The 72089-nt window shown below is 42.4% G+C and overlaps 1 protein-coding gene across 15 annotated transcripts; it reads right to left on the bottom strand.

The window, feature by feature from the left end:
* Positions 1-45860: 45860 nt before the first annotated feature.
* LOC125509622 (uncharacterized) lies at positions 45861-51803 on the bottom strand. 15 transcript variants are annotated; one of them, XM_087520178.1, is made up of 10 exons: positions 51148-51801; positions 50900-51046; positions 50108-50258; positions 49848-49910; positions 49662-49760; positions 49424-49516; positions 48762-48816; positions 48227-48319; positions 46703-46783; positions 45861-46248 (listed from the first exon to the last, which is right to left on the bottom strand). In XM_087520178.1, exons 2-6 carry the CDS (start codon positions 50977-50979, stop codon positions 49475-49477), a joined length of 435 nt encoding a protein of 144 aa, XP_087376304.1. In that variant the 5' UTR covers positions 50980-51046; positions 51148-51801; the 3' UTR covers positions 45861-46248; positions 46703-46783; positions 48227-48319; positions 48762-48816; positions 49424-49474. The 15 variants fall into 15 exon arrangements, with proteins under 15 accessions (XP_087376304.1, XP_087376270.1, XP_087376295.1 ...); XM_087520144.1 differs by having other exon boundaries at positions 49424-49760; positions 51148-51803; XM_087520169.1 differs by having other exon boundaries at positions 48227-48816.
* Positions 51804-72089: the final 20286 nt, after the last annotated feature.

Raw genomic sequence — 72089 nt, 5'->3', positions numbered from 1 at the left:
GGTACTAACTCGGATGACCCGGCAGTAACAATCGCAGAGGTGCTCCCTTTACTCCCTAGCCGAACAATCGGGAACATAGGGGTAAGCATAGGAGCCAGGCAACCCAGCTTGCGGAACACTTAAGTCAACATGGTGCATATTGTGGCGTAATACACGAACAAGGAACGAAGCCATACAAGTATAATCATATGCAATAGGAAAAGCTTCATAAAGGAAGCCCTCAAGTAAACTGGGTATTTGAATTTGCTTGCAACAAACAAGGTTTTGACAAAGAAAGTTTTTCGCAAATGACTTTTTGTCAAAAAAAAGCATAATGCTTGGTCGAACCGAACGAAATTTAAAACTGAAGGTTTTTAAGCATGGAAGCGACTTAGCTGGTTAATGTGCTCGATGTCGATGCACGGCCCGAGCTTACGGCGGGACAAGGTCCCAGCCCCCAAGCCGGTCCCGAGGTGGCAGAGCAAAGAGCTCAGCACTCCGAAGTGGCGACATAGCACGGCCAATGCAGGCCGGTAGTGTGACGTCGAAGTCCCCGGCGTGGCTTAATGAAGTAATGACGAAGCCCTCGGTCCAGCCGAGGTGACGTGATACATCGGTACGCCGAGGTGACAGTGCTGCCCGACCCAGATCCTTTACCTGTGCACAGAAAATAGTGCAAGCCGGAGATGATAGGAATAATTATAATAAAATGTTGCATAATTAATAATTTACGCAAAGTGAGTAATAAAAGAAATATGGCCCGTGTGCCGAACACTCGATGAGGTAGAGCTCTCTCAGCGATGTTGAAGTCCCCGAGGCAACTGAACATGTCGGTATGGCGATTCGACCAACAAGGTGATCACGCGAGCCGATTGGGACAAAGACATCGGCTTGCCAAAGTGACCGCGTGACGCAGTCGAAGTCGATCACCTACATAAAATAGTGTGGTCCAAAAAGGATAATTGCTTGTCACAAAAATAATTTATTGAAAGAGATGTGGCCTGGCGCCGAAGTCATGTCGATGCAGGGTGTCGGCGTGACGCGGTGAAGGCGTGGCCAAGCCTGAATTCGCAGGCCGGTCTGAGTTCCGGATGCGGCATTCGCCGAACTGTATACGAAAACAGGCCGAACCACCATGCGACCGTTGTTAATGCGGCCACCATTTGATAGACATGTGTACAGATGATAAAACAAACCAGAGTAATAATTCCTTGGGAAAAATAAACCCAAGCAAGAAAAAAATACTAGAATTAATAGCACCTGGTTTATCTGTTGTAGCAATCTGAAGAAAGGTTACTCCCAAAATTGGGACTCGATACGCACACCCATTGCCTGATGGGCGATAAAGCAACGGCATGGCGATACTAGCAAAGGTGGACTCGCCGAGACAAAGCCCCCCGGTCCAGCTAATGTGACGAAGCTAGTCGGTTGGTGACGCCGAAGTCACCGGAGTATGTTGATGAAGAAATAGCAAAGTCCCCGGTCTAGCCGAGATGACGGAGCCGGTCAGTAAGGAGACGTTGCAGCTGCCATGTCAGCCGAAGTGTTGAAGCAGTTCGGCGTGATGGACATCGGCTTGAAAAAGCAACAATGCGGCCATGCCGACGCTGGTCATAACTTGTGACGCGGTCAATGCCGGATTGATGAAGTGACCGAGTGGCGATGTCGGCGCGCCTGACCCATGCAATCCATGGGGCGATGGTGTTGGTGATGATTTATCCTTTGTGATGCCGAACTCTTGTTCGGCTTGCCGAGTTGATGATCTGATAAGGTTAGGCTTGGCTCGATGAAGCGACGATCTGTCTAGTGCAGGTTGGCAGACGTGGAGGAATGTTATCGGACTGGTGTGACACCAACGCGATGGTGAAGAGTGCCTCAAAGAAGGATTAAAATTTTATGGGCACGTGTTAAAAACAACGCACAATACCATAGAAGAAATTCCTTTTAAAAGGTTGTCCAATATCACGTTCATAAAGAAACATGAATTCTGGTCGAATCCGTATTCGTGCAGAAAACACATCCGAAAAGTGATGCACTAATTGGAAGGTTCCCGGAGTTTGGACGGTCGGATCGAGCTGAAATTTTGAGGGGTGGTAGATATAGGAATTCCGCAGCCGATCAACGGCTGGATCTTTCAAAGGACGTCTGAGCTAGGTGCTGGAGACCACGCCCTAAAATCGTCCAGATTCCCGTCCTGATTTGACAGGGCTCCGGTATATCATAGATGCCGGAGATTCCACCATCGGAACTCGACAAAATTTTGCATGGTTGTTGTAGACTTAATTCCGCACAATTCCACCAAAGAAATCGTCAAAGCGATGCTTGAGGAGATGGTGGCAGCGGATACAAGTTTGCTGTTCAGAAAAACAGCACGGTCGCCCGAGGGCAATGTTGACGTTGAGCCTCGAGCTCCATGGATGATTCCTCCATGATCTTGATAGAGATCGGAGTTCATGTTGATGAAGGCCCCCGTCCGAACATGACAATCGGAGATGGAGCGCGGTCCTCAATCGATCCAAGGTGACTAGTCAAGCCGGCGGCGAAGATGCCGACGTCACAGTTGATCTGCGGGCGAGCCATTGATCCTTTGTCGATCACACAGCGGAACTCTCAATGAAAGCACCATTGTCGGTGTCAAAACCGGCAGATCTCGGGTAGGGGGTTCCGAACTGTGCGTCGAAGGATCGATGGTAACAGGAGACAAGGGACACGATGTTTACCCAGGATTCGGGCCCTCTTGATGGAGGTAATACCCTACTTCCTGCTTGATTGACTTTGATGAGTATAAGGGTTACAAGAGTTGATCTACCTCGAGATCGTATGTTGTGGTCTAAACCCTACAGATATGATGAGTAATGTCATAATAATCTACTGACTAGTCTGGCCTCATCTTATATAATGTACCAGAGGCCTAGGATAACAAGAGTCCTAGTCGAATACGCCGGTGGAGAGGAGTCCTTGTCTTGATCACCAAGTTTTGTGGAATCTTCCTCGTGTATACATCGGCTGCCCGAACTGGCCCATGAGCATACGGCCATGGGGGTCCTCGGCCCAATCCAACTGATTGGGAGACGACGTGGTGAGTACCCTCTAGTTCAGGACACCGTCACCGACGGCTTGCTGGAGGAACCCTAGCGCTGCAAGTAGGGGATCGAGGTAGAGGGAAAGGGGAGAGGAGATGCAAGCGGGCAGGGCAATGAACTCTTGCGTGTTTGTTTTTACTTGAGGGTCAGGTGTGACGCGGGCGTGAGCAGTTGCATTTTGAGTGTAATATAGGCAGACAACAGAGTTATTTCACTATTCCCCTTTCTTTCAATTTTTAGTGAGCTTCTATCCGAAACACCCCCCTCCAAAGTGTTATAAGTTAAGCCCAAGCCCATAACTCAACAATGACTTCTTTACATCTTGTATGGCTTATTTTCACGATAAGCTTTGAAAAGGCAGAATAGAACTGGCCCTTAACCTGCAATTCAATTGTGCGTGCAATGATGAATCACTCATGCCTGCTATAGTGTACATTTAGGCATCATCATACATGGCATAACCTAATACATGTGCATTCCATTGTAGAATCTGGAATATGCAATGTTTATGTTAGTTCATACGTTGCACATGATTTTAAATGCCCCTTAAATCTGGCCAGTCAAGTGATGGTCTTTAAGCCTCCTTCTTTGCTTCTTTTCTTGATATGTAAGATTTGCTCACATATTTGTTCAATTGCTTGTTTGCATCAGCCAGCCATACTAGGAATGTTTGCTTTGATTACTTGCTGTCCTTGACCTAACACTCTAACAGAGCTTGACAACGATTTAAACACTAAGGGCTGTTGTAGTGGGGGCTTGTCTAACTCATAGGTGACATAAAGGTTTGGCTATACACTAAAGTAGGCTCTCCAAGAGAACCTGGAGATCCAGTTCGAAGGTATGCCTAGTTTTTACATAGTGCACACATAGTAAATGCTCATTTCATTGTGTGCAAGTGCAAGAGATGTGGCATTTTTCATTATGTGGTGTTGCTTTGTTATAATCTCATCCTTTTGTGTTGTTCGCAGACTGGAAAGTATGCATATTTATCTTCTGAGGAGACGAGTAACTAATTTGTGTCACCTTGCAGAGGGGGTGCAATGAAGATAAGATTGAGGACTTCCAAGTACAAGATATTAGGAATGAGCCTTCCAAGAGAAGTAGGAGCAGCGTTGAGCCTGTTCAACCAGTTAAGGTAAGTCACTGTATCCAACTCAACAGTTCAATTCCTTGTTTGTTTCATGCATAGTTAATTTGCTCTTTTCAATTGCTTTATTTGTCCTCAATTAATGAGATGCCCAAACAATGATGGCTGATGTTGGGTACTTGTATAACTATTAGTTGACATAATTAAAGGCCTTAGCATTTAATTACTCTGGCAAAGTGTGCCTGAAGCTTTGAAGTCTATTAACCAACTATTACTGCATGAGGCTCACAATCTAGTTTATACTAGGCTAATGATTGCATAGTTTTGCTTGTTGTAGTAGGTTTGTATGAATCCCTCTGTTGTTCATTATGCTCCCTAAGAATTTAATTGAGCTACAGAATGGCCAACTGCTTTCTTACTTATATGCAACGTGCTATCTAAATTTGTAATTTGTCTGTGTTTTGGATTTGGCCCCAACATCATGCTCCTCTGGTGAGCTAAGAAAGATTTCTGTATGCGAGCTGCACATACTACCATTTTTATAATTATTAAAATAACACCTGCTTATGCTTAATGACGTGTAACATTATTGTTAGTCCTATTTTGCCATGTACAAAATAGTCTGTCTTGCTCGCTTAACTGTTGTAACTATATTTTTGCCCTAGTCATGTGTATTTACAGAAACATTTCAGGATGAAGTGACATCAACACAAAGATCTGCGAGTAGTGCAGCATGGCCATTACCGAATGATTATGGATTGGAATTGGAATGTGCTGATGTTCTCAAGCATCAACTAGAGGTGGCAAGACAACGTGTACATGATTCTCAACGTACAATCAACAAGTTGAGACTGGACTTGCAGGTATTAGATGCAGGAGTCAAAAAATGAAACAAGACACTGAGGTAACTATGAAGGAATTGGAGATTTTGCATACTGAAATTTGTGCTATCTGAATCCGGCCAATCCTATTTTCTGAAGAGGTTATAGTTCAAATGGTAAGTTCTGTTGATGTGTGTCCGTGATGTATGAGCTTTATTTGTCTAGTGTATGTAATTTGTTGTTTGTGTATGCTTTATTATCACTAGTGCCGAACTATAATGCCCAGTGGGTATATTCGGTTGTAATTTCTTTATTGTATAGTGTAGGATTATTCTACGTTTCTATGCCTTAGTATTTTTATTGTATAGTGTATGTTTTTTAGAGGCGATAGTATAGAGTAGGATAATTCTTGAATGTGCTATATCGTTGAAATGGGGGCCAACACGCCCAAACATTTCCTGGAAGCCATACAAACGAACAAACATGTGTAGTCAAAGCGGGCCTTAATTGGGGTGGTCAAAATAATATTAAGTGGATCCCAAATGATGTGGCCCACCGTAACAACGGCTCGTAGCAGGCCGTTAACAGGGCAAAAGCTCGATAGGGCCGTATAAATGGAAATGGCCCGCGGGCCTCTAGCAGGCCGAAATACATGTCAATTTTGTCTCGGCCCTTTTACTTTACGGGCCAGTAAGAGGCCTAAAGTGTTATGGGCCAGAGGAGGCCCAATTTGCAAACTAGGCTTTTAACAGGCCGAAAGTCACGTTGGGCTGAAATGATGCCCTGCGGAACGTGGGCCCCTAATGGACGCAAAGTCAAAGGCCCAACTATTGTGCGGGCCATTAATAGGCCGAGAGACAAGATGGGCTAGGAGTTGGCCTATTTACCGAATGGGCCGAGGACAGGCCTAAAGTCACAGCGGGCTAGAATTGGCCCAACTACAGAATGGGCCGAGAAAAGGCCGAAAGATGTTCCGGGCCATTAACGGGCTGGAACTGACGATGGGCTGCTAATAGGCCGAAAGAAGCTTGGGCCATAATTGGGACCAAAGACGTAGTGGGCTGTTAACGGGCTTAAAATGACGATGCACTGGAAATTGTTAAATCTAGAATGGGCCTTTGATGGGCTGATTTTGTGTAACTTGTATGGGTTGTGCTTGTAAATGGGCTTGACTCAAGTAGCCTGCTAATGGGCCAACCCGCTTATTTTGACAGGCCCGGCCTTTTAACCTGAATGGGCCACTGTTGGGCCGAGACACGTGTTGACGTATCATAGGCGCGTTCCGTCCATTCGCTGGATGACAACTGTCCGAACACCGGGCCCACACATGGATCTGCCGCCAATGAGAATTTTACACGTGGAAAATCCCCATTGGTTCGCGCTGTTAACGGGTTATCGGATCCAAACCGGAACTCGATAGCTTAACGGCGACCCGTTATGGTGGATGCCATGTGTCGGTCACCCTAGACGAAAGCACTTCTATGACGCGTGATTTATCATCATGGAAGTGGACACTTCGGTGATGATAATTTTGGTAATGTCATGGAACACTTCTATGACAACATAGGTATGACTATCTTGATTCTGTCATAAAATCATCATGGATGTACATGCATGACAGAAAACGTGACCTACTGTGACAAACATGTATCATCACGGAAGTGTATTTTTTTGTAGTGATGTCTTCTTGAAGAACTTATGAAGATAAACTCTGTTGATCATGTGGCAATCAGTATCAATGGCTTCAGGCCAGAACTTTCTTGGAGTCTTGTACTCATCAAGCATCGTGAGTGCCATCTCGATGAGGGTTCAGTTCTTGTGCTCCACGATGCTGTTCTGTTGAAGTGTGTATGGAGCAGAGAACTCATGCGTGATGCCCAATGTATCAAGATAAGTGTCGAGGCCAGTGTTCTTGAATTCGGTGCCATTGTCACTACTAATGTGCTTCATCTTGATGAAATAATTGGTCATGGCGCGATTGGCAAATCATCTGAAGACATCCTGCACTTCAGTCTTATAGAGAATTATGTGCACCCATTTGTATCTTGAATAATCGTCAACAATAACGAAGCCATAGAGATGTGCAGTGGTAGTAAGGGTAGAGTAGCGAGTAGGGCCAAATAAGTCCATGTGTAGCAGCTCTAAGGGATGTGATGTAGTCATGATTGTCTTTGAGGGATGCTTGGCCCTAGTCATCTTCCCGGCTTCACAAGCACCACAAAGATGATCCTTCTTGAACTTGACGCCCTCGATGCTAATGATATGCTTCTTCTTCACGAGAGTGTGCAAGTTCCTCATGCCCACATGTCCTAGCCTCCGATGCCAAAGCCAACACTCTGAAGATTTTGCTAGAAGACATACGGCAAGCTGTGGTCCTGCGAAGAAATCGACCATATACAGATCACCTCTTCGATAACCTTCAAAGACTAAAGACTTGTAAGTTTCCATGAGCACAAGGCAACGATATTTTCCAAATATCAAAATGATGTTAAGATCGAAAAGCATTGAGACAGACATTAAGTTGTAACCAAGGGATTCAACAAGCATCACTTTATCCATGTGTGGATCCTATGAGATAGCAAATCTACCTAGGCCCAATACCTTGTTTTTACCAGTGTCGGCTGATGTCTACTACGCAACTTTATTCTTGTAGACTCGTGTTGGGCCTCCAAGCGCAGAGTTTTGTAGGACAGTAGAAATTTTCCCTCAAGTGGATGACCTAAGGTTTATCAATCTGTGGGAGGCGTAGGATGAAGATGGTCTGTCTCAAACAACCCTGCAACCAAATACAAGAAATCTCTTGTGTCCCCAACACACCTAATACAATGGCAAATTGTAAAGGTGCACTAGTTCGGCGAAGAGATGGTGATAAAAGTGTAATATGGATGGTAGAAATATTTTTTTATAATCTGAATAAATAAAAACAACAAGGTAGCAAATAGTAAATGGGCACAAAAATGGTATTGCAATGCTTGAAAATGAGGCCTAGGGTCCGTACTTTCGCTAGTGCAATCTCTTAACAGTGCTAATATAATTGGATCACATAACCACCCCTCAAAGTGCGATGAAGAATTACTCCAAAGTTCCTATCTAGCAGAGAACATACAAAGAAATCGTTTGTAGGGTACAAAACCACCTCAAAGCTATTCTTTCCGATCGATCTATCCAAGAGTTCGTACTAAAATAACACCAAATAATTTTAGATTCATAATACTCAATCCAACACAAAGAACTTCAAAGAGTGTCCCAAGATTTCTACCGAAGAAAAAAAGATGAGAACATGCATCAACCCCTATGCATAGATTACCCCAATGTTACCGCGGGAATCCGCAAGTTGAGTGCCAAAACACATATCAAGTGAATCAATATGATACCCCATTGTCACCATGAGTATTCATATGCAAGACATATTCAAGTGCTTTCAAATCCATAAAATTATTCAATCCGATAACAACGAAATCTCAAAGGGAAAAACTCAATTCATCACAACAAGATAGAGAGGGGGAAACACCATATGATCCGACTATATTAACAAAACCTGTGATACATCAAGATCATGACATCGCAAGAACACGAGAGAGAGAGCCAGAGAGAGAGGGAGAGAGAGAGATTAAACACATAGCTACTGGTACAAACCCTTAGCCCCAAGGGTGGACTACTCCCTCCTCATCGTGGTGGCCACCGGGATGGTGAAGATGGCCGCCGAAGATGATTCCCCCCTCTAGCAGGGTGCTGGAACGGGGTCTAGATTGGGCTTTGGTGGCTACAGAGGCCTACGGTGGCGGAACTTCTGATCTAGGTTAACCCCTGAGGGTTTTTGGAATATTTGGGATTTTATAGGCAAAGAGGGGGTGCGGGAGGCCACCGAGGTGGGCAAACCCCACCTGGGTGCGCCTGGGCCCCCAGGCGCGGCCTGGTGGGTTGTGCCACCCTCGGAGCACCCCCAGGTGCTGCTCTGGCCCATCGGGAGTCTTCTGGTCCATACAAAATCCACAAAAAGTTTCGCGGTGTTTGGACTCCGTTTGATATTGATTTCCTGTGATGTAAAAAAACAAGCAAAAACAGCAACTGGCACTGGGCACTGTGTCAATAGGTTAGTCCTAAAAAATGATATAAAGTTGCTATAAAATGATTAAAACATCCAAGAATGATAACATAACGACATGAATACTTCATAAATTATAGATACATTGGAGACGTATCAGCATCCCCAAGCTTAATTCCTACTTGTCCTCGAGTAGGTAAATGATAAAAGAAATAATTTATGAAGTGTGAATGCTAGCAAAGTGCACAAGTTTGATCAATGACAATTTCAATCACTTTTACTAGCATCATAACAACAATTATTTCTCATAAAATTTCTTATGTTAAAGTAGTAACCAATTCACATGTTAAGGTTCAAACAACGAATTATCTTGAAACTCAACAACCTATGTTCTCATTCACCAAGCAATTGCAATTCAACTTATTCAATAGAATTTAAGTAAGAGCTCCACATACTCAACCATCATATAGTATTCTATGATTGCTAACACTCACCGCATACACATGAGCAAAACATTTCAACCAGACACATAGAAAGATAGGGGCTTATTGTTTTGCCTTCCAACGTATTCACCTCAAGGGTGATGTCAACAATAATAACTCATGCTACCCATATCCAACTGGATATATGTGCCTAGATCTTTCCTCACCACATGATGCTTGCCAAAATAGAAAAATAAGAAGGGATAGAGAGAAGAACATTGACTCTTTGCATAAAAGTAAAAGATAGGCCCTTCGCAGAGGGAAGCAGAGGTTGCCATGCGCTTATTTGTTTGTATGCTCCACCCCTTAGTGCAAAATAATGTCAAGTTGTATTGCCCCTTGTGATGGTAACCTTTATTATGCAGTCGGTCACTTTTATTCTTCACCATCACAAGTTCGTACAACGCTCAATTTTCTCTTACACTAAATGATCTCACACTTTTAGAAGCAATTTTTATTGCCTTATTGCACCGATGACAACTTACTTGAAGGATCTTGCTCAATCCTTACATAGGTATGGTGGACTCTTGAAGATAAGATTTGGGTTTAAGGGTTTTTGGATTCACAAGTAGTATCTCTACTTGGTGCGGAATTTTTGGCTAGCAAGGATGGGGGCAAGCACCACATGTTGAAGGATCTATGATAATATAACTTCTATGTGAATATGAACAAACATAAACCATTATGTTGTCTTCCTTGTCCAACGTCAACAATTTTGGCATATAATATTTTGATGGGGGCTCACAATCACAAAAGATTTCCATGATAGTGTATTGAATGTGAAAGTTCTCTTCCTTATACTAATTATTCGTGAATTGCTTGTATGACCAATATTGTGATTGTCAAGCCTCAAAAGATTCACTTTCTAAACCCAATGTGAAGCTACCACTAGGCATGATATAATTTCAACTTTGTGATATTCAATTCATTCAACGATTTACTCATAGGATATAAGTGAAGCACAAGAGTAAATGATGAGCTACTCCAAAAAAGATATAAGTGAAGATCAAGCGAGTAGTTAAGTAAATAGGTAGCTATTTGAGGACTCTCTTTTATTCAAAAACTTTCAGATCAAAGCATTTTATTAAAATAGCAAGCAAAACAAAATAAAATGACATTCCAAGAATAGCACACATCATGTGAAGAAGCAACAACTTAGGCTCAACCGATACTAACCAATAATTGTTGAAGAAGAAAGGTGGGACGCCTATCGGGGCATCCCCAAGCTTAGATGCTTGAGACTTCTTGAAATATTATCTTTAGATGCCTTGGGCATCCCCAAGCTTGAGCTTTGGTGTCTCATTAATTCTTCTCATATAAAGTTTTTCCTAAATCTCAAAAGCTTCGTCCACACAAAACTCAACAAGGACTCATGAGATAAGTTAGTATAAACCAATGCAAAAACCTTATCATTCTATACTGTAGAAAATCACTAAAATTATTATTCAACATTGCACACTAAATGCCTCTGCATATTTAATACTCCTATCCTCAAATAGAATCATTAAACAAGCAAACATATGCAAACAACAAACATAATAGCAATCTGCCAAAACAGTACAGTCTGTAAAGAATGCAAGAGTATCAATACTTCCCTAACTCCAAGAGTTATGAAAATTTGCCACACTGTAGAAAATTTATCAGAGCTCATTTTTCAAAAAGTTTCAACATTTTATCACATTCTGACATTTCTAGGTAATTTTTGCAACAATGATAAACTTGTAGTTTTCAAACAGCAACATGTATACTTGCAAAATAAGCATGGCAAAGGCTATCATTGCCACTTTTATTGAACTAACCGATGAAAAAAATTATTCTAAATAACAGCAAGAAAATCCTAACAAAATAAAATGATGCTCCAAGTAAAACTCATATCATGTGACGAATGAAAACATAGCTCCAAGTGAGGTTACCGATAATGTTGGAGACTAAAGAGGGGATGCCTTCCGGGGCATCCCCAAGCTTAGTTGCTTGGATGTTCCTTGAATATTACCTTGGGGGTGCTTTGGGCATCCCCAAGATTAGGGTCTTGTCACTCCTTACTCTCCTCACTAGACCATGATGGTGCGCGTTGCTGCGCCCGCCAATTTTATGATAGAATGATGAAATATCATGTAATTTTTTAAATATAAAATATAGAAATTAAACTTGCATGAACTAGCCCGTATATTAGACAATGGTAAAAAAATGTAGTATTGCGATTGTCTCAGGAAATAGAATTAGTCAAGTGATTGCTCTACCTTTTAAATGAACAGTGTCTATGAAAGATATCTTGGAAACAAAAACATGAATAAGTAACATAGGTTTAGAGAACATACATGATAGTCAATAGCATAATTGGTAAGATAAATTAACCGGGCAATCTTTTCTACTTAATTAATCGATGAGACAAATCTTTTATCGTTGTTTAAAAAATAGTGTCACTTCCCCTAAAAAAAGAATTAGCGATGCTTGATTCCCATATTGGTAGACCTTCTCATTGTTGCCACGCGCACGTGAGGGAGTTAGGCAGTGGGGCGTCAATGTTGTGTGGCGCTGCGACGCCAACACGAGCAACAATTTTTTTAAAACCACCATCTATTGCAAAATGTTTTGGGGAATCTATACCTACTAATAAAAGAAATAGGTATTCTTAGTCCGTCATGCTATTTTATGGAAAAAAACCTGATGTTTCTGACATTAAACCCGTGATACATATCAAATGTTTTTAAAAATACTCATATCTTCTAAACCATAACTCCAAAGTTAACATATTATATATGGAATTTAATTAGAAAAATATATAGAATCGAAATATGATGTTATTTTACCTATTAACTATTAAAAAAATACTATCTAGGATGCAATCTTAATCAACAGTGCATTATCCGTCTTTCTTTCATATTGGTACTGATCCGAATTGTGGATGGACATCTCAGTAAAATCAGGATTGGAGACAAAATTGAAGATCACTTGCCCGTTTCTTTGTACATATTAAATTTACATGCAAGCCGTGTTTAAATAGAATGCATGTGGAATCTTGAAGTTGCACTTTTGTAGGGAAAGACCATCTTTGTTTGGACCATAGCTACAAATACTCAGATTATAGACTACTTTTTTGTAAATTAAGAGCGTGTGGTATTCTTTCTCCCGTTGCAACGCATGGGCCCTTTTGCTAGTACAGATAATAGATGGTGGAGATGTTAGCCAGACAAGATGGCCCGCCCACAAAGAAGACACGACTTTCACAAGATTGTGAGCCTCAACATTACTATCAAAGGCAGAAGATAATGCCCCGCTCACACGCAGCTACCTAATTTTTTATTTGAGAAACAACTTTTTTAGCAAAATTTAGGAAACATCTACTTACGTTTGTGTTTCATATACACTTTGTCTGCTTAAGCTAGTCCACCGGCCCAAGAAACAATCCAGGCCAATCAACCACAGGTGAAGTAGATAGTTCCGTGGGGCAGCAGCCCAAGAGATATCCAGGCAGGCGATCGTACGGCTAGCAACGCCAAAGCTTTGTGGAGGCTCCCAGCTCTCCCTGTTATACTCTTTAGTAATATCGACATCCCACACAAAACTTGAAAACTTCAATCACACCAAACTTAACGGAACTTCGTGAGATAGGTTAGTATGATAAAGCAGATCATTCACTTTGGTACTGTAAAAGACAAGATCCATAATTGTTATCACACAATGCCTAATGTACCTTATCATTTCCGCAATTTATATTGAGCAATATAAGCCATAGAAACTAGGAAACAAGCAAAGTATGCATTGAAAACAAAATCTGTCAAAAACAGAACAGTCTGTAATGATCTGAACAACAACCATACTTCTGCTACTCCAAAAATACTGAACAATTAGGAAATCCTGGTAAATATCTATATAAATCTTGTGCAAAAATAATCAGGATTTTATCATGCTTCTGTAAAAAAATGAAAATTATTTTACTGGGCGCAAAAGTTTCTGTTTTTCAGCAAGATCGAATCAACTATCACCATAGACCATCCCAAAGGTCTTACTTGGCACTTTATTGAAACGAAAGCTATAAAACATGATTACTACAGTAGCCTAATCATGTGAACACATAAAAATAGTAGCGTTAAATGTTGGGTTGCCTCCCAACAAGTGCTTTTCTTTAATGCCTTTTTAGCTAGGCATGATGATTTCAATAATGCTCGCATAAATGATAAGAATTGAAACACAACAAGAGCATAATGAAACACATGTCAAGCACATTTAAGCCTAACCCACTTCCTATGCATAGGGTTTTTTGTGAGCAAGCAACTTATGGGAACAAGAATCAACTAGCATAGGAAGACAAAACAAGCATAACTTCAAGATTTTCAACACATAGAGAGGAAACTTGATATTCTTGCAATTCCTACAAACATAAGTTCCTCCCTCGTAATAATTTTCAGTAGCGTCATGAATGAATTCAACAATATAACTATCATATAAAGCGTTCTTTTCATGATCCACAAGCATAGAAATTTTGTTACTCTCCACATAAGCAATTTTATTCTCATGAATAGTAGTGGGAGCAAACCCAACAAAATAATTATCATGTGATTGAAAATTAAAATCATGATGACTAGTTTCATGGTTATCATTATTATTTATAGCATACATGTCATCACCATAATCATAATAAATAGCAACTTTATTCTCATCATAAGCAATTGAAACCTCTTCCAAAATAGTGGATTCATCACTAAATAAAGTCATGACATCTCCAAATCCACTTTCATCAATATAATCATCTGTTGGATCGAAAGTATGTCTAGAGGGGGTGATTAGACTACTTGACTAATTAAAAATCTAGCCTTTCCCAATTTTAAGTCTTGGCAGATTTTAGCAACTTAGCACAAGTCAAGCAATCAACCTACACATGCAAATCTAAGAGTATAGCAGCGGAATGTAAAAACATTTGCATATGAAGGTAAAGGGAGGAGTTTGGAGGGAGCAAACGCAATGTAGACACAGAGATTTTTGCCATGGTTCCGATAGGTGGTGCCATCGTACATCCACGTTGATGGAGACTTCAACCCACAAAGGGTAACGGCTGCGCGAGTCCATAGAGGGCTCCACCCATGAATGGTCCTCGAAGAAGCAACCTTGTCTATCCCACCATGGCCATCGCCCACGAAGGACTTGCCTCACTAGGGTAGATCTTCACGAAGTAGGTGATCTCCTTACCCGTACAAACTCCTTGGTTCAACTCCACAATCTTGTCGGAGGCTCCCAAGTGACACCTAACCAATCTAGGAGACACCACTCTCCAAAAGGTAATAGATGGTGTGTTGATGATGAACTCCTTGCTCTTGTGCTTCAAATGATAGTCTCCCCAACACTCAACTCTCTCTCATAGATTTGGATTTGGTGGAAAGATGATTTAAGTGGAAAGCAACTTGGGGAAGGCTAGAGATCAAGATTCTTATGGTTGGAATGGAATGTCTTGGTCTCAACACATGAGTAGGTGGTTCCCTCTCAGAAAATGTATGCTGGAAGTTTAGGCATGTTCTGATGGATCTCTCCTCGAATGAAGAGTGGGTGGAGGGGTATTTATAGCCTCCACACAAAATCTAACCGTTACACGCAATTTACCAAACTGGTGGGACCGAATCAGAAAACTCGGTCAGACCGATGTAGTTCAAAATGTGAACATTAGGATTTTTGGTGGGACCGACATGTCAACTCAGTAGGACCGATTTCATTAGGGTTAGGGCATAACGTAATCTCGGTGAGACCGATCACATAAACTCGGTAGGACCGATTTCTGTAATAGGAAAAAAATAAGTTGGTCAGGCAAACTCGGTGGGACCGAATCGCTCATTTCGGTGAGACCGAAACATTAAAAAAGGGAAACAGAGAGTTTGCATTGCGAACTCAGTGGGGCCGATTGCTTATCTCGGTTGGACCGAAACGTTACGAAGGGAAACAAAGAGTTTGCAATTCCATCTCGGTGAGACCGAGATCCCTATAGGTGAGACCGAAGTGACTAGGGTTTCTGGCAGTGGCTACGTCAAATGAACTCGGTGGCGCCGGATAGATCAAATCGATGGGGCTGAGTTTGACTTTTGGTTTGGCACATATGTGGATATGAGAAAGTGGTTGAGGGATTTTGGAGAATATCATTAAGCATTTTAAGCAAGCAAGCCATTAAGCAACACCTCATCCCATTTTAATAGTATTGGCTTTTCCATGGACTCAATGTGATCTTGGATCACTAAAATGAAAATGTAGAGTCCTGAGCTTGAGCCAATATGTGTCCTTAGCATTTTGAGGGGTCCACATTCCAAATCCATGCCATGCCAATCATTGAACTTTCTGAAATGATGATCTTGAAATAGCATTAGTTCAATGAGCTATATGTTGTTAGTAATTACCAAAACCACCCAGGGATAGTTGCACTTTCAATCTTCCCCTTTTTGGTAATTGATGACAACATATAGATCAAAGCTTCAACAAATGATAGTAAGATTGAAATACATCGTCGCTTTGAGAAGTATGTGATAAGCAAGAGCTCCCCCTAAATATGTGCACTATTTAAAATTTGCTTTTGAATGCAAATGCACAATCGATTAGGATCATGGGTTACTCTTCCATGTCACATACATCTTGGTGGAGCGCTCAAAATGATAGAAGGTAAAAAACATGCACTCATCACCAAGCAAAGTGAATGATCATATATGAGATATAAAAGATAATATCATCCAAGCAAACATTAAAGTAGGCATGACCAACCACATGATCATACAAACAAGTATCTCACACAAAGACATAAAGAGTGTTAATCGAGCACACACAGAAGTATCAAGCAAATAGCAAGAGAGACAAAGAAGCAAAACACTCTCTCTCTCTCGAAGCCTATGATCTATACATTTCTCCCCCTTTGGCAACAAGTTACCAAAAAATTTGAAAATGCATAGTGCTATGCGTCTCTTTAGGCTTCGTCTTCGGGAGGTGGTGTTGAGAGAACTCCAAGGACGAAGGCATCAGTGGATGTTGTTGGAGCTGGTGGAGTGGCAACTAGAGGTGGCACTGAAGTTGTTGCTGCTGGTGCTAAAGTAGTTGCTCTAGTGTCAGCCATGGGCACTGCAGCAGACCTCTAGGCACTCTCTGAAAAGCATCTGTGGTAGCCTTTCCTTTCTTCTCCTCTGCTTCCTCCTGGAGCTGATCAATAGTTGTCTACATCTCAGTTACTTTAAGATCAAGATCATTAAATTTGGTCTCAATAATCCTCTCCAAGCTCTCCTGATTCTTGTTCAGGGTGGCCAAGGCCTTCTCAATCCTCAAAGTTGCTTGAATTATATATGCAAGCTGGTCTTGTTTTGACTTTTGGAATACTTGAGATGCCTCCTCAACACTTGGCATCTTTGCAGCTTTCTCTGCCCTTGCCTTCTCTCTCTTCTCTTGTGCTTGCAGTGATGTGGGATCATCCTCATTCATCCAACGGTATTATCCTCAAATTTTGGTCTCAAAGGTAAATGCTCCTTGTCCAACAAATAAGTGCTTGGGCCCATCTTGGAGTTGATGAGCACCTGAATATGTGGAGCATACCCACAAGATCTCTTCTGATCCGCGGCTGTCCTTTTGATTGTTTCAAAAATCAGGCTCATTACCTTGAATTTCTAAGGCACATCAAATATCTGCAGCAAGTTGATTGAATGGCCTCTGATCATCTTGTGATCTCCAGATTTGGGCAACAATGTATGCCTCAATATAGTGTTGATTGTAGCTAGACCAGACAACAAGTAATGTACAGATCCAAGCTTATGTGTTTCCAAAGCTTTGTCTGGGGTCTCTTTGTACATGTTGGCCATAGAGGTGTGGTCTTCCTTCTTCTTGGCATAGACATTCAAGTCATCTTCATGCTCTTTAGGGGCATTTATTAACTTTGCCCACGCCTCAACAATTGATTGGTACCTTGTACCCTCAGACATCCATACAGTTCTACCAGCTGGATAAAAATGAGCAGTGGAGTAGAATTGCATGATGAGTTCATCATTCCATTTTGTTAGCTCTCGACCCACAAACTCGTCAACACCACATGCTCTGAAACTCTCATGTACACATGGAAAATGATCTTCATTCTCATCAATGTACTCCGAATCAGCCCACTTCATGTCAAAAACTATAGGCTTCTTGTCCAGCAGAATGGTTTCATGGAAATCTTGTTGCTCTTTGGTGTGTAACCTGTAGTCCACAGCAGTTTTCCTTCTCACAACATAGGGATCACTCTGTCTCCAAAGTCTCAGACCACTGGATGGGTGTCATTGTGATCTGGAATCTTTGGTTTAAGTTTCCTTAGCACTTGGGCTTCAGCATCTTCTTCTTCCATCTCAGGCACTGGGGCGTTTTTCTTTTCTGCAGCTGGAATGTTCCTCGTGCTCCTCTTGGGATTTGAAGTCTTTTGAGCTTGAGCAGCAGCCTTGGGGGCAGTCTTGGGCTTTGAAGTAGCAGCCCTGACTTAATTGCATCCCCCATCACCTTCTGGGACTTGGGTGATGGTGCAGCATCCTCTTCCTCTTCCTCTTCAGTTGGATCCCTCATCATAGAGGATCTCCCAATGACTCTGGCAGTGGTCTTCTTGACCCTCTCTTTCCTCTTCTTGCCTTCACCAGTCTCCTTTGGTTCAAGTGTAAACTCCATGGTTTCCTGAGTGGAAGATCTGGCTTTAGACATTGGAACTTTCTTAGCAGGTGCCTTCTTATGCAAACCAGGCTTTGTTGCAGCAGCAGTTCCATATTCCTTCTTCAAGACTTTCTTCCTGGAGCTAACTTCCTCCTCTGTAGCCACATAGTCCTCATCCTCAGAATTTGAGGTTCTCTTCTTCCTTGATCTAGTTGCTGCCTTGGGCAGGTTGCTTGGAGTGCTCCTGCTGCCATCATCATAGCTGCTAGAGGGTCTAGTGCCCTCACTCAAGTGCACTTGCTCTTCTGATTTGTTCTGTCTATCACTCTAGTCAGACATTCTGGCAAGGCGAACTGACAGCAAACCCTGTGAATAGATATAGATGAGTAGATTGGATGAGCATCACAAAGTGCAGAGTTTTTGCAAAACAGATGAGTCAAAAACTTAGTTTTAGTTCTCCATAGAAAGAATTTCAGAGCTACCGATTTGTTAAACTCGGTGACACCGAAGCAAATTTTGGAGTCTAAACTAGTGAACTCGGTCAGACCGAGTCACAGTTTGGTGACTCCGAGATTGCTAGGGTTTCACAGAGAGTGGAACCCGGTCGCACCGATTTGCAACTTTCGGTCAGACCGAAAAGTGCAAGTGCAATGGCCTAAGCCGAATCAGTGAGACCGATTTCTACAACTCGGTCGGTCCGAGATGAGTTTGGCGGAAACCTAACCCTAAATTTTCGAATCAAACCTAATCTAAGGAATGTTTTCTCTGGATAGATTGATTTCATACGTGCTAAAGAACATGGCATTCCATTGTGCTAAGAATCGGAGTAAGGAATTAGCACAAAAGATCGAACTCATACCCTAGTTCGACGGTGAGTTCACTACGGCGGCAACAGAGGGGTTGAATCCCGTTGACGGCAACAGAAACTAGCGGCGGGAGGTCGCTGGCGATGAGGAGATGATCAGGAGACCCGAGGCGGCAGAGCAGGACATGCGCGGGATGGAGGGTTTTGAAGAAATTTCCAAAATCTCATCGGTGGGTATATATATCCTGACCCTGTCGGTGTGACCGAGTGGAACAACCCGATGACATCGAGATGCAGAATCGCGAGCGGTTACTGCAACTCGGTGTGACCGAAGAGTTCAAATCCGTTGCACCGAGATTGAAAACCTAGATCAACTCAGTGATCTCGGTGTGACTGAAGTGGACGAATCGGTCAGACCGAAATGCACAGAGAGGTTTTGGAAGTTTAAGTCTATGACGAATCAGGGAATCCGGGTGCTCCTCACATAGAGTGGTTTGAATCTGACTTGATCAAACTTTGTGATGTAGCATGAATATAGTTTGAGACGAGAAAAACATAGATAGCTAGAGGAGGTTCTTAGGCATTCTTGTCCATCCACTTGGCAAAAGAGAAAGAGCCAAACAATCAAAACAACAAGTGGATGTCCTCGAATGAGTAAAATATGCAATCAACATGCTCACACAATAAAATGGCAAATAAAATATGTGACAAAGCATGCACAAACACTCTAGCATCTATCAAGCAATTGGCGATGACTGGGTCATCTATATATGAGTATATTGACCTAGGAGTCAAATGAGAACATTTGATCATAGGTCATACTCATCGTCTAAGCACAAGTGGGGTTACCACTTTTACATAAAGCAATGTTGTGATCACACCATTAGAGTTGCTTTAGCTCAATTGTTTTGAGTAAAGCTCCCCCTATATGTGATATCCCCCCTAAGAGGGATGAACTAACCTTGGGTTTTGTCGATGATGACTTCATGTAGATGTTGAAGACGTGGATGCTCAATGTTGATGTAGATCATTTGGATCAATCCATTGAAGTGAGTTGCACTTTCAATACCTACACGGGTTAGTCCCACAAGGGACAAACAAGGACATCCATAGACATAGAGTGAAGTTCACATAATATGATGTCCATGAAGGCATTAGGTTACCTTGTCCCTTGTCTTACCAACAAGAGGGTTTGTGACTCCTTGAAGTAGTGCAGGATGTGAAAGTTGTTTGCACTTGTCCTAGCCAAAATGATATGAGTGAAGTATGTTGGCAGAGTCACCCTCAAAAACTCTCTAGTTCTTGTTCTTCGGGATCCATATCATCTTGATTGGAATCCTTGGAGTTGTAGTCGTACTAGATGAAGTATAACTTGATGTAGTCTTGGGAACCCACTTGACCAAGGCCTTAGGAGCTTCTTCAAATGCATCAATCTCCTCTTGAAGCTTGTCCTTGCCCTTCTGCTTGTGGTCTTATGGTGGAAGATCATATTGAGCTTGTGTCCTTTGGAAGGAAGTAGGATCATACTTCTCTTGTTGAGGAACAAACTTCGTCTTGGGGTATTGATCTTCTTCCCACTCAAATCCATTGGCATTGAAATTTCGTTCAAAACCAACACCTTGATTCTTCTGGTGCCTTCCTTGCTTGCGTACAATTTCCTCAAATTGCTTACTCTCGGCAAGGCTCTTGTAAACACCTTTATCTATAATTCCCTTCAATAAGCTATTTTCTTGCTCAAGTGTAACTTTGCTAAGAGAATCGTTAGTGGAATCGAGAGAACTACTAGAAGCAACAACATTGGATTTAGCATGATTATTGTTACTACTAGAAGAAGAATCTTTCTTACTCTTGTTGCTAGATTTGACTTGTGGCATGTAAGTAGACAAGAGTAAACGCTTGGCAATGTAAGAAGAACTTTTCTTGCGAAGATCATCCTTGATTGCTTTTAAGAACCCATGCCCTTGCTCAAGATTGAGCTTTTCAAAGTGTAGCTTCTCATGAGTCTTTAAAAGTTCTCGATGATCTTGCAAGGTAGTTTCATGAGCTAACTAAAGATTGTTTAGCTCTTTAGTTAGACGCTCAACCTCCTTCTTATCATCATCATTCATTTTATCTTGATTAACATGATTAATAGCAAGTTCATCATAGTTTTAATCACTAGAGTTGTCAACAAGTAAATCATCATCACCTAGCAAATCATCTTCATCACTATTGAAATCAACATACTCGGAGTGTGATACCTTTGGGCCTTTAGCCACGGAGCATCTTCCAATTCCTTCATTTGGTGAGTCAAATATGTCGTAGGAGTTGGTTGACACAAGTGCTAGACCGGCAACACCTTCATCTTGAGTATATTCGGAGTCGGAGTGATAACTTCTCTCGGAGTGATTGTCGGAGCCGAAGCCGGATACCCATTCACCAACATGAGCTTGATGTCTTCGTTTTGTGTAGCTCCTTGATGACTTGTCCTTCCTTTCTGAATCCTTGCTTCTCCGTGATGTTCTTCGTTCATAACGATCATGTCTACTCCTTCTTTCTCTTGGTGGTGATTCTTCTCTTCTACTTCTCCTTTTGGGTGAATGTTCTCTTCGTTTGTAGGGAGCCGTACACTCATTGGAGTAGTGTCGGGTCTTCCACAATTGTAGCAATTACGCTCACGACTAGAAGATCTTTTGTCATTGTAGGACCTTGACTTGGAACCTCTTTCTTTGCTTCTACTCTTGTAGAACTTGTTGAAGTTCTTCACCATTAAGCTCAATTCTTCATTGAAGGCTTGTTTCTCACTTGATGATGTAGGAGCGTGACATAAGGCTTTGTAATCACCACTTGTCTTGTTGTGAATATCTTCCTTATCCTTGAGTGACATCTCATGAGCAACAATTCTTCCAATTACTTCTGCTGGCTTGAGATCTTTGTAATTTGGCATCATTTGGATCAATGTGCACACGGTATCATATTTTCCATCCAAGGCTCTTAGGATCTTCTTGATGATGAATCTATCGGTCATCTCTTCACTTCCTAATCCGGCAATCTCATTTGTGATGAGAGCAAGCCTAGAGTACATTTCAGCGACACCTTCACCATCCTTTATTTTGAACTTGTCAAGTTGACTTTGAAGCACATCCAATTTTGATTCCTTGACGGAGTCAGTACCCTCATGCATATCAATCAAAGTATCCCAAATTTCCTTTGCATTCTCAAGACGGTTGGTTTTGTTGAATTCTTCGGGGCACAATCCTTTGAAGAGGATATCGCAAGCTTGAGCGTTGTATTGCAGCATCTTCAACTCTTCCATGCTAGCTTCACGATTCGGTTCTCTCCCATCAAATAATTCACCTTGCAAGCCAATACACACAATAGCCCAAATGGCGGGGTTATGTCCAAGAATATGCACTTTCATCTTATGCTTCCAACTAGCAAAATTAGTACCATCAAAGTAAGGACCTCTACGGTGGTAATTTCCCTCGCTAGATGCCATACTCTCCTAGGTTCTGAAACCAAGGATATGATCACCAAAAGCTATGGAAATCAAGGCAAATGGAGACCAAAGCTATTATACCACTTTTAGGATCGAAAGTATGTCTAGAGGGGGGTGATTAGACTACTTGACTAATTAAAAATCTAGCATTTTCCCAATTTTATGTCTTGGCAGATTTTAGCAACTTAGCACAAGTCAAGCAATCAACCTACACATGAAAATCTAAGAGTATAGCAGCGGAATGTAAAAACATTTGCATATGAAGGTAAAGGGAGGAGTTTGGAGGGAGAAAACGCAATGTAGACACAGAGATTTTTGGCGTGGTTCCGATAGGTAGTGCTATCGTACATCCACGTTGATGGAGACTTCAACCCACGAAAGGCAACGGCTACACGAGTCCACGGAGGGCTCCACCCACGAAGGGTCCATGAAGAAGCAACCTTGTCTATCCCACCATGGCCATCACCCACGAAGGACTTGCCTCACTAGGGTAGATCTTCACGAAGTAGGCGATCTCCTTGCCCGTACAAACTCCTTGGTTCAACTCCACAATCTTGTCGGAGGCTCCCAAGTGACACCTAACCAATCTAGGAGACACCACTCTCCAAAAGGTAATAGATGGTGTGTTGGTGATGAACTCCTTGCTCTTGTGCTTCAAATGATAGTATCCCCAACACTCAACACTCTCACACAGATTTGGATTTGGTGGAAAGATGATTTGAGTGGAAAGCAACTTGGGGAAGGCTAGAGATCAAGATTCTTATGGTTGGAATGGAATATCTTGGTCTCAACACATGAGTAGGTGGTTCTCTCTTAGAAAATGTATGCTGGAAGTGTAGGCACGTTCTGATGGCTCTCTCCTCGAATGAAGAGTGGGTGGAGGGGTATTTATAGCCTCCACACAAAATCTAACCGTTACACACAATTTACCTAACTCGGTGGGACCAAATCAGAAAACTCGGTCTGACCGATTTAGTTCAAAATGTGAACGTTAGGATTTTCGGTGGGACCGACATGTCAACTCGGTAGGACCGATTTCATTAGGGTTAGGGCATGACGTAATCTCGGTGAGACCGATCACATAAACTCGGTAGGACCAATTTCTGTAATAGGAAAACAGAGAGTTGGTCAGGCAAACTCGGTGGGACCGAATTGCTCATTTCGGTGAGACCGAAACGTTATGAAAGGGAAACAGAGAGTTTGCATTGCGAACTCGGTGGGACCGATTGCTCATCTCGGTTGGACCGAAATGTTACAAAGGGAAACATAGAGTTTGCAATCCCATCTTGGTGAGACTGAGATCCCTATCGGTGAGACCGAAGTGACTAGGGTTTCTGGCAGTGGCTGTGTCAAATGAACTCGGTGGCGCCAGATAAATTAAATCGGTGGGGTCGAGTTTGACTTTTGGTTTGGGACATATGTGGATATGAGAAACTGGTTGAGGGATTTTGGAGCATATCACTAAGCATTTTGAGCAAGCAAGCCATTAAGCAACACCTCATCCCGTTTTAATAGTTTTGGCTTTTCCTATGGACTCAATGTGATCTTGGATCACTAAAATGAAAATGTAGAGTCTTGAGCTTGAGCCAATATGTGTCCTTAGCATTTTGAGGGGTCCACATTCCTAATCCATGCCATGCCAATCATTGAACTTTCTGAAATGATCATCTTGATATAGCATTAGTTCAATGAGCTATATGTTGTTAGTAATTACCAAAACCACCCAGGGATAGTTGCACTTTCACCATCATAAATAGGAGGCATGCAATCATTATAAAAAATCTACACATCAAATCTTGGGGGACTAAAAATATCATCTTCATAAAATATAACATCCCCAATCTTATGGCTTTGTATATCGTTAGCATCATGGATATTCAAAGAGTTTATACCAACAACATTGCAATCATGCTCATCATTCAAAGATTTTTTGTCAAACATTTTATAGAATTCTTCTTCTATCAATTGAGCACAATTTTCATTTCCATCATTTTCACGGAAGACATTATAAAGATGAATAATATGATGCAACCTCAACTCCATTTTTTTGTAGTTTTCTTTTGGTAAACAAAACTAGTGATAAAACACGAAACTAAAAGTTTCGATTGCAAGCTCTAAAGATATACCTTCAAGCACTCACCTCCCCGGCAACGACGCCAAGAAAGATCTTCGTTGACGGGGTGTGAGTGCCGCTTACCTAACCTCCCCGCAACGGCGCCAGAAAAGATCTTGATGTCTACTACGCAACTTTATTCTTGTAGACTCATGTTGGGCCGCAAGCGCAGAGTTTTGTAGGATGGTAGAAATTTTCCCTCAAGCGGATGACCTAAGGTTTATCAATCCATGGGAGGCGTAGGATGAAGATGGTCTCTCTCAAACAACCCAGCAACCAAATACAAGAAATTTATTGTGTCCCCGACACACCTAATACAATGGCAAATTATATAGGTGCACTAGTTCGGCGAAGAGATGGTGATAAAAGTGTAATATGGATGGTAGAAATATTTTTATAATCTGAATAAATGAGGCCTAGGTATGTACTTTTGTTGTGCAATCTCTCAACAGTGCTAATATAATTGGATCATATAACCACCCCTCAAAGTGCGATGAAGAATTACTCCAAAGTTCCTATCTAACAGAGAACATACGAAGAAATCGTTTGTAGGGTACGAAACCACCTCGAAGCTATTTTTTCGATCGATCTATCCAAGAGTTCGTACTAAAATAACACCAAATAATTTCAGATTCATAATACTCAATCCAACACAAAGAACTTCTAAGAGTGCCCCAAGATTTCTACCGTAGAAACAAAAGACGAGAATGTGCATCAACCCCTATGCATAGATTACCCCAATGTCAGCGCGGGAATCCGCAAGTTGAGTGCCAAAACACATATGAAGTGAATCAATATGATACCCATTGTCACCACGAGTATTCATATGCAAGATATATATCAAGTGCTCTCAAATCCATAAAAGTATTCAATCCGATAACAGCGAAATCTTAAAGGGAAAAACTCAATTCATCTCAACAAGATAGAGAGGGGAAAACACCATACGATCCAACTATATTAACAAAGCCCGTGATACATCAAGATCATGACATCTCAAGAACACGAGAAAGAGAGAGAGAGAGAGATATTAAACACATAGCTACTGGTACAAACCCTCAGCCCTGAGGGTGGACTACTCCCTCCTCATCATGGTGGCCGCCGGGATGATGAAGAGGGCCACTGGAGATGATTCCCCCTCCGGCAGGGTGCCAGAACGGGGTCTAGATTGGTTTTCGGTGGCTACAGAGGCCTGCGCCGGTGAAATTTCCGATCTAGGTTAACCCCCGAGGGTTTTTGGAATATATGGGATTTTATAGGGCAAAGAGGGGGTGCGGGAGGCCACCAAGGTGTGCACAACCCACCTGGGCGCGCCTGGCACGCCCCCAGGTGCTGCTCTGGCCCGTCGGGAGTCTTCTGGCCCATAGAAAATCCACAAAAACTTTCACGGTGTTTGGACTCTGTTTGATATTGATTTCCTGCGATGTTAAAAACAAGCAAAAAAACAAGTGGCACTGGGCTCTGGGTCAATAGGTTAGTCCAAAAAAATGATATAAAGTTGCTATAAAATGATTGTAAAACATCCAAGAATGATAACATAACGGCATCAATACTTCATAAATTATAGATACGTTGGAGACGTATCATCGGCGAGCGTGATGTGGCTTTTAGTGGATGGACGTAGGGTTGAATCCATGAGAAGACTTCGATCACCATTCATGTGGTTAGTGCATCCACTATCCATGATCCATTCAGTCGCTTTCGGTGATGAATTCTATAGTGCAGTTAGGGGGGATAGGCTTCATGAACAGAAGTGTGAAGCTCAAACATTTGACGAACAAGAGTACTATCAAAGTTTAGATTCTTGTTAGGTAAGATAGGATGCTTGTCAAGAAACCCCAGGACGAAATATATGGTAAGGCCATTTTGGCACTTTATCTTGCATCCCACAAAGATGTTTTAGGTCCCCAGCATTGGCGTCAGAAGTCTCTGATTTTTGGCTGGAGACCTTTCCCTGCAAGAGAAAGTTAATTCTTCTTAACCACCCACATCTTCAGGGGTGGCTTAGTAGCAATAAGTCTAAGTGCAGCATCTGAGAACTTTGGCTTTGGAGCCCAAGCAAATAATCTTGCAGGAGGTGAATAATACTCATAAGAATATGCAAAAAAGTTCTTAGATTTGTGAACATAGTGGTTAGAAGAAACACGCTCATATTCATGAGTCCGATGATGGTTTCCCTGCAAAACATTGGCGTTAGGGTGACCTTGTGAGGTCCTCTGTCTGTATGAAGCCCTTGGGCCATATGAAGCCTTTGGTCTGGGGTTTGTCTTCTTCCCAGGTGGTGTCATGATGACATTCACGGGAAGCTTCTCATGACATCTTTTGGGAACACATATCTTCTTCCAAGGTGGCCCATTCCTGCAGTTAGTACCAATAAACCTGCAAACACTTCACCATTCTGATTCATAAACAGCTTATAATTGGCATCAAAGGATTCATCAATGATAATGGGGTTAGCACATGTGAAACCAGATAAGGTGGATGGGTCCATTGAACGGCCCTTTGTAGCAACCCATGTGGTTTTGGGGTACTGCTCAGGCTTCCAGTAAGAACCATCAACATTCATTTTCCTCTCGAACCCAACACCCTCTTTCCTAGGGTTTCAGTTCAAAATCTATTTCTTGAGGACATCATATAGTGTCTGATTCCCTTTGAGGCTTTTGTACATGCCTATTTCAAGCAATGTCTTCGACCTGGCATTCTCATCAGCAATAGTAGTGGTATCCTCAGCGGAGGGGTTAGTCACCACATCAATAGTTGAAGATATTGCAACATCAGAGGTAGTGGAACATTCAGCAACAGAGACATCACTATCACGCTCAAGACATTTTAAACATGGTGGCACAAAATCTTCCTGAGCGGAACTGATATGTTGGGCGAGTAGTGAATCGTTCTCCTTTTCAAGATCTTCATGAGACGCTCTCAGTTTCTCAAGATCTTGCTTCCTTTGAATATAATCGTAGGAAAGCTTCTCATGAGTGGCTGAGAGGGTTTCATGACAACTTTCAAGTTCCTCGTACTTAACATGAAGATTTTTTATGTCTTCGATTAAGGACTGAGTTCGATTCATTTCCGCATCCAATAGGTCATCGCTTTTGTCTAGCAACTTTTGAATGTGTTCCATAGCAGTTTGTTGTTTAGTTGCAATTTTAGAAAGAGTTTTATAGCTAGGTTTGGATTCACACTCAAAGTCATCTTCATTGGAGGTTTGAAAGTAAGCATCGTGTGAGTTTACATTGGCACCTCGTGCCATGAAGCAGTAGGTCAGAGCTGAGTCGTCCTCATCATTGACTTCATCGTCGGCGACATGACCATTCTCTTCAGTGTTGAAGATGGACTTGGGGACGAAAGCCGAAGCTAGAGCCAGGCTTGCCATGGCTGGATCAGACTCCTCCTCAGACTCCACCTCCGCCTCTTCAGAAGCAGACTCCTCCTATGAATCCATCTCCTTGCCAATGAACGCACGAGCCTTGCCAGATGAGCTTTTCTTGTGACTTGTGAGATGAATAATTTGATGAAGACTTTGAAGATTTCTTCTTGTTCTTGTCGTCAGAATCATATTGCTTGCTCTTCTTCTTCTTCTTCCTCTTAGTTTCCTTGTCCCATTGAGGACACTTAGATATGTAATGGCCTGGCTTCTTGCATTTGTGGCATGTTCTCTTCTTGTGGTCACGAGAGGAAGCCTCATCATTTCTTGAGCTGGATCTTGAAGACTTTCCGAAGTGATTCTTTTTGGAGAACTTTTGAACTTTCTCACAAGCATTGCTAGCTCTTTGCCAATGTCTTCAGGATCACCAGAACTGCAGTCAGATTCTTCTTCCGACGAGGAAACAACTTTTGCCTTCAAAGCAGGAGATCGGCCATAGTTGGGGCCATAGATATCTCTGTTCTCAAATAGCTAGAACTCATGTGTGTTGAGCCTCTCAAGTATGTTAGATGGATTGAGATCTTTGAAGTCAGGGCATTCCTGAATCATCAGGGCCAGAGTGTCAAATGAGTTGTCAAGTGATCTTAATAGCTTCTTCACAATTTCATGCTTGGTGATCTCAGTGGCGTTGAGTGCACGTAGCTCATTGGTGATATCAGTGAGGTGATCAAACGTGAGCTGGACATTCCCATTGTCGTCTCTCTTGAAGCAGTTGAAGAGATTGTGAAGAATATCAATTCTTGAGTCTCTCTGAGTTGAGACGCCTTCGTTGACCTTGGACAGCCAGTCCAAGACTAGCTTCGCAGTTTCCAGTACATTCACACGGCCATACTGCCCTTTGGTGAGATGACCACAGATGATATTCTTGGTGTTTGAGTCCAGTTGCGTGAACCTTTTGACATCAACAGCGGTGACACCATCACCGACCCTGGGTACGCCTGTCTTGATGACATACCAGAGGTCAATGTCAATGGCTTCAAGATGCATGCACATCTTATTCTTCGAGTAGGGGTAATCAGTGTCATCGAAGACTGGGCACGCAGTGGAGACCTTGATTATCCCTGCAGTCGACAAAGCTAAAACTCCAGGTGGTTAAATGATACGTCTCCAACGTATCTATAATTTATGAAGTATTCATGCCATGTTTACAATAGTTTTATATGATTTTGGTATGATTTGATTAGAACTAGCCTGGACTGACACTGTTTTCAGCAGAACTACCGTGGTGTTATTTTTGTGCAGAAATAAAAGTTCTCGAAATGCGATGAAAATCAACGGAGAATTTTTCTGGAAAATATAAAAAATACTGGAACAAAAATCTACCGGAGGGGAGTCCCGCAGGCCCCACAAGGGTGGGGGCGCACCCACCCCCTGGGCGCGCCCCTGTGCCTCGTGGACTACCCGTGGGGCCCCCTGACTTGTTCTCGACGCCAACCTCTCCTATAAATACCCAAACCTCCAGAAATTAACCTAGATCAGAAGTTCCACCACCACAAGCCTCTATAGCCATGAGAAATCAATCTAGGCCCTCTCTGGCACCCTGCCGGAGGGGGCCATCATCAGCGGAGGGCATGGAGGAGGATCCCGGAGGGGCCATCATCACCATGAAGGCCAAGGACTAGAGGGGAAACCTCTCCCCATCCAGGGGGGAGGCCATGGAGGACGAAGCACAAGGGGGAAAACCTCTCCTCCTCTCTCTCGGTGGCACCGGAGTGCCATCGGGAGGGGAATCATCGCCGCGGTGATCGTCTTCATCAACATCACCATCCTCATCTCTTTTACACGGTCCACTCTCCCGCACCCCATTGTAATCCCTACTTGAACATGGTGCTTTATGCCACATATTATGATCCAATGATGTGTTGCCATCCTATGATGTTTTGAGTAGATATCCTTTGTCTTTGGGTTGATTGATGATCTAGATTGGTACGAGTTGTATGTTTTATTTTGGTGCTGTCCTATTGTACCCTCCATGTCGTGCAAGCGTGAGGGGTTCCCGCTGTAGGGTGTTGCAATACGTTCATGATTCGCTTATAGTGGGTTGCTTGAGTGACAGAAGCATAAACCTGAGTAAGGGGGTTGTTGCGTATGGGATAAAGGGGACTTGATGCTTTAATGCTATGGTTGGGTTTTACCTTAATGATCTTTAGTAGTTGCGGATGCTTGCTAGAGTTCCAATCATAAGTGCATATGATCGAAGAAGAGAAAGTATGTAGGTTATGCCTCTCCCTCGTATGAAATTGCGATGACGACCACCGGTCTTGTTAACAATTGCCTAAGACAATTCCGCACACCAATGCGTCATTATTCCACACTCATTATTTATAATATTTAGTAATATATTCTAACTTTCTGATAACAGCACCTACTTTTATATTTTATCTCTCTGATACCATGCAAAGTTAACCTCTTCATACCCACAACGTAGTTTTATTTCTCGTTTCTAGTTGGAAGCAAACGTTCGGTGTACGTAGAGTCGTATCAGTGGCAGATAGGGATTGAGAGAATATTGATCTTACCTTTAGCTCCTTGTGGGTTCGACACTCCATACTTATCACTTCCACCATTGGGAATTGCTACGATGATTCCCTACACTTGGAGATTATCAAGCTCTTTTCTGGCGCCGTTGCCGGCGAAGCAATAGTGTGGGGTTGATATTCTCGTGTGTGCTTGTTTGCTTTCTTCACTAAGTAGATTTTTTTTTCCTTTTTTGTTTCTGTTTAGTTGTGGGCGAATCATACAATTTTTTAAAAAGAATGAAAATACAAAAATAAATAAATTTACTAGCCTCTCATGCCTAAAAAGTTTTTCAATAACAGAAGTGATTGGAAGATTATGCATTGAAGAAATGAGGGTCGACCTTGAGCACTTGTGTTCATGCTCATGGAAACAATGTAAAAAAATTCATGGAAGCTTCTTTGAAAATAATTATCCCCTTGTATATATCCATTGTATTATAAAAATAATGTGTCAAGCTTCGGTTTTAGGATGATTAGATTGCTTGTTTACTTTGTGCAGTACAAAACAGAAACTTTGGCTGTAGCGCGTGATTTTACATTTTTTACTAGAAGTCAAATGGGTCTGAAACTTTTTGCACATTACTTCTGCAATTGTTTAAATTTTCATATTTTTTTAGAATTTTTTCGAGATACCGAAGTTTATTAAACTTCCAGATTACTACACACTATCCTGTTTTTGACAGATTCTGTTTTCTATGAGTTGTCCGCTTATTTTGATGAATCTATGGGTAGTATCGGGGGGTATGAACCATGGTGAAGTTGGAATGCAGTAGATATAGTTGTAATATGAAATTGGAATAAGTTTGCAACGGTACCTAAAGGTAGTGATTTGCTTTATTACACTAACAGATCTCACAAAGTTTTTGTTAAAGTTTTGTGTGGATGAAGTGTTCGAAGATCGAGGAGCTATCAATATGAGAAGAATAAAGAGAGGAAAGAGCTCAAGCTTGGGGATGCCCAAGGCACCCTAAGTAAATATTTCAAGTATACTCAAGCATCTAAGCTTGGGATGCCCCGGTTGGCATCCCATCTTTCTTCTTCAACAATTATCGGTATACCTCGGTTTTTGTTTTGTTCACATAATTTGTGTCCTTTGTGTTTTTGTTTTTCTTTTAAGAATCATGCTAGTATGAGATATCCCTTTATTGATTTATAGAATACTTCATGTGGTTCACTTATATCTTTTAAGTATCAACTTATATAATTGCTCTTTGTGCTTCACTTAAATCTTTTGAGTATGGTTTTATAGAATGCTTCGTGTGCTTCACTTATATATTTTGAGCTTGGATAATGGTTAGTCTAAATTAATTGTATAATGCTCCATGAACTTCACTTATATCTTTCGGAGTATGAATAATACTATCATCTAAAGTGGATTTAGAAGAAGTTTGCTCCCACTATTCCGAATGAGAAGAATTTTGCTTACGTGAATACTAGTAAAATTTGTATGCTTGTAGATCACGAACAGAATGCTTTATGTGCTGGTTATATTGTTGAACTCATTCATGATGCTACTGAAAATTATTGTGAGGGAGGAATACATGATTGTAGGAGTTGTAATAATATCAAGTTTCCTCTCTATGTGCTTAAAGTTTTGAAGTTATACTTGTTTTGCCTTCCTATGCTAGTTGATTCTTGTTCCCATAAATTGTGTGCTCACAAAATCCCTAGGCATAGGAAGTGGGTTTGGTTCAATTGTGCTAGTCATATTCTTCATGATGCTCTCTTTATGTTTCAATTCTTATCTTTTTTGTGAGCATCATTGAAATCATCATGCCTAGCTAAAAGCCATTAAAGAAAAGTGCTTGTTGGGAGACAACCCAATATTTACCCTTACTGTTTTTGTGTGTTCTCATGATTAAGATACTGTAGTAATCATGTATTATAGCTTTTGTTTCAATAAAATGCCAAGTAAGACCTTTGGGAAGACTTGGGTGAAAGTTAATGTGGTCTTGCTGTAAAAAACAGAAACTTTGCGCTCACAAGATTAGCTACCATTTTTTACAGAAGAGTGCGATTAAGTTGATTATTTTTTCAAAAGATTAATAGACAAATTCCTCATGTCCACCAATTTATTTCAAAAAAATTGGAGTAGCATAAGTATGATTGGTGTTCAGATCATTACAGACTGTTCTGTTTCTGACAGATTCTGTTTTCATTGCATAGTTTGCTTGTTTTCTAGTTTCTATGGCTTATATTTCTCAATATAAATTGTAGAAATGATATGGTACAGTAGGCTTATATTTCTCAATATAAATTGTAGAAATGATATGGTACAGTAGGCATTGTGTGAGAACAATTATGAGCCTAGTCTTTGACAGTACCAAAGTGAATGGTTTACTCTTTATCATTCTAACCTATCTCACGAAGTTCCGTTAAGTTTTGTGTGATTGAAGTTTTCAAGCTTTGGGTGAGATATAGATATGGGGAGAATAAGGAGTGGAAAGACCCTAAGCTTGGGGATGCCCAAGGCACCCCAAGGTAATATTCAAGGAAGACTCAAGCGCCTAAGCTTGGGGATGCCCCGGAAGGCATCCCCTCTTTCGTCTTCAAAACTATCGGTATACCTTACTCGGAGCTATATTTTTATTTGTCACATGATATGTGTTTTGCTTGGAGCATATTTTCAATTTTACTTGCTGTTTGAATAAAATCATTGGATCTGAAATCTTGAATGAAAAAGAATCCTCCCATGGCTATTTAATTATTTGACTACTCAGTATTCTCACTTATATCTTTTTGGAGTAGTTTGTCATATACTCACGTGCTTCACATATATCCTATGAGTAAAAGGTTGAATGAATTGAATATCATAAATTTGAATTTACATACGTTTCATATGCTTACAACATGGGGAGTAATGACTTCACACATAATAAGTATAGGTAGTAAACTTATTGGAAGTTAGCAAACGCAGAATTGGTCACTTGAACAATTCATGAAAGAATATTGAAGGAAGAGAGATTTCACATATAAATATACTATCTTGGACATCTTTTGCAATTGTGAGCACTCATTAAAATATGACATGCTAAAGGGTTGATGTTGGACCAGGAAGACAACTTAATGGGTTATGTTTTCCTATACCCGAAACGTTATATTGTCTTGGATCATCCAACATGTTGAGCTTGCCTTTCCCTCTCATGCTAGCCAAATTCTTTGCACCAAGTAGATATACTACTTGTGCTTTAAAATATCCTTAAACCCAGTTTTACCATGAGAGTCCACCATATCTACCGATGTATTGAGTAAGATCCTTCACGTAAGTTGTCATTGTTGCAAGCAATAAAAATTGCTCTCTAAATACGTATGATTTATTAGTGTGGAGAAAATAAGCTTTATACGATCTTGTGATGTGGAAGAACTAAAAGTGACAGACTGCATAATAAAGGTCCATATCACAAGTGGCAATATAAAGTGACGTTCTTTTGCATTAAGATTTTGTGCATCCAACCATAAAAGCGCATGACAACCTCTGTTTCCCTCTGCGAAGGGCCTATCTTTTACTTTTATTCTTCTACCCTTATACAAGAGTCATGGTGGTCATCACCTTTCCTTTTTACAATTTTTCCTTTGGCAAGCATTTCTGTTGGAGCGATCTGGATATATATAGAGTAGCACTATTCTAATCTCAGGATTAGAATAACTATTCTGATCACTGCCGGCCTTATAGGGGGCGGAGGAGTGGTTCCCGAACTCATTGCCCCGCTATAGATCCCCGACGACCAACCCCCGCACCCCCACCTCCCTATCCCTGCTAACCCCCGCCGACGCCCACCGGCCATGCGCGCCGCGACGCCGCCCCAAAACTCCGCCGCCGACAGGCCTCGCATGCAGCCGCCAACCCACACCGATCCCATTTCGTCGTCGGCCTTCTCCCGTGGCTCTCATCCAGCGGCACCGACCTCCTCCTGCAGACCCTCGTCTGGCGATGTCCACATGGACGCAAGGGAGGTCAGAGCCACCGTCCCCAAGCGCGGTCGCCGGAGTTCGATTCGCGTCGCTGCCGACCTTGCACGCTGCCGCAACCCACCTCCGAGCCCCATCACGGCCACAACCTTCCTGCGCCAGGCGCCGTCGCTACCGCCGAGCTCTCCGCGCTCCCTCTTATTTGACCAAGACCAACCGCCGTCAAGCTCCACCAGTGAGGGTTGCCAACAAAAACGAGTGGCCTGCCACCACCGTCCTCGCGCAGCTCCGGCGACCAGCATGACCCGCTGTTGACCTTCTCGCGGCGGTCACCTTGACCTTCCCGAGGTAGCATCTCGCCCGCCCCACCCAACACCACTGTTGTGATCGAGCGTCTCCGAGGTTGGCCGCAACTACCCAGCAGCGTGTGGTCTCGCACGAGGTCACCACGCTGCCCACCGGAGTGGAGCGTCGGTCGTGCCATCGACTAACTCCCCTCTGTCGATGTCGGCTGCACCAGGCACCTGCCCGCCCTATGCCGGCTGCCTTAGTGACGGTCTGTTCCGGGCGAGTATCCATGCGCCGGTCTGGCCATGGCCCATGGGGGAACCTGAACCTGAACTTCAGTAGTGTGTTTCCCCAGCGTCGTTGAGTGCCATTGCCATCCAACGAGTGAGCCACACCCGTGCTCCCAATTTCCAGGCCCGTCCCCATCACTCTGTTTCCCCCGGTTGGGTGCTTGGAATGGAATGAACTGGTTTCTGGGAAGAAATCGAACACTGCTCAACTTTCCCCAATCATGCTTCAGTTCAGCAAAAAGCTATAGGAAAATTCAGAGACGAGATTAGTTCGACTTCAGATTGGCCCCTTGGTTTAAATAGTCACTAGTAGTTATTTTGTTCGTGGGGATACATCTAATGCTGCTTTAATTCTTTCCCTGTCAAGGGAGGGGCTGTTATTGTTAAGGAAGTGGGGATGAGTAGTGAGGTGAGTGGGGAAAAGATGTATGGCGATCTGCACCTCTACTAATTCCAGTACAGTCTGCAGCTTTCCATGGTCTCATGTGTGGCTTCTCGTTACTTCTCCAACACAGTTTATTACTACAAGATAAGCATTTGGCACACCGATGTCTTTCTCTCTTTGCTCAATTATTCTAGGTTTATTTTGCATTCATGCTATGTTAGAGAATGGTTGGATGTATCCATGTCTGGTAATGATTTGGTGCCATCTTGTGTTTGAAATTGTGTTCATGGAAACAACTATTTGTGCTCAAGAAATAGATGTGTTGCTGCAAAAAAAATATTTGTTGACTCTGAGCTAGCTTCCCGTGTGCACTTTCTATGCTTGATAAAATGCCTCATGGAACTATACTAGTTCCTTATGTGTGTGTGTCCGCGCGGGCTCGCTTTTTTTCAAAGGGTACTAGCTCGTTGTGTGTTGGTTAACATTTTGTACGCTCATTCTTGTGTTTTATCATCAAGCCATTGTTCTTCGTTGTTATATTCCTCACTTTATTATAAAAAAACACTATTCCTTTGTCTATGTAATTCTCACCGATCCAATAAAAAATTCACTTTAAATTTTTAAGCCCTTTTTAGGTTCATGATTGATTTTTCTTTTTGAAGTTCACATATGGCAACAAAAGAAATTCATGGGAAAAAAGTTCAGCAGAAGAAAGAGACTTGCAGAGGTTTTGGAACAAAAATACAACAAGTTCAAAATCAAAAAGAGGCAAATTCAGAAAACTAAGAACACAAAAACATAAATGGATAGAGACTCCAACCCATGATGTATTGGTTGTGCAAGTAGCACACGAAGCGTATGTGTATTGTTGTGTGTAATTTTCTTGAATTTCAATAGCAAACGAAGTTCATGTTTCAGAAATTCCGAAGTTCACGTGTACCACATACTGAAGAAATTCTTTTGTGAAAAAAGGGACCGCCTAGGGCATTTCACTGACAGCAAAAAATGCCTAAAAATGTCGCGAGACAAAAAACTTCAAATGATATAACATAGTAAGTTCGTAGAAAGTGGAAAAAACCATAATTTGTTTTGTAAGTTTAACCATTTCTGGAAAAAAAATACCTTGAAGTTCAAATTTAAATAATAGGGTAGTTCAATGTTTATTACAAACATGTGATTTTCCTCGTTACTGTAGAATAAACCAAGAAGTTCAAAAATAAAAAATTGAGAGTTCGAAAAGTTTATAAAAAATGGTGTTTTCTACATTTTAGTAAAAAAATAGAAGTTCAAATTTAAATAACATAGAAATTCAAAAATGTTTATTCCAAAATAAAAAAGGTCAAACTAAAAAAACCGAGCAGTTTAAAAAATTTGTAAAACATATATTTGCCCCATGTTCTTTTAAGATCTAGAAGTTCAACTTTAAATAATTGAGCAGTTCGATATTTATTACATAACTAGGACTTTCCCGTTACTAATGAATAACATCAAGAAGTCCAAAATTTTAAAAAAATATGAAGTTGTTTAATGTTTATAAAAACTCAGATTTTCCCCAATGCTAAAGATTAAAACCAAGATCAATTTCAAAAAATGGAGTTGTTCAATGTATATAAAAAAACTCAAGTTTTCACGTTACTAGAGAATAAAACCAGGAAGTTCAATTGGAAAAAGTGGAGTAGTTTGATATTGATTTGAAAAATCGGTTTTTTCTAGTTACTAAAGAATAAAACCAATAAGTTCAATTTGAAATAAGGAAAAGAAGTTCAAATTTTCAAAAAAAAACCTCCAAATTTTAGATTTCTAAAAAAACACAATGAAGTTCAAATAAAAAAAGTAGAGCGGCTCAATATCTATAAAAAACTAAGACATTTTCGCGTAACCGAGAGAAGTTCGGATTGATAACTGCCAGAAGTTCACGTACTAAACGTTGTGCATTTTGTATTAAAACAATGAAAAAGCAAAGGCTAAAACGTTTTGTTGCTAGAAGTTCAAGTGCTCGGCTCAAGAAAGTTCAAAAAATCTTATTAGAGAGGCTGAACAAAAATACGTGACAGAAGTTCAAGGCGAAAACAGCTGGAAGTTCAACTACTACAGGGAATGCATTTCACGTAAGAATATATGAATAGAAAACAAAGATCTTAAAAGGTTTGTTGAAATAAGTTCACATGCTTCTCCTGGTGAAGTTCAAGATCTCTAGTGCGAGACGTCCGACCTTCAAATACATGTAAAAACAGGCAAAACACGACGTTGTTTTGTCATTTTTAAAACTGCTCTCAAACGACAAAAAATTGTAATGTGTGTCTACATGAAAAACATGCTCCTATTCATAAGCTTTCCAACGGTGTATTGTATGCTATATTCCGATGAATGGTTTAAAAGTTTTTATGTATGTCGTTAGAAACACACTTTACACATTCAAAAAAATATTTTCAACCGTCGCGAGTATGAAAAACTTATCAACACGAAAAAGTTGCGAATTTTCAACAGCTTTCCATCGCTATATCATGTGCTCAATTCCAGTAAGTGGTTTGGGAGTTACGGGCAAAAAACAGCACGTCAAAAATAGCGTGAAGTTCAAACAAACATGCCCAGAAGTTCAACTACTTCATACAGTGCATTTTCGTTCGCGATGAACGCATAAATCATGATCTCGCTATTTTTTAATTTATCTCAAAACAACAGGAATATCATTCGTGTAAGTTCAACTCCTCGGTCGGAGAAAGTTAAAAAAATTATTGTGAGAGACGTTTGTACAAAAGGAATATTATTTGTGTAACACTAACGAATGGATGAGAAAATTACAAACAAAAATACGTCACAGAAGTTCAACGTGAAAACAGCAGGAAGTTCAACTACTACGCTGAATGAATTTTAGATGAAAAACTTTTAAAATCGTCGTGAGTATGAAAAGATGATCAACACGGGAAACTTGCGTGCTTACAGCAGCTTTCCATCGGTATATCACCTAATCAATTCCGGTGAATGGATGGAGAGTTATGAGCAGTGGATGGAGACCAACGAGCAAAAAAATCACGTGAAAAACAGAGTGATGTTCAGGTACACGTGTCGAGAAGTTCAGGTTCTTCACGCGGTGCATTTTCGAAGAATCTGTTTCGCGATAAAGGCAGAACGCATGATCCCGTTGTTTTCGAAATTACTTGAAAATGGCTAGGAATCAGAGAAAACCATCAACATGAAAAAGTTTCGGATTTTCCGTAGCTTTTCAGCAGTATATTATTTGCCCCATTCTGATAAAGTTTGTAGAAATTACGGCGAAAATACGTTTTTGCCATTTTCGAAACTGACTTAAAACCGTAAAGAATTGGGAGAAACAATACATACCAAAAAGTTTCGCATTTGTTCAAGCTTTCCAACGCCATATCATTTGCTGCATTTGGACGCACGGTTAAAAAATTAGCTCAAAAATACGAACTCGGTAGGACTTGGACCATTTTCTAAATTACTCTTAAATCATTCAAAATTATAAAAAAAAACTTTCAAGATGAAAAAGTAGCGCATTTTCATAAGCTTTCCAACGCCGTATCATATGCCTCCATTGGGTTAGCCGTTTAGAAATGACATCGAAAAAACGAACTCAGATGTTCGGTTTACGAAATTTTACGTTTTTTCAAATTACTCTTTAACCATAGGGAATTAGAGAAAACTTTCAACATGTGGAAGGAGCGGTTTTGCAGCAGTTTTCCAACGCCATATTATATGCCTCATTCCGATAAACGGTTTAGAAATGCGATCGAAAATACGGTTCACGTTTTTTGTGCGAAGAAAAAATGGTTTTCAAAACTGCTCTTAAACCGCTTATATTTTGCCAAAAGTTTAAGTTGGATCATGATATTGGTGTCCATAGCTTTCCAACGGTATATCACAAGCTCCATTTGGGCAATGTTGGCGAAAGTTCAACCTAGTTCACAGGGAAGTTCAACGTACTATTAGCAGGGTAGGTCAGGTTGTGATCAGAATATTATTCTGATCTCGTGATCAGAATAGTGTTTATATATATATGTATATATATATGTGTGTGTGTGTGTATAGGACAACACTATTCTAATCATGGTATTAGAATAGTTATTGTGATCACAGCACCCCTATAAGGCCGCGATCGAGATGCTCCCGAACTTTCGAACCAGCAGCTAAAAAAAAGAAAAAAGCCCACCCCCCTCCGCCGGCGGCGCGACCTCCCCAGATCCTCCGGTGGCGCGGCCTCCCAGATCCTCGCCGCCGTGCCCAAGCTTGGGCGCCGACCTAGCAGCCCCGTGCGCCGCCCTGCCACTTCCCTGTGCCGCCGCCTATGCACAACCGCCATCGCGACCCACCTCCCCGCGCCGCCACCTTCCCACCAGCGCCGCCACGGGATCCACGCACCTCCACGCGTCGCCGGTGCCTGTGCTCATCGGCGTGTCCGCGTTCTTCCCCGTTGACGAGATCGAGCGAGTGCCTCCGTTTCCTCCGCCAAGTCTCCTCCCCCATGCGATGCAGGCCTCCCCGAGGTGCCGCGCGCCAGAAACCCACGGCTGTGTCTCCCGCCCTCTGGCTCTTCCTGACTTCCCCCGGTGAGGCTCCACAGCCACCGCACCGCCTCATCCCGGTGGGGCTCTTCCACCGCGGTGCCTAGGCCGTTCAATGACAAAGCCCAGGTAAGTTCATAGGCGCAATGTCCCTTGGATCCCGCTGCAACCATGCTACTCTCACCAGCGCACCATCCATGACGGGCGCCATTTTCTGTTTCTTCACTACATATGTGAATCCTCTCCTCAAATGGCCAGTTGATGTAGACCGCGTCATCTTAAAGGAAAGCCAGTGACAGTCTATCGAGTGAAACCAGTGCACTGTCAAGCAAACATACATGTGCAGCTGACAATTTGGCCGGCGGCAGCAACATTTCTTGGCACGTGGGTGTTGGTTTTGGCGGGCAAACAAGAAGCAACAAGAAGCTGCAGGCAAAAGGTACTAGCAGGTGAAAAAAGAATTCTAGATCAACAATGTTTTACATCGCGACCTCACTTGTTTATAATTTGATGGTAGGCTGTTAGATTTAGTCGACAGTTGATGGTGTCATGTCGTTCCTACTATTGAATGCACTCTGAATTTGTATGGTCAATGCTATGAATTATTGAAGCGGATGGACAGGTTTGTAGAATACTCAACTAGATGTGTTAGTCTTCAAACATCAGCAGAGTTCGTTTTCAAACAGCAATACCAATGTACATCTTCTACAAACAAACAAAAAGGGGAAATATGCTAGTCTTGCTGCTTATCTACTCTTAATTTTGAAGTGAACTGGCAGGTGTTTGATTGGCTCCTCTGACTCCCTTCGCCATGCCACTCACCTCACGTCGCTGGACCACCGCGGTCACAGGCAGAATCCTTTCGTTCAGTATCCAGCGCAAGCAAATCTGAATCCACATGCGCAAGCCTTCCGTTGCCGAGTCAGCCGTCCTTCTGCTGACTGCTTCTGCAGTAGCAAGTCGCGCCACCTGCACCTGTTATCACCATAAGACATTCTACTACACCTATATGCTCTACTACAACTAAACACCGATGGTGGTGAAGTAATACTACGGCTATACGCTACGTTCTACTACAGTTGTATGTCAGCGACCATGAAAATTCTACTACAGATGTACGCCAAGTTGTACTACAGTTATACACCGGCCGTCACAGTGGTTCACATAACTCCTATGTGGTTACAGGACATGTGTGTGCGTGTGTGTGTGCTTGTAGGATTGCTGGACGTGTGTTGGCCTAAGCAATAGGCTTGCTCTCAACACCATATCCTTATATTTTTCTCTCTTGCTATTTACTTCACAAAAATGTACGCATACTTTATTCTCTCTAAAAAAATGTGCGCACACGAGTGAAAAACCTAGAATTTTGAATAAAAAATGATCATTTCAAAAACTATAAAAGAAGGATTTCCCCATTTCAAGAAAAAACCTTGGGGTTCAAATTTAAAATACAAAGAAGTTCAGAGTTTATTAGAAACCCAAGAAGGTAGAATGAAAAAAAAATCATCTCATTTCTTAAATAAAAACGGGATATTCTCCATTAGAAAAAACCCTAGAAGTTCGATTAAAAAATGGAGCAGTACGATGTTTATACAAAAATCAAAATTTCCTGCTTATTAAAGAATGAAAACAAGAAGTTCAAAATAAAATAACGCGGTATTTCAAAATCTTAAAATAGAACATTTCAAAATTCATAAAAAGGATTTCACCATTTCTAAAGAAAAAAACTTTCGAAGTTCAAATTTAAATAACAAACCAGTTTAATATTTATTACAAAACTAGGAAACCAAGAAGTCCAATTTACAAAAATAGAGCAGTTCGGTATTTATAAAAAAATATTTCCTTGCTACCAAAGAAATAAAATCATGAAGTTAAATTTAAATCAAGATATAAAAAATTGATGTATATGGAAAATCCAAAATTCTTTCCATTTCTAGGGAAAATAAAAGTATGAGGTTCAATTTAAAGAAATATTTGATGCTTATTTGAAAACATATTTTTCGAAGAAATAAGACTAAGAAGTTCAATTTAAAATAACATAGAAGTTGGAAGTATATAAAAAAGTCAGACTTGTTGCAAGAAGTTCACGTGCACCTCCGTGAACGGTTCAAAATTTATATTGCGGGACATCCGACCTCCAATTACATGTTTTCAAAAATGGCAAAAAATGACGTCTGACCTTCAATTGTGTGTATTCGACGTATACACAAAAGTGTGACAGAAGTTCATGATGAAAACAACGACAAGTTTAAGTACGGAAAAATGCATTTCATGTGAGAATAAAAGTATTAAAATGTAAAAGCTTAAAATGTTTGTTGAAAGAAGTTCAAGTGCTCTATCTGGGGAGGTTCAAATATTTTTGCAAGAGAGGTTCACCTTGTATTTCCATGTTTGATTTTTTCCGTATAAAAATCAAATACAATTCTTTACTCAAAATATAAAAAGGTGAAGTTCAAATTGAAATAACAGAGAGGTTCGGAGTTTATTAAAACCTAGGATTTACCTGTTCAATAAATAAAAACACAACGCCATTTTTGCACTTTTAGAAACAACTCATACACGAAAAAATGGTTGCTAGAAGTTCAAGTGCTCGGCAAGGAAAAGTTCAAAAAATTCTTGTGAGAGAGATTCACCGTGTATTTAGATGTCCAAATACATAAAAAAATATATTGTTTTATAATTCTCTCAAACCAGAGAGAAGTTCAAAAGTGATAACAACCGGAAGTTCACGTACTACATGGTGTGTTTTTCATATAAGAAAACTACAATAAAGTGAAATAGAGTGAAGTTCAAACAGACATGCCCCAGAAGTTCAACTACTTCACGCAGTGCAAAAAACAGCTCGTCAAAAACAGACTGAAGTTCAAACAGACATGCCCAAGAAGTTCAGCTACTTCACACAGTGCATTTCCATTCGCGATGAAGGCAGAAATCATGATCTCGTCATTTTCTAATTTATTTCAAAACGGCAGGAAAATCATTTGTGTAAGTTCAAAGTCCTCGGTCGGAGAAAGTTAAAAAAATATTGTGAGAGAGGTTTGTACAGAAAGAATATCATTTGTGTAGCACTAACGAAATGGATAAGAAAATTACTAACGAAAATATGTCACAGAAGTTCAACGTGAAAATAGCACGAAGTTCAACTACTACGCTGAATGAATTTTAGATGAAAAACTTTTAAAATCATCGCGAGTATGAAAAGGTCATCAACACGGGAAACTTGCGTGCTTACAGCAGCTTTCCATCGGTATATCACCTGCTCAATTCCGGTGAATGGATGGAGAGTTACGAGCAGTGGATGGAGACCTACGAGCAAAAAAATCATGTGAAAAACAGAGTGAAGTTCAGGTACACGTGCCGAGAAGTTCAGGTTCTTCACACGGTGCATTTTCGAAGAATCTGTTTTGCGATAAAGGCAGAACGCATGATCCCGCCGTTTTCGAAATTACTTGAAAACGGCTAGGAATCAGAGAAAACCATCAACATGAAAAAGTTTCGCATTTTCCGTAGCTTTTCAGTGGTATATTATTTGCCCCATTCTGATAAAGTTTGTAGAAATTACGGCGAAAATACGTTTTTCGCCATTTTCGAAATTGAGTTAAAACCGTAAAGAATTGGGAGAAACAATACATACCAAAAAGTTTCGCATTTGTTCAAGATTTGCAACGCCATATCATTTGCTGCATTCGGACGCACGGTTAAAAAATTAGCTCAAAAATACGAACTCGGTAGGACTTGGACCATTTTCTAAATTACTCTTAAACCATTCAAAATTATAAAAAACTTTCAAGATGAAAAAGTAGCGTATTTTCATAAGCTTTCCAATGCCGTATCATATGCATCCATTGGATTAGCCGTTTAGAAATGACATCGAAAAAACGAACTCAGCTGTTCGGTTTACGAAATTTTACGTTTTTTCAAATTACTCTTTAACCATAGGGAATTAGAGAAAACTTTCAACATGTGGAAGGAGCGGTTTTGCAGCAGCTTTCCAACGCCATATTATATGCCTCATTCCGATAAATGGTTTAGAAATGCGGTCGAAAATACGATTCACATTTTTTGTGCGAAGAAAAAACAGTTTTCAAAACTGCTCTTAAACAGCTTATATTTTACCAAAAAATTAAGTTGGGTCATGATATTGGTGTCCATAGCTTTTCAACGGTATATCGCAAGCCCCATTTGGGCAATGTTGGCCGAAGTTCAACCTAGTTCACAGGGAAGTTTAACGTACTACTAGCGGGGCAGGTCAGGTTGTGATCAGAATATTATTCTGATCCCGTGATCAGAATAGTGTTTATATATATATATATATATATATATATATATATATATATATATACACATCTGGGCTATTTTGTTTATTCTGTTACCCTACTTGAACTGATGAATTCAAGCGGTTGAATTGATGAAATTCGAACGATTGAACTGATGCTTTCTGTTGCTGTTAAAAATCGTCTTCTTTAGTTCAAATTTTTTTGCAATTTTTTTTGTCGAAACGGGGCATGTAATATATCGTTGGAAAGCTTTTGACATCCACATTACAATCTTATAAAAAAAATTCACAAAAAAAATTATGATTTAAGAGCAGTTTTGAAAAAACCGTTTTTTTCAAAACCGAAAACACGAATCGTATTTTGGACTTAATTTTCAAACGGTTTTTCGGAATTGAGCAAATGAGATGGCGTTGGAAATCTTATGAAAATCCGCATCTTCCATATATCTACTATTGTTTTCAAATTCTATATGATTTAAAAGTAATTTGAAAAACAGTGAAATTCTGGGCGAAATGTCATTTCACTGTTTTTTGCAAACGGTTTGTCGGATTGACGCAAATGATACGGCATTGGAAAGCTATGGAAAATGCGCAACTTTTGCATATATAAAGTTTTTTCTAATTACTTACGGTTTAAATACGAATTCAAATACGGTTAAAATTGGTTTTGAACGCGATATTTTTAAAAAGTTTGTCGAAATGGGGCAAATAATATACCGTTGGATAGCCATCGAAAATGCGAAACTTAGTCATGTTGGACGTTTTCTCTACTTTGCAACCGTTTAAGAGTAATCTTGAATACAGCATGACGGATCCTGCTGTTTTCTCGTCCAAAAAACAGAGTAATCCTACTGATATATGTGTATGTTTGTACTGAGCTATTTTTTGTAGAGTAATTTTAAATGGTTCCGAAAAAAGGTACTTATACTGATGCTTGCATGGGTTTGTACTAAGCGTGTTTTCAATAACTAGACTTTTGCTGTGTTTTTTGGGTAATATTTTTCTCGTAAATTTTCAACGGTTTACTGTATCCTAGCCCTGAACTTGCATGGTTTATATTGTTGAACTGAATGTTATTGTATCGTCGGCCCTGTGCTTGCATTATATCATCGAACTGGATGATATTTTTTCGAAAAGAAAATGTTTTTTATTCTTTTTTTGAACTAAACATTTTTTTACAACGATGTTCTGGACTTCTCTTATTTTATGACTTGTACTTTTATATTTTATGACTTGTACTTTTATCATTTGAATTGCATGGGGTTTCCTTTTGCTTGAACTTTTACAATTTGAATTTCTGTCATTTCTTTTATTCCGAATGGACCACCTTTTTTAACTTGTAATGATCAATATTTTTAATTAAACCAATTTTCCTTTGTAGAATGGACCACCAATTGTATGTACATCAATTATGGACCACCTTTTTTAACTTGTACTGATCAATATTTTTAATTAAACCAATTTTCCTTTGTAGAATGGACCACCAATTGTATGTACATCAATTTTTTATTACCTGTAAATGAACTCTATTTTTAGTTGAACTTCCCCTGTAGATGTACATGAATTTTTTACCTGTAAATGAGCTCTCCTCTTTTCTTGAACTTCCAGTGTAGATGGCATGATTTTTTCCATTCAATTCAACATTTATTTTGAAACTGAATATGCACAAGAGAAGGACCACATGCATCCAACAATCTGACGAGGTTATAATAAATAGGAGACAATGTATACAACAGAAAGGCTTCAAGTAGTACTATAAAAAAAATCAAGTAGTACCAAGCTCTCCTTATTTTGTTTGCTGTAGTTCCTCAAAGTGATGTAGCATACACATGATTGCTTTTTTAGGAGCTTGAACTATTGTTTCGGTCAACATAGGACCATCAATTGTAAAAGTGGCGAACTGAATATAACTTATTTCTATGGATCTCAATGGAGTAAAACAGGGAGCAGTATGTGAATGGTAGTACAAGAACGACGAGCATGGCTGTGGCATCCAACGATGGCATCATTAGCAAGATGGTGTAGAAGGCGCCTAAGGAATCCCTTGAACTCAGGATGCAGTGGCAGCAGGGACTTTTTTTGTTGAATCCACTAAACATAAGGGAGCTCCTTCGACCTGTAAGATGGATGGAAAAAACCATATAAGGTGAAATGAAATTTGTCAAGGTCGAAATGACCGTAATCATGTAAAACATGTAAAAATAACGACAAGTTCATGCACAGTAACATTAGAAGTACACAAACAAAGCTAAACAAAAGTTCTGTACTTTGAAATACTTCATTTAGTTCCCAAATACTTCATCCGTTTCAAAATATGAACTTCTATATTTATTTTCTTAGAACTTATTATGTTTTCCCTGCAAATTTCATGGGGTTTTTGTGTTTCATGTTTTTTGTTTATTTTTGTTTCTGTTTTTGAATAAACTTATTATTAGAGACTCCTTTTTCCTTTTCAATTCAAAAGTGAGCAAAGACTAGTTTTAGGTATCAATATAATCAACATTTTTCTATGAACGGCCTGGTCGCTACGACAGTGAACGGCCTGGGGCGACGGTATTGGACTGACATACATAGCCGAGGCCGATAAGGGTAGCACGGCAGCAGAGCTACATGGACTCCAGGGGCATCAATACATGAACTTCTTGTTGTACCTGAACGCAAATAGTTTCAATACCCATGTAAATAATATAAAAGATGTAGAGGGCATCAAATCATAACCAGAACATATATGTTTTAGAATCCCTCCAGGCTGACACAAAAATATCCAATCACCCTCTGTTATAGAATGAATGCAAAACACAAAAGAAAAATAAATGAGCAAACTGCTTATCCTGAAGTTTGGGCAAACTTAATTGGAGAACTAACAAGAAGGAATACATTAGACCATGGAAAGGTGCACATCGTCCTAATTAGTAGAGGCGCAGGTTGCCAGCCCGGATCTAGGAGAGACATTTTTTCATGATGACCTTCTGCTCCCTCTCCCTGCCTTAACCCAAACAGACGAATAAAAAAGAGCCAACTATAAATGCAAAGTACGCAGAACTCTGAACTTTTCTAGAGCTTTTTGTTGAACTGAAGCATGCTTCGGAGCAGGGCGAGATCAAGCGGATCGGGAGGAAGCTGAGCAACATACATTGGAGATGCAAGACCACAATACATCAATTAGAGATGTCACTGAACTCTGGGACATTTGTGCTACAAGAACTGAATCTACAACAGTCTTAGACTTTCAGGTTCCATATGCAAGATAGCTACAAATTGCTAAAATCAATCACCAACAGAAAAAACACCAAAAGGTTAAATGGCTGCTTGAGGAAGAGCCAAAACTATTTTGGGGTGGCGGACGGCAGCAACATGTGGGTTGGGTTGTCGTGCATCGGGAAGGGTGAGGAAAACGGCAACCAATCACTATAGTGGAAATAGGAGCTGACGGACGTGGACTGCTGCTCGGCATGAACTTGACCGTCCGGATGCCACGGGGCTGGACTGGGGACGGCGCTGGACATACTGGAGCAGTGGCAAGGGAGCTTAGAGAATCAGTGTACATCGGCAACGCTCTGCTCGCACAAGGTGATGTACTGCTCTCCTGGGATGAACGGGCGAAGTGTGTGCCTCCCGAGCCGCGGTGTCGAATTGCTTTAGGTTGTGTCGCTGAACGACCCGGTGTGGCAGCTAAGAAAGGTATGGGCAGTACAACGATGGAGCTCCACAGGAAGTGGCACAAGGCTCGACACAATCGGCCTGGGAGCTGCGACGGTGAACGGCCTGGGGTGGCCGGGTTGGACTACTAGTATGGACGCCACATCCTGGAAACCTTTGCAATTGACATGGGGATGCTTCCAGATGCACCTTCGATCATGCACCAAGACATTTCATTTTATGTTTTTTACAGTAGAACAAATACTATTTTTTATGCCAAGTAAGTTCAAACAGAACAGAAGTGCGGCTTCATTTGCAAGAATAGAAAAGAACATAGGTTTCTTTTGATACATAGAGGCATAACACCTGTTTTGCTAGAGGAAGAACATGGAAACAAGGAGGAAATTGGACTTGCAATTGTTAAGTAGGTGAACTGAAAAGCACACAAAACATACACTGAAGAGCGGGATCCGGCCGGTGACGTTGCGGTGGGCCGTCTGCACACACACGGTCACACTCCACCGTGCCCCAATCTCCACCTCGTTGAACTGAATGAAATTTATAAATTGAACCGAATTGAAAGAAGAATTTGGACATCATGTGTACATCAAGAAATAAACTTGAGCAGTACCAACTCCTAAACAAAAAGTTTTGGTATATTGAGATTAGAGATTGTACATTGGTGAACTTTTTCTCCCTACAGAATCGTTGATCAAATAGATGTACTATTCGCGAGGTTTTATCAACATGATAAGTAGTAGCAGTACCACTCTAGGTGGCAAAGTAGTAGCGGCACAAAAGAAGGCCACCATCAACAGTGAGTACTACCGCGACACCTAAACTATGTGTTGGCCACGCTTGCTTTACATATTACTACAAGATTTTTATGGAAAAAAGTACTACAAGATTCGTGAACACAAGGGAATATAGAAATTGCACTGAAGGTGTGAATTAGAGCAGCCGGAAGAGGATGCAGCAGCACGCACACACCACCAGATAAGTTCTCCTATCTCCAGAACACATGTATACATACACACATCTCCATCTACAACAAACAAAAGAAATTGTTGACCTCCAGAGTTTTTGCAAAGTGAATTAATTTTTGCAACCAGAGAACTTGCTACACTTAGCAAAGGTGAACTACTAATTCCCAAAAATTACAGGATGTCTACTTCCCTGAACCAGAACTTTTGAACTTCACGTATGCTCATATATGCTATTTCTTTTGAGTTCCCTATCAAATGATCGGTTTCAGTAGACGAGAAAATTGGCTCAACCTCATAGCTACGAAAATGAATTTGATTGAACCTTCACACATAGAAAGTTTAAACTTTGCTCAATAGCTAAATAGTTCAACCACATACATACAAGCAGAAAACATGCAAAATTTGGTCCTATTTAGACATATACATGAGTACAATAGATCAAGTCCCCAAAATTTTGTATATAAGATAATTGATAGCCACATTTCTTAGTATTTTTGAAATATACATGAGTACAATAGCTCAAGCAAATAGGAAACCACGTAAGTGATGGAGAAGGCAGAGAATTAGTTCAACATCCAGTCAGCAATTTAAAAGTAAAGAGGTAACAAAATGTAGTTGAGCTATACTGCATCACACACAAAAAACTTGAACTTTACATAATCAAACCTGCTTAGCGACGAACTCCAGCTTAAGATGTATCCTGTACCAAGACCAAGCTTAAGATGTATCATGTACCAAGACCAATCTAGAGAACCAGAACTGCAGAAATTAGCAAATTTGAACTTTTAGTAATTCATTCCATCGGCAAAATGAATTACAAAATCTTCTCTTCACAAACTATGTACATCAACAGCAAAATCGAAGCAACAACTGTAACCATATTTGAAAATCGCAGAAGCAATACATAGGTGTACTGATGTGTGGGGAATTTTAGAACTGATGTTCTATTATTTTTGACTACTGATGTCAATCTTGCTCTTCTTTTTCCCTTGCTGCTTGTTGCCTGTGCACCAAAATTGTAATAGCAAAGCACCTTAAATTAATTGACAAAAGAGGTTCCTCTATGCACAAAAGAGGGAGTCTGTCCAACCTGTTGACATTGTTTAACATGGCAGTCTACAAACTCTGTTGTGCATCTACAAATCTTCTCATGCTGTATGAAGAACATGGAAAAGCATATGTAATTGGACTTACAACTGGCAAGTAGATGAACTGAAATGAATACAAATACCCGTTGTACTATACAGGAATAACATGGAAACACAGATGAAATCAAACTTATGATCGACAAGTAGATGAACTGAAACAGAATACAAAGATACATGTAAAGAGGAAGGGGGAAGGCCAGACCTCGTCGTTGCGTCGTTGAATGGCCTCGGTTGTCGGCAGTGAACGGACTGTGGTGCCGGCGGTGAGCGGCATGTCTGCTGCGGGAATCGGGGGATGGGGCACGGCCTGCAGAAGCAGGAGGCGGTGACCTACAGAAGGAAGAGGCCGCGACCTGACGGCAGAAGAGAATTGAAGAAATAAATATTGGGGCCTGCTCATATATCCACAAATTCAGACGCCAAAACTAAAAGAAAATAATAGAACAGAAATAAGAGAATGTTAAATTTGACGTATCAGTTTTTACCATCACTTCCAAACCTTTAGTTTTTTCACTCCTATCTAATCTTCAGCAAATTCTCTAGTGGACTATTATTCTTGTCAAAAGTAATCAACATGAATGATCTCCACCAGTTACCAATTCTAGTGGAGCTATTTGTACCTTCATCATAGAAAAAAGTAGACTTAATATTTCTAAGTTCTGAAGATGAACAAATGAATCGTACAAAATACTATCCAAAAATCACACTTTTCATGATACCAAAATTATGAACTTGCCATACAATACTTTTTTATTTTGTCATGCGGCACTCTTTGAACTTGCACAATTCATTGGTGGCAGGAAGCAGCAACTAGAAGTATACAATTGTTTTACAGCATCCTAAACCCTGAACGGTATATGTAGGAAATCTAGTCAGGGTCTCAGGAATCAACTAAATTTTCCACTCAATTCTATATTTCATCAGTACTAGTAGGACTCAACCATAAGTGCGGAATTGTAGCAATGTTAAGGAAATAGTTTCAGGAGCTACTCACGCCGGATGTGGGGTGCTCGCGCTCGTGGACGCTATCGACGCCGACGACGGGATCCAGCCATCCACGGGAGCCCCGCTCATGGACACTGACGGTGTGCTCCGGGGGATGTTTAATCTCTACCTAATTTGCCACATTTTTTACAGCTCACTTGCAGAACAAAGAGACATATTAGGTGCCTCATTTTTTTTCATGGAAAAATCAAATAACATTTTTGGACGCCGGAAGAAATCTAGAGGAAAGAATCTTACCTCCACAGTGCAGTAGCTGGCCTCCCTGCAGCAGGAGAGAGACGAGGTGCTCCATCGAACGTCACCGTGGGAACGACATGGTGGTAGCTAGATCCTGGGTGTTGCTGCAATGAACGGGCCGGGTTGGTGGCGTTGAATGGCCTGGGGTGGTCCGGTACTGTGGTTATGGAGCCCCACTAGGACGAGATGCGCGGTGTGGGAGCCGGGGGAGATGGGGGCGCGGCGGTGGCCGGAGCTGGTGGAGATGTGGTCGGGGCGGCGGCATGAGCCTGGGAGGAGAGTGCGGCAGGGAAGGTCGGGGCGGCGGTGCGCATGGCAGGAGGAGTAAGGAGGTGCGGCGGCAGCACGCGTGCTAGGAGGAGGAAGGAGGTGCGGGGGCGGCGGCACGGGTACTAGGAAGAGGAAGGAGGCACAGGTGCCAGGAGGAGGAAGGAGGCACGGGGATGGTAGCGCACGTGCCAGGAGGAGGAAGGAGGTGCGGGGATGGCGGCGCGCGTGCCAGGAGGAGGAAGAGGAGCGGGACCGGTGACACATTTGGTCTGGAGGAGGAAGAAGAGCCAGGTCGCTGGCGCTCTTGGTCGGGAGAAAATGAGGAGAAGTACGGCGACGGGTGTGGGGAATCAGAGATTGGAGGCGGCCAGTCACGGCGCTACGGGCTCCCTCGCTCCGGCTACCGCCCTATATATAAATATATATATATATATATATATATATATATATATATATATATATATATATATATATTTCACCTAGATGTAGGTTTTCATAAATTATTATTGTTGACATTACCTTTGAGGTAAAAGGTTGGGAGACGAAACTATAAGCCCCTATCTTTCTCTGTGTCCGATTAAAACTTTGAACCATAAATATTATATGAGTGTTAGCAATTGTGAAAGATTAAATGATAGTTGAGTATGTGAAGTTTGCTGAATCAAAACTCTTACATAGACCCTTCCCGAAAATAAGATGAATTGCAATTGTTTGATGACTAAGAGCATGGTTTGTTAGTTTTCAAGAAACTTTATGATCTATACTTTAACATGTGAATAGCTTGTTACTTGATCATGAGAAGTTTTATGAGTTGATCTACTATTATGATATATAATGATGCTATAAAAAGTGATTGAAACTATCGTTGATCAAACTTAAGCACTTGCTAGCATTCACACTTCATAAATTATTTTTTTTATCATTTACCTACTCGAGGACGAGTAGGAATTAAGGTTGGGGATGCTGATACGTCTTCAATGTATCTATAATTTATGAACTATTCATGCCATGTTTACAATAGTTTTATATGATTTTGGTATGATTTGATTAGAACTAACCCGGACTGACGCTATTTTCAGCAGAACTATTGTGGTGTTGTTTTTGTGCAGAAATAAAAGTTCTCGGAATGCGATGAAAATCAACGGAGAATTTTTCTGGAAAATATAAAAAATACTGGAACAAAAATCTATCGGAGAGGAGTCCCGTGGGCCCCATGAGGGTGGGGGCGCGCCCACTAAGGAAGTCCTAGATTAGGGGGTCCTCGGACAGCCGGACTACATCCTTTGGCCGGACTGTTGGACTATGAAGATACAAGATTGAAGACTTCGTCCCATGTCCAGGTGGGACTCTCCTTTGCATGGAAGGCAAGCTTGGCAATCCGGATATGTAGATCTCCTCCCTTGTAACCGACTCTGTGTAACCCTAGCCCCCTCCGGTGTCTATATAAACTGGAGAGTTTAGTCCGTAGGACAACAATAATCATAATCATAGGCTAGCTTCTAGAGTTTAGCCTCCACGATCTCGTGGTAGATCAACTCTTGTAATACTCATATCATCAAGATCAATCAAGTAGGAAGTAGGGTATTACCTCCATCGAGAGGGCCCGAACTTGGGTAAACATTGTGTCCCCTGCCTCATGTTACCATCCGCCTTAGACGCACAGTTTGGGACCCCCTACCCGAGATCCGCCGGTTTTGACACCGACATTGATGCTTTCATTGAGAGTTCCACCGTGTCGTCACCATAAGGTTTGATGGCTCCTTCGATCATCGGCAACGATGCGATCCAGGGTGAGGTTTTTCTCCCTGGACAGGTCTTCGTATTCGGCGGCTTCGTACTGCGGGCCAACTCGCTTGGCAATCTGGAGCAGATCGAGAGCTACGCCCCTAGCCATCAGGTCAGGTTTGTAAGCTTGAACTATACTGCCGACATCCGCGAAGAATTGATCTTCGACGGATTCGAGCCCATGTCAGGTGCGCCGCACAGTCACGACGAGCATGACTTAGCTCTACCGACGGACGGTGTTTGGGAGATCACACATGTGGCTACTTCGGCCCTCAATGCGGAGCAGATCGTGCCGTCCGAGGACAGGTGGATGGACCCTGCCACGGAGGCCGCACACTCAGCGGCAATAGAGCCGAATACTGACTTCACTTCCTATGAGACCTGTGTTGCCGGACCCTTGGATTCGTCCCCGGCCACAGGCTCCGAACCGCCTGCGTCCGTGCCTATCGAATCTGATTGGGCACCAATCATGGAGTTTACCTCCGCGGATATCTTTCAGCACTCGTCCTTGGACGACGTGCTAAATTCATTGAGGTATCTCTCCTTGTCAGGAGACCCTTGGCCGAACTATGTCCGGCTTGAGTGGGAAGCGGACGACGAAATTCATTCCCCACCCACCACCCACTGTCGATGACTTAACCGACATGCTTGATTTCGGCTCCGAAGACATCGACGGTATGGACGACGATGCAGGAGAAGAATAGGAACCACCGCCCACAAGGCGCTGGACAGCCACCTCATCATACGATATATACATGATGGACACCCCCAAAGAAAGCGATGGTAATAAGGCAATGGAGGATAATTCCCTCGAGAAGCAATCTAAGCACCGGCGTCATCGGCGCCGCTCCAAGCCCCGCCATAGCAAAAACAGCGATACCGGCACAAGAGACAATAACGCTGCGGATAGTGCCGAAGACGAAGACAATCCCTCCAGCCAGGCTTCGAGCGGGAGGATGGGCAAGCTAGCCCTAAGGAACAGGCGGCAGACGGAGAATCGGAGGATGACAATTACATGCCCCTCTCCGAAGACGAGGTGAGTCTCGACGACGAAGAATTTATCGTGCCTGAGGATCCCATAGAGCAGGAGCGCTTCAAGCGTCGGCTTATGGCCACAGCAAAAAGCCTAAAGAAAAAGCAACAACAGCTTCAAGCTAATCAAGATCTGCTAGCAGATAGATGGACAGAGGCGCTGGCAGCCGAGGAATACAAACTCGAGCGCCCAACCAAAAGTTACCCAAAGCGCAGGTTGCTACCCCAATTGGAGGAGGAAGCATTAAAGCCTACACTACCAGCGTATGATGCGGCTGACCGGCCACCTCGTGACCGAGACAAAGCAGCATATCAGCCCGAAGTCCAACCCGCACCCCGTCGCCAGTCAAACAGAAACACCAAGGCCCGGGTCAACACGCAGGACCTGCGAGACGTATTGGAAAACAAAGCAGGATATACAAGATCGATCTACGGATCACGGGGGCGTGCCCCAACGCGTGACGACGACCGTCACGCCGAATATACTAAAAGCAAATCCGGCCGGGCCGAATACAACAGACAAGACTCGTACGGACTGCGTCGTGACATAGCCCGGCACAAAGGCGCCGCACACCCCCTATGCTTCACCGACGAAGTAATGGATCACGAATTCCCAGAAGGTTTTAAACCCGTGAATATTGAATCATATGATGGTACAACAGACCCCGTGGTATGGATCGAAGATTTCCTCCTCCACATCCACATGGCCCGCAGTGACGATCTACATGCCATCAAGTACCTCCTATTAAAACTCAAAGGACCTGCTCGGCATTGGCTCAAGAGCCTGCCGGCAAACTCCATTGGCAGTTGGGAGAATTTGGAAGACGCATTCCTTGACAACTTCCAGGGCACTTATGTGCAACCACTGGATGCCGATGACTTGAGTCACATAACCCAACAGCCAGGGGAATCAGCCAGGAAATTCTGGACTCGGTTCCTAACTAAAAAGAACCAAATTGTCGATTGTCCGGATGCCGAGGCCTTAGCGGAATTTAAGCATAACATCCACGACGAGTGGCTCGCCCGACACCTCGGCCAAGAAAAGCCGAAATCCACGGCAGCCCTCACGACACTCATGACCTCGCAGCAACAACACATCAAGAAACCCTGGCAATTCAGATGCCAAAGATAGCAACGGCAGGCCACGTCGCAACAGACACAAACGCCGTAACAATGGCGACAACGCCGAAGACATGGTAGTAAATGCCGGATTCAGTGGCTCTAAATCTGGTCAGCAGAAAAAGGCGTTCAAAAGAAGCAATCCGAGCCCGTCTAGCTTGGACCGCATACTCGATCGTTCATGTCAAATGCATGGCACCACCGATAAACCAGCCAACCACACCAACAGAGAATGCTGGGTGTTCAAACAGGGCGGCAAGTTGAATGCTGAAAACAAGGAAAAGGGGCTGCATAGCGATGACGAGGAGGAGCCCCGGCCGCCGAACACAGGAGGACATAAGAAATTTCCTCCCCAAGTGAAAACGGTAAACATGATATACGCAACCCATATTCCCAAGCGGGAACGGAAGCGTGCACTGAGGAACGTCTATGCGATGGAGCCAGTCGCCCCAAAGTTCAACCCATGGTCTTCTTGTCCGATCACCTTCGATCGCAGGGACCACCCCACCAGTATCTAACATGGCGGTTCTGCCGCATTGGTCCTTGACCCCATCATTGACGGATTTCACCTCAGTTGAGTCCTTATGGACGGTGGCAGCAGCATGAACCTGCTCTACCAGGATACAGTGCGTAAAATGGGTATAGACCCCTCGAGGATCAAACCCACCAAAACCACCTTTAAAGGTGTCATCCCAGGTGTAGAGGCATGTTGCATGGGCTCAATCACACTGGAAGTGGTCTTCGGATCTACGGACAACTTCCAAAGCGAGGATCTAATCTTCGATATCGTCCCCTTCCGCAGTGGCTATCATGCACTGCTCGGATGAACCACATTTGCCAGATTCAATGCGGTACCGCATTATGCATACCTCAAGCTCAAAATGCCAGGACCTCACGGGGTCATAACAGTTAATGGAGACACAAAGCGCTCGCTCCGCACGGAGGAGCACATTGCGGCCCTCGCAACAGAAGCACAAAGCAGCCTTATGAGGCAAACCGCCAATTCAGCGAAAAAGACCCCGGACACCTTCAAGCGAGTCCAGAGTACCCCGCAAGAGGATCGCCAGGCACGTTTAGAGCTCGCCTAGCAATTCGGCCTCCGTCCTAGTCCCAGTCAAGTGGCGAAATTTGCGCCGCGCATACATAATTACACACTCAAGATATCATGGGCATAGGCAGAGGCACGGCCATGGCATGACCCATAATGCGGCTCAACTGCTTCAGGACCCGTATACCTTTTACATTTTCTTCCTTTTAGGCCCCTATTCTCTGAAGGCCCTCTCCGATAGTCTGATTATCGGACCCGTCACGAGAAGGAAACACCAAGGAAGCAAGAAGCTTTGACGTACAAGGGAATCCTCAGGTGGTCTCTGATAACGATTGATATACCCGTTTTGCATACCCATGATACGTCTCCAACGTATCTATAATTTTTGATTGCTCCATGCTATATTATCTACTGTTTTGGGCAATATTGGACTTTATTATCCACTTTTATATTATTTTTGGGACTAACCTATTAACCGGAGGCCCAGCCCAGATTTGTTGTTTTATGCCTATTTCAGTGTTTTGAAGAAAAGGAATATCAGACGGAGTCGAAACGGAACGAAATCAACTAGAGAAGTTATTTTTGGAACGAAAACCACCCGATGGACTCGAACCCCACGTCAAGGAAGGAACGAGGAAGCCACGAGGGTGGGGGGGCGCGCCCACCCCCCTAGGGCGCGCCCCCCTGCCTCGTGGGGCCCTCGTGGCTCCCCTGACATACTTCTTCTGCCTATATAACTCCATGTACCCTAAAACATCCAGAACAGAGATTAGATCGGGAGTTCCGCCGCCAGAAGCCTCCATAGCCACCAAAAGTCAATCGGGACCCTGTTTCGGCACCCTGTCGGAGGGGGGATCCCTCATCGGTCGCCATCTTCATCATCCCGGCGCTCTCCATGACGAGGAGGGAGTAGTTCTCCCTCGGAGCTGAGGGTATGTACCAGTAGCTATGTGTTTGATATCTCTCTCTCATGTTCTTGATTTGGCACGATCTTGATGTATCGCGAGCTTTGCTATTATAGTTGGATCCTATGTTTCTCCTCCCCCTCTTCTCTCTTGTAATGAATTGAGTTTCCCCTTTGAAGTAATCTTATCGGATTGAGTCTTTAAAGATTTGAGAACACTTGATGTATGTCTTGCCATGGATATCTGTGGTGACAATGGGATATCACGTGATTCACTTGATGTATGTTTTGGTGATCAACTTGCGGGTTCCGCCCATGAACCTATGCATAGGGGTTGGCACACGTTTTCGTCGTGATTCTCCGGTAGAACTTTGGGGTACTCTTTGAGGTCCTATGTGTTGGTTGAATAGATGAATCTGAGATTGTGTGATGCATATCGTATAATCATACCCACGGATACTTGAGGTGACATTGGAATATCTAGGTGACATTAGGGTTTTGGTTGATTTGTGTCTTAAGGTGTTATTCTAGTACGAACTCTAGGGTTGTTTGTGACACTTATAGGAATAGCCCAACGGATTGATCGGAAAGAATAACTTTGAGGTGGTTTTGTACCCTACCATAATCTATTCGTTCGTTCTCCGCTATTAGTGACTTTGGAGTGACTCTTTATTGCATGTTGAGGGATAGTTATGTGATCCAATTATGTTAGTATTGTTGAGGGAACTTACACTAGCGAAAGTATGAACCCTAGGCCTTATTTCCACACATTGCAATACCGTTTACGCTCATTTTTATCATTACTTACCTTGCTGTTTTTATATTTTCAGATTACAAAAACTATTCTCTACTATCCATATACCACTTGTATCACCATCTCTTCGCCGAACTAGTGCACCTATACAATTTACCATTGTATTGGGTGTGTTGGGGACACAAGAGACTCTTTGTTATTTGGTTGCAGGGTTGCTTGAGAGAGACCATCTTCATCCTACGCCTCCTACGGATTGATAAACCTTAGGTCATCCACTTGAGGAAAATTTGCTACTGTCCTACAAACCTCTGCACTTGGAGGCCCAACAACGTCTACAAGAAGAAGGTTGTGTAGTAGACATCAAGCCCTTTTCTGGCGCCGTTGCCGGGGAGGTTAGCGCTTGAAGGTATATCTTTAGATCTTGCAATTGAGTCTTTTAGTTTCTTGTTTTATCACTAGTTTAGTTTATAAAAGAAAACTATAAAAAAATGGAATTCAGTTTGTCTCATACGCTTCATCTTTTTAATATCTTTCGTGAGTATGATGGAAAGGATAATTGTGCTCAAGTTCTAGAAGAAGAAATCTATAAAATGTTTGGCACTAAATCTTTGAATGATGAGCATGATTGCAATGTTGTTAGTATGAATTCCTTGAATATCCATGATGCTAATGATATGCAAAGCCACAAGCTTGGGGAAGCTGTGTTTGATGAAGATGATATTTTTTGTCCCCCAAGTTTTGATGTGCAAATTTATTATGATGAGAGCATGCCTCCTATCTATGATGATTATTGTGATGACACGTATGCTTTAAAGAATAAAGATAACCATGAAACTTGTCATCTTGGTCTTAATTTTCAAACACATGATAGTTATTTTGTTGAGTTTACTCCCACTACTATTCATGAGAAGAATCTTGCTTATGTGGAGAGTAGTAAATTTTCTATGCTTGTAGATCATGAAAAGAATGCTTTAGGTGCTAGTTATATTGTTGAATTCATTCATGATGCTACTGAAAATTATTATGAGGGAGGAACATATGCTTGTAGGAATTGCAATAATATCAAGTTTCCTCTCTATGTGCTTAAAGTTTTGAAGTTATGCTTCTTTTACCTTCCTATACTAGTTGATTATTGTTCCCACAAGTTTTTTGCTCACAAAATCCCTATGCATAGGAAGTATGTTAGACTTAAACGTGCTAGTCATATTCTTCATGATGCTCTCTTTATGTTTCAATTCTTATATTTTACGTGAGCATCGTTGAAATCATCATGCCTAGCTAGGGGCGTTAAACGATAGCGCTTGTTGGGAGGCAACCCAATTTTATTTTTGTTCCTGTTTAGTAATAAATAATTCATATAGCCTCTGTTTAGATGTGGTTTTAGTTGTTTAATTAGTGTTTGTGCCAAGTAGAACCTTTGGGAAGACTTGGGGAAAGTCTTGTTGATCATGTTGTCAAAAACAGAAACTTTAGCGCTCACGAGAATTGCTGCCATTTTTATTTGGAGAGTTATATTTAGTTAATTATTTTTGCAGATGATTAATAGATAAACTCCTCAGGTCCAGCAATTTATTTGAGAATTTTATGAGTTTCAGAAGTATACGTTTGATCCAGATTACTACAGACTGTTCTATTTTTGACAGATTCTGTTTTTCACGCGTTGTTTACTTATTTTAATGAATCTATGGCTAGTGAAAGAGTTTATAAACCATAGAGAATCTGGAATACAGTAGATTTAACAATAATATAAATAAAGAATGAGTTCATTGCAGTACCTTGAAGTGGTGATTTATTTTCTTATACTAACGGAGCTCACGAGTTTTCTACTTTAAGTTTTGTGTTGTGAAGTTTTCAAGTTTTGGGTAAGGATTCGATGGACTATGGAATAAGGAATGGAAAGAGCCTAAGCTTGGGGATGCCCAAAGCACCCCAAGGTGATATTCAAGGATAGCCAAGAGCCTAAGCTTGGGGATGCCCAGGAAGGCATCCCCTCTTTCGTCTTCGTTCATCGGTAACTTTACTTGGAGCTATATTTTTATTCGCCACATGATATGTGTTTTGCTTGGAGTGTCAATTTATTTTGTTAGGATTTGCTTGCTGTTATTTAGAACAATGTTTTGCATATTTAATTTCAATAAAAGTGGCATTGATTGCCTTTACTATGCCTATGTTAGAAGTCCACATGTTGCTGTTTGAAAACAGAAAGTTTACTGCTGTTGCAATAATTCCCTAGAAAAGTCAGAATGTGATAAAATGTTGAAACCTTTTGCATATTAAGCTCTGATAAATTTACTACAGTGGGAATTTTCTTTCATAATTTTTGGAGCTAGGAAGTATGGATGTTGCAGCATTCTTTACAGAATATTCTGTTTAGGCAGATTGCTGTTATGTTTGCATTGTTTGCATATGTTTGCTTCTTTAATGATTCTATTTGAGGATAGGACTATTAAATACGCAGAGGCATTTAGTATGAAATGTTGAATAATAATTTTAGTGATTTGCTACAGTAGAGTATGATAAGGATTTGGCAATGGTTTATACTAACTTATCTCACGAGTCCTTGTTGAGTTTTGTGTGGATGAAGCTTTTGAGATTTAGGGAGACCGTGATATGAGAGGAATTAAGGAGACACAAAAGCTCAAGCTTGGGGATGCCCAAGTCATCCCAAGAAAATATTTCAAGAAGTCTCAAGCATCTAAGCTTGGGGATGCCCCGGTTGGCATCCCACCTTTCTTCTTCAACAATTATCGGTTAGTTTCAGTTGATCCTAAGTTTTTGCTTCTTCAAATGATGTTTGCCATTCTTAGAATGTCATTTTATTTTCCTTTGCTTGCTGTTTGAATAGAATACCAAGATCTGAAATTATTAAATGTTAGAGAGTCTTCACATAGTTGCATAATTATTCGACTACTCATTATATCTTTCGGAGTAGTTTGTCATTTGCTCTAGTGCTTCACTTATATCTTTTAGAGCATGGTGGTAGTTTTATTTTGAAGAAATAAATGAACTCTCATGCTTCACTTATATTATTTTGAGAGTCTTAAATAGCATGGTAATTTTCTTAAAATCCTAATATGCTAGGTATTCAAGAATAATAAAATTCTCTTATGAGTGTGTTGAATACTATGAGAAGTTTGATGCTTGATGATTGTTTTGAGATATGAATATGGTGATATTAGAGTCATGCTAGTTGAGTAGTTGTGAATTTGAGAGATATTTGTGTCAAAGTTTGTGATTCCCGTAGCATGCACGTATGGTGAACCGTTATGTGATGAAGTCGGAGCATGATTTATTTATCGATTGTCTTCCTTATGAGTGGCGGTCGGGGACGAGCGATGGTCTTTTTCTACCAATCTATCCCCCTAGGAGCATGCGCGTAGTACTTTGTTTCGGTAACTAATAGATTTTTGCAATAAGTATGTGAGTTATTTATGACTAATGTTGATTCCATGGATTATACGCACTCTCACCCTTCCATCATTGCTATCCTCTCTAGTACCGCGCAACTTTCGCCGGTACCTTAAACCCACCATATACCTTCCTCAAAACATCCACCATACCTACCTATTATGGCATTTCCATAGCCATTCCGAGATATATTACCATGCAACTTTCCACCGTTCCGTTTATTATGACACGCTCCATCATTGTCATATTGCTTTGCATGATCATGTAGTTGACATCGTATTTGTGGCAAAGCCACCGTTCATAATTCTTTCATACATGTCACTCATGAATCATTGCACATCCCGGTACACCGCGAGAGGCATTCATATAGAGTCATATCTTGTTCTAAGTATCGAGTTATAATTCTTGAGTTGTAAGTAAATAAAAGTGTGATGATCATCATTATTAGAGCATTGTCCCAGTGAGGAAAGGATGATGGAGACTATGATTCCCCCACAAGTCGGGATGAGACTCCGGACGAAAATAAATAAATAAAAGAGGACAAACAAGCCCAAATAAGAAAAAGAAAAGAGGCCATAAAAAAGAGAAAGGCCCAAATAAAAAAATAAAAAAAATGAGAGAAAAAGAGAGAAGGGACAATGTTACTATACTTTTACCACACTTGTGCTTCAAAGTAGCACCATGATCTTCATAGTAGAGAGTCTCTCATGTTATCACTTCCATATACTAGTGGGAATCTTTCATTATAGAACTTGGCTTGTATATTCCAATGATGGGCTTCCTCAAATTGCCCTAGGTCTTCATGAGCAAGCAAGTTGGATGCACACCCACTTAGTTTCTTTTTGAGCTTTCATATACTTATAGCTCTAGTGCATCTGTTGCATGGCAATCCCTACTCACTCACATTGATATCTATCGATGGGCATCTCCATAGCCCGTTGATACGCCTAGTCGATGTGAGACTATCTTCTCCTTTTTGTCTCCTCCACAACCACCATTCTATTCCACCTATAGTGCTATGTCCATGGCTCACGCTCATGTATTGCGTGAAGATCGAAAAAGTTTGAGAACATCAAAAGTATGAAACAATTGCTTGGCTTGTCATCGGGGTTGTGCATGATTTAAATATTTTGTGTGGTGAAGATAGAGCATAGCCAGACTATATTTTGTAGGGATATCTTTCTTTGGCCATGTTATTTTGAGAAGACATGATTGCTTAGTTAGTATGCTTGAAGTATTATTGTTTTTATGTCAATATGAACTTTTGTCTTGAATCTTTCGGATCTGAATATTCATATCACAAGTAAGAAGAATTACATTGAAATTATGCCAACTAGCATTCCACATCAAAAACTCTTTTTTTATCATTTACCTACTCGAGGACGAGCAAGAATTAAGCTTGGGGATGCTTGATACGTCTCCAACGTATTTATAATTTTTGATTGCTCCATGCTATATTATCTACTGTTTTGGGCAATATTGGGCTTTATTGTCCACTTTTATATTATTTTTGGGACTAACCTATTAACTGGAGGCCCAGCCCAGATTTGATGTTTTATGCCTATTTCCGTGTTTTGAAGAAAAGGAATATCATACGGAGTCGAAACGGAACGAAATCAACTAGAGAAGTTATTTTTGGAACGAAAACCACCCGATGGACTTGGACCCCACGTCAAGGAAGGAACGAGGAAGCCACGAGGGTGGGGGGCGCGCCCACCCCCCTAGGGCGCGCCCCCTGCCTCGTGGGGCCCTCGTGTCTCCCCTGACGTACTTCTTCCACCTATATAACTCCACGTACCCTAAAACATCCAGAACTGAGATTAGATCGAGAGTTCCGCCGCCAGAAGCCTCCGTAGCCACCAAAAGTCAATCGGGACCCTGTTTCGGCACCCTGCCGGAGGGGGGATCCCTCACCGGTGGCCATCTTCATCATCCCGACGCTCTCCATGACGAGGAGGGAGTAGTTCTCCCTCAAGGCTGAGGGTATGTACCAGTAGCTATGTGTTTGATCTCTCTCTCTCTCTCGTGTCCTTGATTTGACACAATCTTGATGTATCGCGAGCTTTGCTATTATAGTTGGATCCTATGTTTCTCCTCCCCCTCTTCTCTCTTGTAATGAATTGAGTTTCCCCTTTGAAGTAATCTTATCGGATTGAGTCTTTAAAGATTTGAGAACACTTGATGTATGTCTTGTCGTGGATATCTGTGGTGACAATGGGATATCACGTGATTCACTTGATGTATGTTTTGGTGATCAACTTGTGGGTTCCACCCATGAACCTATGCATAGGGGTTGGCACACGTTTTCGTCGTGATTCTCCGGTAGAACTTTGGGGGTACTCTTTGAGGTCCTATGTGTTGGTTGAATAGATGAATCTGAGATTGTGTGATGCATATCATATAATCATACCCACGGATACTTGAGGTGACATTGGAGTATCTAGGTGAAATTAGGGTTTTCGTTGATTTGTGTCTTAAGGTGTTATTCTAGTACGAACTCTAGGGCTGTTTGTGACACTTATAGGAATAGCCCAACGGATTGATTGGAAAGAATAACTTTGGGTGGTTTCGTACCCTACCATAATCTCTTCGTTCGTTCTCCGCTATTAGTGACTTTGGAGTGACTCTTTGTTGCATGTTGAGGGATATTTATGTGATCCAATTATGTTAGTATTGTTGAGGGAACTTACACTAGCGAAAGTATGAACCCTAGGCCTTATTTCCACACATTGCAATACCGTTTATGCTCATTTTTATGATTAGTTACCTTGCTGTTTTTATATTTTCAGATTACAAAAACTATTATCTACTATCCATATACCACTTGTATCACCATCTCTTCGCCGAACTAGTGCACCTATACAATTTACCATTGCATTGGGTGTGTTGGGGACACAAGAGACTCTTTGTTATTTGGTTGCAGGGTTGCTTGAGAGAGACCATCTTCATCCTATGCCTCCTATGGATTGATAAACCTTCGGTCATCCACTTGAGGGAAATTTGCTACTATCCTACAAACCTCTGCACTTGGAGGCCCAACAACGTCTATAAGAAGAAGGTTGTGTAGTAGACATCAACCCACACGCAGCTTGACCTTGGATAGGACATGTCAAATAGTCCTATTTTTTTTACTTATTGCACTACATGTGTGCATACGCTTTGACGTATCATTTAAATAACAATATACAGCATCAGCTCATTATTGCATTCCTTTATCTTCTTTTTTTTCCTGTCTGCTTATTTACGACAAATCGCACCCGTACATTCTGATACGACCAGTGCGCCAGGGGCTTCAGTGTACCCCATAACACGCCATGAAAAGTCCGAACACTTTCGACGGCGCGGCACCCCGAACTTATAGCATTATATGCATCAGCTCCAAATCATGTCTTGGGTCAATAGTTGGGTTTGCCCGGCTCCCATGTTTTGGTGCCTTACGTTCCGCTATATCGGCTAAGGTAGCACCGGGAGAACTACTGCGATTGTGTCCCAGTTCTTTCGGACGAGCACCTCAGTAGAGAAAGCCGAAAACTGACTGTCATTATGCGGCGAGAGCTGGTCGCTATTCGAGAGGTTTCAAATCCTTAAAGATTTTTTCTGCTTCGGGCGAGGAGTCGGCCTTGTCCGATTTAGGCGTACATAGCGCCCCAAGTTTGGCCTTCCGAATACTAGGGGATTCGCCAAAATTTAAAAGTGTAGACTTCTATGGCTAAGTGAGAGTGATAAAGCTTTATAGTCCGATTGCCTAGTTCGTTGTGCTGAACACCTCCTTCGAAGGACCCAAAACTGGGATAAAGAGTGATCAGGTTTATCCCGAACACCCCAGTGCTAGTTACATGGGGGCAGAAGCCGACGACTGGCCAACTCTCAAATTTTATAAACGGCCGCACAGAAGGTAATATTTTAAATCAACAAGCGTTACATAGCACACATGAACTCGTTTCACATTACAGGATCACATGAGTACATTCATTCAAATATTACATCCTTAGCACATTCCTCTGCCACAAGGCAAGCATCCTTCAGGACACTTTCATAATACTTCTTGGGGCGGCGATGCTCCTTGCCCTCCGGCGGCCCCTCCTTCACCAACTTTTCGGCGTCCATCTTCGCCCAGTGCACTTTCGCCCGGGCAAAAGCCCTGCGCGCACCCTCAATGCAAACGGACCGCTTTATGACTTCAAACCATGGGCAAGCATTCACAAGCCGCCTTACCAGGCCGAAATAGCTGCCATGCAGGGGCTCGCCAGGCCACATCCGGACTATGAGGCCCTTCATGGCCACTTCGGCCGCCTTGTGAAGCTCGACCAGTTGCTTCAACTGGTCGCTCAAGGGCATCGGATGTTCGGTCCCAGTATACTGAGACCGGAACAACTTCTTCGTCGAGCTCCCTTCCTCGGCCCGGTAGAACTCCGCGGCATCCGACACACTGCTGGGTAGATCTGCGAACGCTCCTGGAGAGCTCCGAATTCGGGTAAGTAAAAGGTAAGTTTCCTTCACATGCTTGCTTTGCCTAATGAATGCCTTACCCACCGCTATCTTCTTGACTGCCTCAATTTCCTGAAGGGCCTTTTGGGCTTCGGCCTTGGCATTTTGTGCATTCTCGAGGGCCTTCGCAAGCTCGGACCCATGCGTCTTAGAGTCACGCTCCAAGGACTCGTACTTCTTGACAAACTCCTGGAGCTCTTGCTGAACCTCGCCGACTCGGTCCTCTTGCTTCTCGCACTCGGCGCGCTCCTTGGCCGCTTTGCCTTCGACCTCGGTCAGCGCCTTCTTCAGGGCCGCCACTTCGGTCGTGGCCCCTAGCAAAATTCATGACGATCCTGTGATCTAACAACCAGGTTCCTTTTTCTTTATCAATAAACAGACGAGGTATCACTTACCTTTGTTCTCTTCGAGCTGCCTATTGGTAAGGCCGAGCTCTTCCTTGGACCGCTCAAGGTCCCGCTTCAGTGCGGAGACCTCCGCCGTGTGAGCGGCAGCGGCCAGCAGTGAAGCCTGCTTATTCACATAGACATAATTTGATTAGACTCATGTGATTATTATTTGATCCTCTGTTCAGCCTTTCTTCCGAACACCAAACAGAGCATCAGGGGCTACTGTCTATGCTCTAACATTTTCTCATAATTTTATTACTTACCTCGAAGCCTGTTAGGAGGCTAGCACAGGCTTCAGTCAGTCCGCTTTTGGCGGACTAAACCTTCTTGACCACCCAACTCATGATAGTGTGGTGCTCTTCGTCAATGGAAGCGCCGCGAAGCGCTTCCAGCAAATTGTCCGAAGCCCCTGGATGGACAGAGGCCATCGGCACAGACTTGCTGCCCCCGGCATTAGAGCCCATGGGAGTCTTGCCCCTCGTGCGCCCAGCGTCCGGAATGTCGCCTTGGGGCGCTTCCGGAACTATCTCCCCTTGGTTCAGTACCCTTTCAGACAACACCTCGGCATCGTGCGTAGGGCGGGGGGAGGAGGCGGTCGGGAGTGAATCGTTGTTCATCTCCGACGGGCCCAAAGACTCATCCGAAGAGGATACGTCGATACGGGCTTTGGATGGGCTGCATGATCATGTTTGGCATGATAAGAAGTAATAAAATAAAACATACCAAGAGCTATTATCGTATCTGGATACTTACGACTTCGCCAGGGGCTTGTCCCTGGGTAACCACTCCTCGTCACTAAAAGCGGTCGCCGTGGAGCAGTCCGGAAGGAGAGTCCTTCCCTTCTTGGACCCTTCGGATTCCCCTGACGGGGCGGCCTTCCTTTTCTTGTCTCCCTCGGCTGGGGGGGGGGAGAACTTTCCTCTTCCTCCTCCTCATTTTCGGGGGAGGAGGGCGCCTCGGTGTTATTGGACGATGAGTCCGATATGACCTTGCGTCGGAGACCTTTCCTGGTCCCCGTGGCCTTCTTCTTGGCCTTCTTTTCCCGCGCCTCGTAGGGCGCCGGAACCAGCTTCTCCGTTAAGAGAGCACTTGCTGGATCCTCGAGTAGTGGGGCCGAACAATCGATCTGCTCCACTGTCGCGACCCATTCCTGTTAAATGGCGTGGAGGCTTAGAACCCCCACATGATTATACTAGGGAAAGAAACATCTTATGAGATATAAGGAGCTTACCGGATTGGCAGGACGCTTTGCGCTGAGTCCGCGATCCTCGGTAAGGGGAGGAGGTACCTCGGTGGACTTAAACAGCACCCTCCAGATGTCCTGGTGTGTCGTGTCGAAGAGCTCTTGCAGCGTCTGGTGCTTAGCCGGGTCAAACTCCCACATATTGAATGCCCTTCTTTGACACGGGAGGATCCGGCGGAAGAGCATGACCTGGACCATGTTGACAAACTTGATTTTCTTGCTTATCATGTTTTTAACACAGTTCTGGAGTTCGGTCAGCTCCACCGATGAACCCCAGGATAGGCCCTTCTCTTTCCAAGAGGTGAGCCGCATGGGGATGCCGGATCGAAATTCGGGGGCCGCCACCCAGTTGATGTCACGCAGCTCGGTGATGTAGAACCACCCCGATTGCCACCCCTTCACTGTCTCCACATGGGAGCCTTCGAGCCAGGTGACATTGGGCATTTTTCCCACCATGGCGCCTCCGCACTCCGCTTGCTGGCCGACCACCACCTTCGGTTTAACGTTGAAGGTCTTCAGCCACAGGCCAAAGTGGGGCTTGATGCGGAGGAAGGCCTCGCACACGACGATAAACGCCGAGATGTTGAGGATGGAGTTGGGGGCCAGATCGCGGAAGTCCAGCCCGTAGTAGAACATGAGCCACGAACAAATGGGTGGAGGGGAAATCCCAGCCCGCAGACGAAATGGGTAAGGAATACAACCCTTTCGTAGGGTTCGGGGGTAGGGACGATCTGCTACGCGTCTGGGAGCCGGTGCGCGATATCTGCGGCCAGGTATCCAGCTTCCCGGAGCTTCGTAATGTTCTCCTCCATAACAGAGGAGACCATCCACTTGCCTCCCGCTCCGGACATGTTAGGAGTGGTTTTGCCGAGGAAATGCGAACGTGGGCGCTGGAGCTCGAGTGCGCGAGAATGGATGGGTAGGGAAGAAGAAGGCGTGGGTGAAAAGGAGGAGTCCTTGTCCCTTTATAAGGGCAGAAGAAACTATGTGCCTCCCCACCTGCCTGGTAAACTCACTTATTCCCCAAGCGTCGTGATTGATGGTGCGGTTGGGTTACCGACGCCCGTATTGATGAGAATCCCGTGATAAGGGGACACGGTCTCTGCTTCGACAAGACGCGCCAAGAAAACCGCATCACAATATGTGCAGTAGCTGGTTGGAAAAAATGGTTCGAATAATGACCGGGCCATGGCGTGATGTCACGTTATGAAAAGTTGTCAGCAGATTAGATTTCTGGAAATATTATACTCTCTATGGTGGTATGTGGAATTTGTTTTGCAGAGCCAGACACTATCATTGTGTTCAAAATCTTCTATGGAGTATTCGGAGGAGGAACCCGCCTTGCAATGCCGAAGACAATCTGCGCACTGGACTCATCGTCATGGAAGCCTGGTTCAGGGGCTACTGAGGGAGTCCTGGATTAGGGGGTCCTCGGACAGCCAGACTATATCCTTCGACTGGACTGTTGGACTATGAAGATACAAGATTGAAGACTTCATCCCGTGTCCGGGTGGGACTCTCCTTTGCATGGAAGACAAGCTTGGCAATTCGGATATGTAGATCTCCTCCCTTGTAACCGACTCTGTGTAACCCTAGCCCCCTCCGGTGTCTATATAAACCGGAGGGTTTAGTCCGTAGGACAACAACAATCATAATCATAGGCTAGCTTCTAGGGTTTAGCCTCTACGATCTCATGGTACATCAACTCTTGTAATACTCATATAATCAAGATCAATCAAGTAGGAAGTAGGGTATTACCTCCATCGAGAGGGCCCGAACCTAGGTAAACATTGTGTCCCCTGCCTCCTGTTACCATCCGCCTTAGACGAACAATTGGTGACCCCTACCCAAGATCCGCCAGTTTTGACACCAACACCCACCCCCTGGGCGCGCCCCTGTGCCTCGTGGACTACCCGTGGGGCCCCCTGACTTGTTCTCGACGCCAACCTCTCCTATAAATACCCAAACCTCCAGAAATTAACCTAGATCGGAAGTTCCGCCGCCACAAGCCTCTGTAGCCACGAGAAATCAATCTAGGCCCTCTCTGGCACCCTATCGGAGGGGGCCATCATTACCGGAGGGCATGGAGGAGGATCCTGGAGGGGCCATCATCACCATGAAGGCCAAGGACCAGAGGGGGAACCTCTCCCCATCCAGGGGGGATGCCATGGAGGAGGAAGCATAAGGGGAAGAACCTCTCCTCCTCTCTCTTGGTGGCGTCGGAGTGCCATCGGGAGGGGAATCATCGCCGAAGTGATCGTCTTCATCAACATCACCATCACCATCATCATCACCATCCTCATCTCTTTTATGCGGTCCACTTTCCCGCACCCCGCTGTAATCCCTACTTGAACATGGTGATTTATGCCACATATTATGATCCAATGATGTGTTGCCATCCTATGATGTTTTGAGTAGATATCCTTTGTCTTTGGGTTGATTGATGATCTAGATTGGTATGAGTTGTATGTTTTATTTTGGTGTTGTCCTATTGTGCCCTCTGTGTCGTGCAAGCGTGAGGGATTCCCGCTGTAGGGTGTTGCAATACACTCATGATTCTCTTATAGTGGGTTACTTGAGTGACAGAAGCATAAACCCGAGTAAGGGGGTTGTTGCGTATGGGATAAAGGGGACTTGATGCTTTAATGCTATGGTTTGGTTTTACCTTAATGATCTTTAGTAGTTGTGGATGCTTGCTAGAGTTCCAATCATAAGTGCATATGATCCAAGAAGAGAAAGTATGTTAGCTTATGCCTCTCCCTCATATGAAATTGCAATGACGACCACCGGTCTTGTTAACAATTGCCTAAGACAATTCCACACACCGATCCATCATTATTCCACACTCGCTATTTATAATATTTAGTAGTATATTCTAACTTTATGATAACAGCACCTACTTTTATATTTTATCTCCCAGATACCATGCAAAGTTATCCTCTTCATACCCACAACGTAGTTTTATTTATCCTTTCTAGTTGGAAGCAAATGTTCGGTGTACGTAGAGTCGTATCAGTGGCAGATAGAGCTTGAGTGAATATTGATCTTACCTTTAGCTCCTTGTGGGTTCGACACTCCATACTTATCACTTCCATCATTGGGAATTGCTACGATGATTCCCTGCACTTGGGGATTATCATTAAACCGAATCACACAGAACAACGGAGCACCTTGCTCTGATACCAATTGAAAGTGCTAGTTATCAACTAGAGGGGGTGAATATGCAAATTTTATGAAAGTCTTCAAAACGTGAGGTCTTTGAAGACAAACTATTGGAATGAACCTATATAATATGCAGCGAAATATGAACTACACTAGACAAGCCATAGTCAAGTAAGTAATACAGTGAAAGCACGAAGACTAACAGCAGGTAGTATGGATCAGAATGGAAGATAGTATGAAGCCAAATAGGTAATAGTCTTCGCACAGTGAAGTAAAACAGATCAGGCAGGCATGCAATGACTTCACGAAGACAAACTGAAAAGTAAATGAAGTAAGGGATAGAACCAGTTGCTTGGTGAAGACAAGGATTTGATAGACCAGTTCCAGTTGCTGTGACAACTGTACGTCTGGTTACGGAGGCTGGGACTGAACTCAGAAGACTGTGTCTTCACCTTATTCCCCTTGAGCTAAGGACACCCGGTCATTGCCCAATCACTCTCGTAAGTCTTCAAGGTAGATTTCCAAACCTTCACAGACTGCATTCACTGGCAATCCACAATGACTCTTGGATGCTCAGAATATGACGCCTAACCGGCTGGAGGATGCGCAGTCCTCAAGTGTAACAAGTCTTCAGGTGACGCGGACAAAAAGACTTTAGTGATGCCTAACACTCTTTGGCTCTGGGTGTTTTGGGCTTTGTCCTCTCAAGGATCTCTCTCTCTCTCAAAGACTTCGGAGGTGGGTTGCTCTCAAACGACAAAAGCCATGCACTAACTCTGAGCAGCCCAATTTATGGTGTTGGGGTGGGCTATTTATAGCCAGGAGGCAACCCGACATAATATGTTCGAAATGACCCTGGGTCACTAAGGAACCGACACGTGTCCAATGGTCGGATTTCAAACACACGCGGCAACTTGGCTTAGGCTACAAGTAAAGCTGAATCATCCAACTCTGGATGAGATTTGCTCTCATTGTCTTCACTCGAAGACATATGATTTTGGTTGAGCATCACTTCAGTCATCTGACTTTGTTCACTTGGACCCCACTTAATAGTACGGCGGTTCCTACGACTCAAGAAAGAAGAAAAGGAACTACGGAAGAAACTATGTCTTCGCACTCCATAGTCTTCAAGTGAATGTCTTCACATGTCATTATCTTCAACGTGAATGTATTCATGAACCACCATTGTCTTCAATGTCTTCATACATTTTTAGGGGTCATCTCTCGTAGGTAAACCGAATCAATGAGGGACTACTACCTGTGTTATCCTGCAATTCTCACAAACATATTAGTCCCTCGACCATGTTTGTCGTCAATACTCCAAAACCAACTAGGGGTGG

Source organism: Triticum urartu, chromosome 1A, assembly GCF_056163025.1.
Source record: "Triticum urartu cultivar PI428250 chromosome 1A, HENAU_Tu73, whole genome shotgun sequence".
Taxonomy (NCBI): domain Eukaryota; kingdom Viridiplantae; phylum Streptophyta; class Magnoliopsida; order Poales; family Poaceae; genus Triticum; species Triticum urartu.
This window is presented reverse-complemented; position numbering and strand designations above follow the sequence as displayed.

Excerpts from the sequence above, each read along its gene's own strand:
- LOC125509622 (XM_087520147.1), bottom strand. The coding sequence starts at position 50,979 with ATGAGCGGGGCTCCCGTGGATGGCTGGATCCCGTCGTCGGCGTCGATA. Across the intron at positions 49,911-50,107 it reads TTCAACGACGCAACGACGAG|CATGAGAAGATTTGTAGATG; the intron begins GTCTGGCCTTCC and ends TTCTTCATACAG. Across the intron at positions 49,761-49,847 it reads ATGTTAAACAATGTCAACAG|GCAACAAGCAGCAAGGGAAA; the intron begins GTTGGACAGACT and ends TTTGGTGCACAG.